Source organism: Eulemur rufifrons, chromosome 16 (genome assembly GCF_041146395.1).
Source record: "Eulemur rufifrons isolate Redbay chromosome 16, OSU_ERuf_1, whole genome shotgun sequence".
Lineage (NCBI taxonomy): Eukaryota > Metazoa > Chordata > Mammalia > Primates > Lemuridae > Eulemur > Eulemur rufifrons.
The window spans coordinates 4,489,166-4,561,254 of record NC_090998.1 but is presented as its reverse complement, the minus strand read 5'-3'; the positions used below and the strand labels follow the sequence as shown (position 1 = coordinate 4,561,254).

Below are 72,089 nucleotides of genomic sequence, written 5' to 3'. Positions count from 1 at the left end.
AAATACCTTCCTAGCTGAACTGACTACCTCTGGATATTGTAAGCATGAAAAATAAGTTTCTATCTTATTTAATCTACTGCTATTTAGTCTTTTTGTGTTATTTGCAACCAAGCCTAATCCTAACTGATACATAAACACCTTGACCTAACAAAGAATATTTGTAAAAATACATTACAAAATCACTCATAATGGCAAAGTACCATGAATAGTGCCCCCGGAGTTGTGCTATGAAGAGGCCCTGAAAACTGACACTTAGTGAGCATGCGTATCAGTCAGGAGGAAATAGAGCTGCTCACTGTAACTGCACCTTTTCAATACTATACCTGACATCTAAGCTAACGAGTTAGGGCAAGAAAAAGAAATAATAAATACAAGAATTTAAAAGTACACACACATACACACAAAAAACTGTCCTTATTTGCAGATGATATGATAGTCTATAAAGGACTTTATAAACTATTGGAATTAATGAGTGATCACTCAGCTGGATATAAGGCCAACAAACAAATCAGTAGCCTTCTTAGTCACGAGTAACAGACAATAGAAATGTAATTTCTAAAAATGTTTTATTCACAAAAATTCGTAAGGTGCCTATGGAGAAAATGATGCAATAGTATTGAAGGAAATGAAAAAAGACGTGGCATATTAATTAGGATGCTTCTACATGTAAGTAACATGTACCCAAGAAGAAGTGTCTTAAAAGAATATTAATTATTTTACATAACAAGAAGCCCAGCAAGGGCAGGTCCAGGGTTGATTCATTCTGCGACTCAGAGATGTCATCAGACTCTCAGGCTCTTTCCACCTTTCTGCTGAATCATTTCCAGCAGAGCTTTTATGCTCGGGTTTGTTCTCTGGCAGTTGCAGGGTGGATGTCTTGGCCAGAATCTATGTGTAAAGTCCTCTCCACATGGCCCTACACTGAAGGAAGTAAAAGAAGTATGTCTTCACACCTGCATTTTTATCAGACTTTTCTCATAAACTTCATGTCTGTCCCACTGCTGAGGACTGAGTCGTGAGGCCATGCGTACCGGCAGGGAGCATGGGAAAGTGTCTCACATTTTCGGTGTCTGTCATGGGAAGCATTCTCTGCCAACCAGAAGGGGAGTGGGCTAGGTTGCCAATGTGAGCAATCCGCAGCCCCCGCCACACCCAAATAAATGGATGGGAAGACTCCGTATCATTAGGTTGTCAGCTCTGTCCCAATTTTAATCTACGAATTCAGTGCAATTCCAATCAAAATCCAAAGTTTCCCCAAGAAACTTGAAAAGCTCACACTAAAATTAATATGAAAGAACAAAGGGCCAAGAATAGCTAAGACAATTTTGCAAGGAAAAAAAAAAACTGGGGGACACTTGTCCTGCTAGAGATCAAGGCATTTTACAAAGCCATAATAATTAGGTGGTATGGCTTTGGCACAGGAGCCAAAGACCAATAGAAGAAGACAGAGAGTCCACACACAGGCCCGCCAGTATTTGGAAATTTGAGCTATGACAGAGGTGGCATTATTTCACCCCCGAGGTCAGTTTCTCAAACAACAAAAACAACAAAACCTACGGTTTCTTTGATAAAAATAAAAGTCTGGTGTACCCCTCTGCACCCTCAAAATAATGTGCTCTCCTAAAAGGGTTGAGAATTATAGCATTGCCTACATATCTCTCTCTACTTAGCAGGAAATGTATTCATAAACCAAGTGCTTTACTTTTTTTTTCAAATAATGTTGTATTTCTTCTCCTGCTTCAGACCATACTTCACTTCCTCCCAAGGTTTTGAAATGTGCTGGGCTCTTTTCTCCCCAGTTGCCTCCTAACTGGGTTAAGAGTCACCCACTGTGGGGGGCAATGGGAAGACAAAGGAGAATTCAAAACGGGGGGTGGGGTGGTGGAGGGGCTGGCCTGATCAGATCTGCACTTTAGAGAGATCTTTGAGTAGCAAAAGGATGTAAAAGAAAAATAACATAGTCTTGCTCTAAAGGGTTTAAAAATCTAGCTGAAGAGATACCAGATACGCAGAGCATCAAGGACAAAGAACCTTCTCGTGGCCGCAGGGAAAGAGGCCACCAGGCAAGCACATAGGGAAGAGCAGCATCGCCACACGGGAAGTGCCAGGGAACTGCTAGAGTTGGAGGACTCGGCTTTGTTACTTAGTACTTTGGGCCTCAATTTTCTCCCCTTTAAAGGTGAGATGATGAAAATATCTACTTCCCAAAACCGTTACAAGAAATTATAAGGTCTATCTGAAAAATGCTTTGTTGTTTGCAAAAGTCTAGATGTGAGCTAATGCAGAGTAGAAAGATGTACAGTTTATCTCTGCGCTACGGTGCTTGGTCTAGCAGTAAAATTAATGACATTGGCTTCTTTGCTCCCTACCTGCCATAAATTCTTCATGTGAGCAAGGTCGAAGGAAAGCAGTTTGATAACTCAGGAAGAAACAGCAAATCTTCCAGTTGGAAGGCATCTTCGAGGTTATTATTTCAGTCTCCCCCTCCATGTAGGAATCTTCTCTACAAATTCCTGACCCAGGTGTCTGTCTTGTCTCTGAAATCAGACTCCCTCCAGCCTCTTTCCACGTGTCTTGTTCAATTTTCTGGAGCAACACAAAGCGCAATCCCTCCCTTTCCCATTTGACAGCTTCTCAAGACTTTGAAGGAGCTATCAAGGCTCTCTACGTCTGCTCTTCCCTGGAATAAACGTCTCAGTTTTTTGAACTGCCCCTCTCGGGACACGATTTCTAAGACCCTTCACTAGCCTGGTTGGGCCACCTTGGATTGATGACGACTTTGTCAATATCCTCTTTAGAATCAGGTGCCACCGTCCTGCCACCACTTCTAAGAGGAAACAGCCTAAATATCCAAGAGCGAGTCAATTTAAATAAATTACAGCTTATCCCTACAGTAGTGTATTATGTATAAAACAGGTTTTCAAAGAATATATGTAATTGAGGAAATAATTCAGGACAGAATGTTAATTTTTTCTTAAAAATGCAGAATATGAATGCTACATAAGCCACATTTTTAACACTTCCCTCCACGTGCCTCCATGAGGCACACAAAAAAGACCTACAAGACAGGCACCAAAATAACAATAGTCATCTCTAAACGGTGGCAGTTAGGTAATTTTTGTTTTATTCTTTGTACTTTTATCCACTTTTAAGTTTTCTACAATGAATATATTTTACTTTTATAATTAAAAAAAAATACAAAGGCCCACAAAGTTTAATGCGAAGGACAAACATGGTGCCCCAAATAAGCCCTGACACTCTGGCGGCGTCAAACCAGCGGCGGCCTCCCCACCCTCCTCTGGCCATCACGCCTCCCCCACCCCGTGCTGCCGAGCAAACGCTAGTTTTTGGTAGCCATGTCAGAATTTTTTGGCCCATATCAAGCTTTTTGTTAACTAAAATCTTCAAGACTTTTCCACATTAACTATTGTCAATAGTTTACATAACTTTTTTTTTTTTAACCAAAATGAAGACCTTTCATTTTCCCCCACTAAATTCCAGTGTCTTTATTTTGGCTCCTTGTTCAGGCAAACCATATCCTGTTTCTGTCATGCAGCATATTACTTACACTTCTTCATGTTGTGTCAGCCCATATTTATATATTGGCCTTTCATGGCATCGAAAGGTGTTTAACAGAACAGGGTGCGAAACAAGGGCCAGTGGCATCTGGCTCTGCCCTCTCCCTGGGTTCCCGTGGCTCCGTCAGCTAGTGCTTTCCGGACACAACGATTTGCCTCACTGTGCCTTCACCAACCGTAGAGCACCCAGTCCCCGTCCGTTCCTCTTACCACGACATATTTTGTCAGAAGTCCTCCTGAAAGATTCGCTACCTGTGGAATGATCTTGCGAGTTTTGGTAATCTTTCAAAAAAGAAAAGATAGGAAATAATGTTACTATGACGTGGCTTGTTTATATAATTTGTGCTGGCTTCTTGAGATTACCACTTCCTTTTTGAAGTGATTGCAGTCTTAACTCTTTAATAACGCAGTTTAGAGTTTGTTGGGAATCAAAGTTGAACTCAGCCGTGCAGGGTTTCCCAAACTTACAGATTCCCCCTTTGACGACTGGGGCAGTTGCCTGTCACTAACCCTTCGCCACCACTCCTGAGATTCCTGAAATATTACTGCCAGTGGTTCTCTGATTAAATAAATCTACAAGTTCTTGCAGTCCCCAGGGATGTAATTAGTGAGGGCCTGGAGACCTGAGCTTATTTAGACAGCTTGGGTATTCATTTTCTAAGGAGCTTCACACCTGGGGCTGCAATTTCTTCTTACCTGTGTTTATGCTACCCTCTCCAGTTTGAAGCGCGTTTGTCAGAGAGAGAGAAGATGGAAGCTGAGTAGGAGTTGCATAATTCTGCTTTGTATCTGTCATCTGCTAGCATAGCCTCAGACACTGGACCTGGCCCTTGCTATTCTTCCTGCTCAGAATGTACTTGCACAAAGCTCTTGTTGCTGTTCCGAAGCATTTTTTACAAGTCTCAGCTCATTCTGAGCCTCAGCCTTGCTAACACCATGGCTATCAGCGTGTGACACTCTCTGCTTTTCTTCTCCAGGTCTGCACCCCTCCTTCATGCGCTTGTGAAGGCTCCTTGAAAACACAGGAGTGCTGAAGGGCTTCCCCTGCTGGCTCTGAGCCTTCCTTTTGCTTCTCCAGGGTCACTGGAGAGTGTATTGCCAGAATTTAACTTTGGTAAGAATGTTGCTTTAATACACCCTCTGTCCTCTTATCCTTTGAAAATAAAACAACAACAAAACAAAACAGTACAACAACAAAAAATTACAGCTGCAAATGATGTCTGACTAGCAACTGGTACTATGCACGTAGGCTCATTGTGGTAACCTTTCCCAAGAAAACATGACAAATGATAAAAAGTGTTGCTTAATTTGCTTTAAGCAAGAATGTGGAGGAACAGTCCTTCCTAGTTCATTGTGCAATGAGAAAGGAGGGAGAGAGACGAGATTAGAAAAAGAAGCAAAATTTATATTGAATAGCAACTGTTACACATTATTTCATCTTCATATCAGTCCTGGAAGCACCTCCCTGATTTTAGAGATGGAAAAAATGAAGCTCAGGATAAGTAACTTGAAACAACTTTGTGAAGCAGCAGGTCAAGCCGGGACACACCCAGGCCGTATGGCTGCATTGGTCACGTGCCGTTTCCGACGTTACAGGTGTAGGTAAGCAGCTTACAAGACCGTGCAGCCTGAGATGTGTTTTTTGGACCACATAGCATTTTTTAAAATTTGAATGTATTGCCAACATTTACAATTCGGGAGGTTTTTCTATCAAATTCTAGATTTCCAGCTTCTTTTGAAAAATCTCTGGACCCACATTTCCTCCATGGCAACCAGGCCGAGTAGTGGTGATGCCCTTAGAGACAGCAGCCTCTCCCGGCTGCCGCAATCCCCACTTTCCCTTCCTTTATGTCCCTGCTTGGACCTGCTGGGTGTCTGAGTTTGCAGCGCCCTAGGCTGTGCTGCTGCTCCACTGTTTTCCCTGGTTTCAGAGAGAAAGCCTTCGGCCATATGGAAAAGAAGAGAGCAAAGTTTGTGAAAATCAAAGATATGTCTCTTACATTCAATTCAGCATTATTAAGCCCCTGGAAAAAGGCCTCCCAGAAACTTAAGAAGTTCCAAAAAGAGTGTGCTTCTTTTACCCAGCTTGTCCCAGCCTCCTTCATTCCCGATAACGTGCTCACTTTCCATGCCAGGTTTCTTAAACCACGGAGTCTAACCAAACATCATTTAAGATTTTAAAACTTGTATGAATGAGCAAGAGTTTGTCCATATGACCATCTAGGCAGGACTCCCGGGCGTGGTGAAAGGCTGTGCTCTCGCAGGATCTCTGGCTAAGCTGCGCTCGGCGCTGGGCACTGCTAGCAGAACGTTACAAATATGCACATTGCAGACCGTACGGTGGAGAGAACCTCGGCTGGCAACCAGAAAACCTGTTTTCCAGTTTGGGTTCTGGTTTTACAGGGATGCTCAGCGCATAGAACATCACAGTCCTCTAGACCTGAGAAGGCAACTCCAGAATGAGGGCTGGGAGTTAGAATGAAGATTCCAGAGGGAATCTGAAGACCCTTTCGAAGGGAGAAATTTAGCCATTCAGTCAGTCAGTCATCCATTGGATACATATTTATTATGCATCCTCTGCATGTCAGACACAATTTAAGCAATGAGAATTCAGAATTGAACAAGACAGACGAAAATCTCTGCTATCGTGGAAGCTATATTTCAATAAGGAGAGACAGACCATCAATAAAAACCAAACAAGTAAGTATATACCCTGCTAATTGGTGATAAGGCTGTAGGAAAAAATCAAGTAGGATAATGGGGTTACGGAGCTTTGAGGTTGGGAGAGGGAGTTATTTAAATAGGGTAATTGGGGCCTTTCACCAGGAAGGTGATATTTCGATGCAGACCTAAGGAAAATGAGTAAGCAAGCCACGTGGATATCTGGGGACGGGCACTCCAGGTAGCAGGAGAGCAAGTGTATAGACCCCGAGGTGGGACCATGCCCAGCACATTTGAGAGTCAGCAGAGGCCAGTGTGGCTGGAGCGCAGCAGGTAAGAGACAGAGAGCAGTTAGAAATGCGGTCGGACAGCCGTCAGGTGCCCGGACTGTGCAGGGCTTGGCAGGCCATTGCGCAAATACTTTGATTTTTGCTCTGATTATTATGGGAGGCAGGAAAGTGACACGATCAAACTTACATTTGAACAAGATCACTCTGAAAATTCTGTTGAGAATAGAGCGTAGGCGGCAAGGTTAGAAGGAGGAGACCAGTTAGGACCAGTTAGGAGGCTATCACGTGGGGGCCAGACGAGGGAGGTAGCCTTGGAAGTGATGAGATGTGGTTCTATTCTGTACATATTCTGAAGGTAAAGTGAACAGGATTTGCAGAGAGTGAGATGGGGGAGGGGAAAGAGAGAGAGAGGAGGCTGCAGCCTGAGCAACCAGAAGGATGCTACCAACTGAGACGAGATGGGCTGTGGGAGGAGCAGGTTTGGCATCAAAACCAGGAGTTCAGTTCTGGATAATCAGATACCTATTAAATGTTCAGACAGAGACTGTGAATGGGCAGTTGGGTCTGTGCATGTGTAACTATAAATGTGGGCATCAGCCTATTGATTATAGTTAAAACTATACACAGGATGAGAGCACCAAGAAAGATAGTATAAAGAGAAGCAGCCCAGGGACTAGGCCCAAGGCATCCTAACATCACAAGGAGGGGACATAGATGGCATCAGCAAGGAGACTGCAAAGGAGCTTCCAGGAAGGCTGCAGGAAAACCCCAGGAGGGTAGTTTTGCAGGAGCCAATGAAGAAAAAATATTACAGAAGAACAGAGAGACCAACTGCACCAGATGTGCCTGAGGAGTCCAGTAGAACAAGGACTTAGAAATGACCATAGGATGTCACGGTGAAGAGGTTATCGGGGACTTTGATCAGAACAGTTTTGGTGGTGGTGCCATGTGCACTGGGGAGAAAGTGGGGGCTGGGTACTGTGCAATCCTAATCACAATGACTTCAGCAGAGGGTATGGGGGAAGAGAGACCTGAGATGGTGAACATAAACAGCTGTTGAAAGGAGTTTTGCTCTGTAGAGAAAGACAGGAATGGTATGGTAGCTGGAGGTGGAAGTGGGGTTAAAAGAGGTTTCCTGTGTGCACGTTTGTTTTTAAGATGGGGGTATGTGTGAACTTTCATGGGCCAGACCCTACAGAGAGGAGAACTGATGATTCAGAGGACAGGGGAGGATTCTAGGACAGTGAGTGAATGTGAGGGGTGGGATCTCGTGCGCACATGCAGAGGGAGCCTTTTCAGCTCACCCACGGGGATGGCATAAAAGCAGGGTATGGACAGGTTGGGAAGTGGATTGGCAGAAGCCTACAGCGACAGCCAGTCTCCCCAACAAGCTGGGAATGGGGTGTGTGGCAGAGGGAGAACTGGGAGAGCCAGGTCCAAAGGCCCATGGGGAGCCTCGTAAGGGGTAGATGTGTTTACCCTTCCTACTAACTGAATCTGGAGGGACGCCAAGTGGAGACTCACTTTACCCCATGAGAGTCACCATAAGGACTGAAGACTGTGGGAGCTGCCGTCAGAGTTGACAACTAAAAGCACAAGTGGCTGAGTCACTACAGGCCAGGGACTGAGCCTTGCAGGACACCCACACCCAGGGACTTAGAGAGTAGTGAGTGTGTGAGTATGTAAGAGTGTGTGTGTGTGTGTGTGTGTGTGTGTGTGTGTTGGGTGGGGGAGGCAGCAAAGACAGAAATAGGGCATTGCTCCATGGGTCCGTACCCCACTTTCTCCCCCAGAGAAGTGAAGACACCGTGCAGGCAAGGCAGGACTGGATGTGGAGTATTTCCTGAGGAAGGAGCCATCAGCTGGGCCACCTGCCCCAGGGAGACCCCGGAGGGAGGGAGGCTTAGAGACATCACCAGATGTGAGAGGAAGAAGGCCAGCGGCTGAGAGAGCAGTTACAGTGGAGGAGTCTGGGCAGATGCCTGATCACAGGCAGAGCCTTAAGATGTGATTAAAGGAAGTGGGGACAGGAGGAGGGTGTCAGATCACACTCATTGAAATAGTGTTCCCACGACATGAAAGAAAACCATATAGTGGCTCTAAGGACCAAGCGAACAATCTTAAGGGAGTTCTTAAGGGATGATATGAGCAAAGGGACCCATGGAGGGGACGATGTCATGGAGGGGCCAAGGCAAGAGATCCTGGAGGTGGGCGTGTGTGTCTGGGCTCTCCTCGTAGCAGAGCTGGAAGCTCCATGTGGCAGGTGGAAGGACGTCTCCAGACCTTTCATTTGTCCCATAGCCTCCTGGCAAGATCATATACAACCAGGAATGGGAACGTGGGATGCATCCTGTCGTAAAATCCCCCGCATCTGTCGGAGCGGTAGCTTTCACCGCCCAGAAGAGACAGTCTGAAGCAGAACACATAGATATTGAGTCTTGCGGTGCTTTCCTCATTCCCTTTCTTATTTACTGTCCCCGCACGCCTCTAAGTCTGGATGCAACTGTGTGTCCCTGAGAGGTGTTCTAACAGGGTCTAGCAACACAAGTCTAAGAGGGTCAGTGATTCCAGGCCTGGACCCGGAAACATGGGGGAATAATAGAGCATTGTGTCTGGGCTCAAAATCATCCTACTAGTACCCTCTGATAAAGGCCTTTATAGACACCCACAGCCAAAAACCGTCCACAGTGGAATAAAACAGTTTCATGGCCCCTTTCCTGCTGTTTATTCCTCCTATACTCTTAGATAAAATAGTCTCTTAAAGTCTCACTAAGCCTTCAGGGCTGAAGTGCCAGGAAAAATGTCTACTCTGGAAAGAATTTCTATTTTTCTTATATTTTAAGGATGCTTATATTTATTGGTAAATATGCTAATAGGTTTATTAAGAAAACATTAAAGTTCAGAAAAGGAAGTTAAAAAAATCGCCTTTCCACTTAAGGCAAAAGTCACTTTCATGTAATAAAACAGATATTGCTGCGTACACGAAATACGCCAGTCATGGGGCCTCAGGCTTGGCATGTCTTATCAGATCTAACCTTCAGAACGAATGGATGAGGTATTGATTTCTGTATTTTATGGACACAGTAAGGGAGACTCAGAGACATTCACAGGCCCAACACCAACAGCTGGTGAGTGGCAGAGCCGGGGTCCCCTTCCCGGTCTGCTCCATCAACTGCGTGTTTCTGTGCAGTTGGCATCACCTGACGTTATTTAATGAGCATTTTTCACATGGCTGCCCAATGACAGCCATTACGATCAGTAGTTTCCCAGGAAGAGAAAGACCTTTGAGAAGTCCTTTTCCTCCGGGACTAATGACACCTCAATACCAAGGGAGCTTGGATCACTCTGAGACTCCTCAGCCTCGCTGAGACTGGGCGGAGGGAAGTGGAGGCAGAGAAAGGGAGGCTGAGCCTCCTGCTGGCGGGAGGCAGGTGTGCACACAGCTGGGGGGGCTGAGAAAGTGGGGAAAGTCAGCCTGGGGCAAGAGGCCAGCGTCCCTGGGCCTCAGTTTTCTCAGGCTGAAGGAGAGGGCGGTTTCACCTCTGCTGCCCAGCCTCATGGGATCACACACAGCTCGTTCCCTTAAGGGTGCAGCAGGGGAGCAAGGAGGAGAGGAGATGACAAGGTAGAGGGGAAGAGGAAGGATTGGGGGGGAAGCCACAGTCCAGGCAATGGGGGGGGCCTGGAATTCACCTCTGTAAGGATGCTGCGCTGGGAGGGGCGGGGGCTCAGGCACGTGAGGGACAAGGCCGGCGTCCCAGGAACAGGGTCTCCCAGGGCAGGTCCTCTCCTTGACTCGACCTGACAAGGTTGAACAGTGCTCTTTGGGAAAGGGGAGACGTGGCTTAGTGGCATACTTTCTGGATGACGGTTGCTTGAAAGGCAGCCGAGGCACAGGGGGTTGAGTCCCCGTGCCTGATGGTGTAGCCAGCAGTGCGTGTGGCTGGGCCGTTTCCTCACACACTTTTATGTCTGCTTTCCTGTAAAGAGGTCCAGTGTTATCCTTATGTTGAACAGTTATAAACACTCCCATTTATTACGAGCTTGCTAAGTGCCAGCTTTACTTATACTTGCCTGGGAAATTTGTGCTTATCACCCCCAACCAGGGCAACGCAAGTGGTGGACAAGCACTACTTTATAAGCCTTGGACTCACTTGTCGGGTTGCAGCATTCATTATGGCAGGACACGATTTGGCCTTTCAGCTCCTGACTTTTTCCTGGAGATCGAAGACTAGAGGTAGTGACACCAAAGAGGTACGGAGCCTCTTCTCCTGTGTGGGGGGAGGTGTCTGGAATGGGCAGAAGCGTGAGTGTTGGCGAGTGTCGGACTGCGTTCTACTCGGGTAGAATGTCCCTGGCCTCGGTGGGGACGCAAATCACTACTGTGGCCCCACTCACCCCACACAGAGTGATCTGCTTATTTGATTGTCTTTCCCCTAAGACTGCGAACTTTTGTGATATATCTTTTATATCTCCATAATTCTAACACCTATGCCTCCTACAGGGTCTGGTACATAGTAGGTGCTCAGCACATGGGGAACAAACGAATGACTTACTATCTCAGCTCTGTCTCTGACATGCTCTGTGAGCTTGTACACAGCTGATTTTTGGAGAGACCTTATTTTTCCTGTGTTACAATCTGATTACAAGTCTTTTCTCACAACTATGGAATTATTATGACGGTGGTGTGATTCTAAGGTGTTTTGTTAAGATTGCTTCTTGCTACTTATAACTTACTGAGAACAAGTATTTCACAAGTACCAGAGGTATAGGGGAAGCCAATCCTCCCTTTCCACGTGCTGACATATTTATACAATCCATGTTTGCTGGGATGCATACTTGGTGTAATGTAGAACACACAAAAGTAGTTTCACCATTATTAAGAAATATAACTATGCTGCTTATTAGACTAAATATAAATCTGGCCTCCACCCCAAACATTTAGGCTGTTTTGGCCAATATAGGAAAAGTTAGATTAGGATAGGATAGGCACCAAGGAGTCCAACTTGATCTTGAACCAAGTAGTAATTGTGTATATTCTACAACTGTTCTCAAATCCCTTATCTATGGTAGCGTGGGGAGGAAAGTGAACTAGTTTTAGCCTCATTATAAATTGTATAACAAAATCCTTTTCTTGTCTTAAAATGAAATGCTTTCTAATATTAAGCTACCTGAGTAATGGCTAATCTTTCTATGATTCCTGAGATGAAAAAGAAACTTCCACGTATTAGATAATTACCTAAATGTTCTCATTAGGCAAAAAAATTCTGATAATGCATTCGAATTCATTCAGTATTCCTCCAGGGCTTATTAAGCACCCCCAGAACAGTGCTCAACATGGGCAAGAGGGGAAGCAGGGGAGGAAGGAAGCCCAGACAGGTAAATCAGTAGCAATGCAATTCAACAGCACATCTACGCCCAGACGCCACCAGGCATTATTGTGATTCAGTGTCAGATGATCCACACTGAATGCATTAGAAATTTAGAGGAGAGAGTGTACTGTGACACAGACTGGTTAGGAACTGTTTCCCAAAAAGGAATTGGTAACTAAATGTGGCCTTAAAGGAGGGGTAGAATTGGACTGAGAGAGGTGGCTGGGGACATGCTCTGCCCTAGGGAAGAGACCTTAGCGAAAAGACTGAGAGGGGCATGCACAAGCATGTTCAGTGAGAGTGGCCAGGCCCATCCAGGTGGAGAGAAGGTCTGTACCTGGGAGGAACAGGTGATAATGTTAGATGAAATGTGCTGGCCAATTAGCGTTGTACCCTGAGTGCCACAATAAGGTACTTGAATTCTAAACCAAAATGCATGTTCAAAATAAAAAAGGGTAGGACAGATTTTATTAAGAGGAAACTGAAAGGCAGGACAAATGAGAAAAGTTAGCAGAAAAATGTCTGATTCCTTGAGACATAGAACATAGGCCATAAGACCTTGAAGGGACCTTCAACTTCATCTGACACAAACGCTTTATTTCACAGATGGGGATATTTAGGCTAAAACAAAATCAAAACCTGCCCACGCTCACTCAGCTAGTAAATGGCAAAGCCAGAGCTAGAAAGTAGTGTGGTGTTCTTTTCACCCTCCTTAATAAATTCAAATCTCCAGACTTAGACAAATCACGTCCCAGGTTGCTCAAAGAACTCCCAGAACCATTGTCAATAATCTTTGAAAAAGCATGGAGAATAGGAGAACTGTTAACAGACAAGAGAAGGACAGAGTTGTCCCCATTTTCAAAAAGGGGGAAAGGGGCATATTATAAAAACGATAAGCCAGTCAGCTTGACAATTATCCCTGGCAGAATTCTAGAACAGAATTTTAAAAGCCTATTTACTCCACAAACATTATTATAATAATAGAAACGAAGGGGGAAATAACCCACAATTTCACCACTTTAACCCATCAACTGAACAGATTATTAAGTAGACTCTTTGTAAGTCCTTAGAAAAGCAGAGATCACTCAGAGCCAACCCAAAATCTCAGAAACAAAACATGTCTTCATTTATTCCTTTTTTGATAGGGATATTAGATTGGTAGAAAGAAGAGGCATCAAAACCATACTTTCTTTCAGCATGGCCTTTGACAAGATCTATTATAATTACCTTGTGATAAGACATGAACTGGCTGATAGCCAGTGTGTACAACCCTGGCAGGGGTAAGAATTATACCTAAAGAGTGCTGATTTGTTCATAGATCAGCTGAGGGGGGATGGTGTGGGGGGGGGGCACGGAGAGGCTCTCTTTCACATTTTCCCGACAGTATTTCTTTCTGTGTCTTACAGGAGATGCTTGTCAGATTGTTATGTGACATAGATGAGGAGGAATAGTTAATATGAAAGATGATGGCATAATATTATATTAATAATAGTAGCAACACTTATTGACAACTTACTATATGCCATGAATTGTGTTAAATATACCTTTCCTATAAAATTATCACACTGAAATTTTACCAGCCTCTGAGGAAGGTAGTAATATTATCTCCATTTCAGAGATGAGGACAATGATGTTTTTAGAGATTAACTCATTTGCCCAAGATGACAAGTACATCTGGCACCAGAGTCTGAACTCAGTGATTCAAGGTAATTTTGACAGATCACAGCTATGAGCTGAAATCCTCATGATATCGTGGAGCACAACATCTGCATTTTAATTCTAAAAATCAGTTGTATAAATAAGGATGGGGCAGATCTTGTCACATCCATGTGAATCACCTGGGAGTTTTAGTTGACCACAGACTTCAAAGAGAAAATGGTGTGACATGATGGTGAAGAAAGTTAAGCAAATTTTGGCTCCATTCATAGAAGCATAGTGTCTAAATCGAGGCAACGAACATGGGCCTGCTGGCTATGAGATCCGAGCACATTTTAAGATAAATCAGAGAAAGATAACCGAGACAGATCCAGAAACCATGGCAGATGAAAACTGGTTGCAGAAACTGATGCCTCTTTGGGGCGTCACATGTTTCAGGAACCCTCATACAAAAAGGCAGTTTATTCTGCATCCCTCTAAAAGGGAGAGTGGGATGCACGCGTAGAAGCTGCAAGCGGCCACACTTTGACTCAGTCTAAGGAAGACTATTCTAACTTGGGAACCGTCGACAAATACTGCTGCTTCTCTGAGCGGCAAGTTTGCTGTTACTACAGGAGTTTAAACAGACTGGCCAACCGCTCGTCAGTGTGGAGGAGATCACTGCGGGAGTAGGGAGGAAGATAGAAGCCAGGTAAGCTTCTTTCCAAATCCCCAATTCTAAGACTCAACTTAGATGTTAGCTTGTCAGAACTTGGTTGGCAGTTATAATTCAAATTGTGAATTAGTCGTCAAATGTTTCACCAAATAATCCCCAATTAAATCTAAAAATGTTAAAACAATCCGGTCTATGGGGAAGCAGGAAATCTCATTTAAGTTTAAGCTACTTGAATCCATATCAGTGTTATTTAACTGGCAAAGACCTATCCCATATCAGAATAAGAACCTAAGGCTTGTCATCTTTGAGTATAGTGCTCTCCTGACACTTGCCCCTGTTTTTGACACTACATAGGTAAGGGATTTATAGTTTTTTTTAAATGTCTTTACTCCTAGGTACACATTATACCGCTTTCCTTCAGTTTCGACCATTGGGCTGATTTAGGGTGAAGCAGCACAATCAGATTATTGCTGCTCCAGAAAACCATTCTGAAATGTGCTTGACAAAAGCTGGTCTTGCCTATGCAGAAACAAAGGGATTCTCTGGGTTATTACAACATTTGTGATCACAGTTTGTTTTGTTTTTTGTTTTGTTTTGTTTTGTCTTGTTTTAATCAGAGATGTTCTTGCCTGTGTGCCAGCGCCATCTCGTGTTAGAAATGAGCACATTTTCCAGCCAGGGAGGAATAAAAGACCATTTTGGGCAATCTGTAAAGGACCACTACTCCTCTCTGCACCCTAGAATATCTGGCTCTGAAGAAACCGCAAGGGTCAAATAGTTAATGCCCCTGTATCACCTAGGCAAGCCACCCCCCAAGATCCCTGCCAGAGGTAAAGATTTTTAGTCTAGTCACCAGAATAAGCGTAAATCCAGGAAGCTGGGACTGAAAGAAATCCTCCCAGAACAAATGAAAATGAAAGAGTTGAATGGGAGAGATCACAAGCAATTTTTCCTTTCTATTTCCTTCAGTTTCACTTTCCTAGAACTGGCATGTTAAGACAAGCAAAGACACGTGACTGGAGACCCGCGGAAATGCTCGGCAGTAGCCTGAGGAAGTAGGAAGGGATCCAAGATGAAAAGATAAGAAAATGCATATATATATATATATATACACACACACACACAATACAGGATGGAAGTTAGTTTTTTTCAGGGCAGTGCTTTTCGAGAAGTGGTGGCCAGGCAGACCTTGTGAACCCTAGGCCATGATAAGACTTGTCTTAGAAACCATTCCGTATTTCATTCATCGGGCTTTGAAGAGAAGGCTATTATATTTCTGTTCAGTTTCAGGATTATTCAGGATTTGGGATAATGTTAAGAACCCTCTTTCAAATAAAAATACTAAAAGTACGATGCAAGAATTATCCCAAATCCCAAATACAGATGGAAGGGTTTGGATTAGATGCTGGCTAAGATCTCTTTTCTGCTCTGAGAGTTTTTTACTCTGTGACTTGGGGCCACGCACAAGGCCAATAAGGATGGCCGCTGAGTTAGGGTGGCCTGAAGGGCCCAGGGCCCGCAGGGTAAGAGTCTCCTTGGTCAGTTAGTTGCACAGGTGATGCACCGCAAGGCGTTCTGGACCGGAGTTCTGATCATTCATTGTTCTCAGCTGCTTCTTGCTCCTTGACGCACTTCGGACAGTTTGTATATTCACTTTATGTTATTGTCAAGTCTTACGTGTGGCTATTTTTTAGTCTCTGTCAGTATGTGAAAAGTTCCTCAAAGACAGGGGTTGTATTTTTTGATTTCCACATCTCTGGGCATCTTGGTGCTGACGTACCTGAGTACAGCGACTGATTTGTCTCAGTGTGACACCAAATCATGGACTTCGAGAGATGGCAGCAGCCCTGGAGATCACGTAGTCCAATCATCTCATTTTTTTCGATGGGAAACTGAGGTCCCAGAATAGGATGTGAGCTGCTCAATAGCACACGACTAGTTAGGGCCAGAGCTTGGGTGAGTCCCTGCATCTCCTGAATGTTTTGCCACTAAGGATGCATCTCCCTCTCTCTGCACCCGCAATGGCAGAGAACAGGTGCCCTCCCTACGCCAGCTTACAGCAGCTAGCCACACGCAAGAACCTGTAGGTGAATATTGCTTTCTGCTCCATAATATACACATATTTGTTTTAACATGAAAATGTTAGAAATCTTTTTTTCTAATAAGGAAAATTGGTACTGAAGGTCTAATGGGAAAGAGTCGTTTCTTTTCCTTGGCATAATGTTGTGATCCCTGGAGTCAAAACAAAATTGTAATGTTGGGTGGAGTGCTTGGGGTTCAGGAACGGCGATCATCTTTCTGAGCTTGGTTCTGTGCCCCTGACAATAGTGTGAGGAAGGACAGAGGTCAGCAGGGTAAATAAGGGAGATGAAAGCCAAAATTCTGTTATTTAAAAAATTTAATTAACTGTTTTAACAGCTTTGTTAAGGTATTTAATTCACATACCATACAATTCACCTATTTAAAGCTCAATGTTTTTACTATGAAAGTGCTTTATCTTAGAGAACAGGACAGAGAGCACGAGAAGCCAGAGCCAGGGACGGTTGTCACAAGCACGTCCCTCCACACCGTGCCTTTTGGAGAAGTGGTGATACCTAGTTTTTCAAATCAATTTATGCTCTGTCCTCCCTCGTAGTGACCTGTAGGGCATCATTAATCTACAGAAACACCATCGCCAGCCCTCACACGTGAACTGAAGCTCTGTCTGTAGATATTTGCTCGATTTGCTGGGCAGAAGCAATGGACTCCAGGGATTCAGTCGCAGAAAAGGGCAGTTCTTGAGCTGGTGGGGGAATGGGACAAAGGGCCAGGGAAAGGATGACAGGTGATAAAGCAGTGAGCAACACTGCTTTATAAAAAAAGAAACACATAAATGTAGCCTAAAAGTGGCTCTAACCACACCGGGAGATGGCATCAGGTAGAGAGTAGGAGTGCGGGCGGGCTCTGGAGGCAGGCACCACGGTTCCGATCCTTGACCTTGGGTGAGACCATTAATCTCTCTGTGCCTCAGTTCCCTGACGTGTAAAATGGGGGTAATAACCTTCATAGGGTTGTTGTGAGAATTATATTTGTTAATATAGATAAAGAGCTTATAACAGTAGCAGGCACACGCTTAGTGCCATGTAAGTATTTGCTAATTACCATACCAGGCCCTGTTCAGTCTGCACATCCTCCCCTCCTCCCCCTTTCTCAAACTCACTCTCTCTTTCTCCCTCTCCCCTACCCGACCCTGTCTCCCTTTCTTTCTTTCCCCCCTCCCCAACTCGCTGTCCCTTATCACTCAAGACATATTGCTGCTTAGGAAGTTTGCACCAGCTGCTCCCTCTGTGTGAAATAGCCCTTGCCTAGACATCTATTAATCTTGCTCCCTTATCTCCTCCAAGCTTTGCCACAAGTATTACCTTCTCAGAGAGGACCATCCTGAGTACTCCCAGTATTCCTTGCCCTGATCTACGATGTTGCTATAGTTCTTATCACCTTAGGATGTACTATATAGTGTACTTATTTATTACATTATATTATTGTCTGTCTCTCCCCACTCCCACCCCAAGGCCTGCCCACCTGCTAGCATGTAAATTCATAAGGGCAAAAGGGTTTATCTGTTTCATTCACTGATCCATCCAAGAGGCTAGAGACAGTGCCTGGGACATGGAGGGTGCTTGCTAAATAGTTGTTGAAAGAAGAATCGAAGAATAATTCCTATCAGATAACCCGCTGTGATTTCGTGAACGTCCCCGGGTACGCTCACGAGGAACAGGCTGAACCCTGCGGGTAGGAGGGACCTACGTCCGGGCAGTACAACCTCTGGCCTTTTCACCACCCGAGGCTCTCACCTGCCTCCCTCTCTCCTCATTTTTAAAATTATTTCTTATGGAAGTGTTTTCCTGCTTTCTGCTTTAACCTCAAAGCTTCTCACACTCTTTTCTAAGTCGTTTCTGTTGTCCTTTCCGGATCATTCCTATTAAGTCCTTTTTTACAATGTGATGACCAAAACCCTAATGTGGCATTCCTGGAAGGAAAGCCTCAGCCAGGAATGTCACAGCTCCAGAGTCTTTTCAGAGTTCTCCATCCTCTAATTAGGATGGCCACACATCTCAGCTGCTGCTTTTGACTGCTGCTGTGAGCTGCATGTTGATGCCCATCATTGTGCTTAGATAATTTCCCTGAGCAGCTAAAACTAATAATCAGTGCTATTTTCAATAGAGCCTTTTCCATTTAGGATGAGCGAGTTATTTAGCACTTCATTTTTTTTTAGGTTGAATTTAATTCCTTGTCATGTTTCCTAATTAAGAAGATTTGTAGGATTCATTTTGATTTTTTGAAAAATTCCTTCCTAGGAATGCTTATCTCAGCTTCAGTGAATGTTTCATCTGCTTATTTCACCTCTTAATTCCTGCTGGGGTTGTTAACGTGTCAGACTTCAACAGCGGCTGAGTCTGGGGCTGCCTCATTGTTGGCTCGTTTTCAGACGGAGGCTGGGGCTTTATATTCAAGGCCGATGGGCACAAATGCAGCTTTTTCTCCCTTCCTCCCTCACCCTCTTCTGGCCCCTCGGCTCTCCTTTTGCGCCTTCCTCCAATCTCCTGCTTCTCCTTTCTGTCTAATCCAGTCTATCCCCTGTATCTGTTCCTACAGCTCCCCAAATTCTGGTTGTAAATGTGCCCTTTAAAAATAAAAACAATTATTACAATGACATTAAAATAATAGGTTCTACTATATCCTGCATCTCACCACTTGGTTCTCTCCCAGTGTCACAGGGAGGTTGATTATTTTCCCCCATAAATTCATCTTGCCACTCTCTTCATTGATCCACCTGTTTTCTCCCTCTGATTATTTTCACGTTTCCCAGGTCTCTTCTGCTCCTTCCCTCGTCTCTCCTTTCCCCTCGGGCATTTCTTCCTGGGAGGGAGGGCTGCAATCGCTCAGGTTCCCTGGGCTGGGTGTAGCATGGCTCAAGACATCTCCACCCAGAACACACATAGAAAACATAAAAGATAAAGTTAAAATGTCTGGTCTTCCTGAGAAACTAGCACGTAGTTTCTCTACCGCGGTGGCACCTTTCCTGGATCTACGATGCAGAGGGAAGTTTTCCCCATACCAGACTCTATGTAACAGGGAAAAGTGTGGGCAGTACGTGCAGAAAGTACAGTTGTCCCTCAGTATCTGTGAGGGCATTGGTTCCAAGACTCACTTAAGACATCCAAATCCACAGATGGTCAAGCCTCTCATATAAAATGGCATAGTATTTGCATATAACCCATGCAATCCTCTGTATACTTTAAATCATCTCTAAATCACTTATAATACCTGACAGTGTAAATGCTTTGTAAATAGTTGTTACACTATATCGTTTAGGAAGTAATGACGAGAAAAAAAAATGTCTGTACATGCTCAGTACAGATGCAACCATCCATTTTTGTTCAGGTTTTTTTTTTTTTTTTTGAGACATGGTCTCCCTCTGTCACCCCAGCTAGAGTGCAGTGGTGTCATCATGGCTCACTGCAACCTTAAACTCCTGGGCTCAATCGATCCTCCTGCCTCAGCCTGAGTAGTTGGGACTACTGACCCATGTCATGACACTCGGCTAATTTTTCTATTTGTTTGTAGAGATGGGGTCTATTCTTGCTCAGGCTGGTCTCAAACTCCTAAGCTCAAGCAATCCTCCCACCTCAGCCTCCCAGAGTGCTAGGATTACAGGTGTGAGCCACCATGCCAGGCCTTGTTCAGATATTTTTGATCTGTGTTTGGCTGAGTCCATAGATGTGGAACCCATTAATACCAAGGACTGCTTGTACAGTACCCCGCATTCCCAGTTATGCTTTCTATGGTTTTAGTTATCCACAGTTAACCATGGGCCAAAAATAAACAATTCATAGTTTTAAATTACATACCATTCTGAGTAGCATGATAAAATCTCCCACTGTCTCACTCTGTCTTGCCCAGGATGCGAATCATCCCTTTGTACAGTATATCCATGCTGTCTACAGGCATACCTCCTCACTTTATTGTATTTTGCTTTATTGTGCTTTGCAGATATTATATTTTTTACATACTGAAGGTTTGTAGCAACTCTGTGAGCAAGTCTGTCAGCCCCATTTTTCCAACAGAATGTACTCACTTTGTGTCTCCATGTCACGTTTTGGTAATTCTTGCAATATTTCAAACTTTTTCATTATTATTATATCTGTTATGGTGGCCTGTGATCAGTGACCTTTCATGTTACTATTGTAACTCTTTTGGGGCACCATAAACTGCACCCTTATAAGACAGCCAACTTAATCAACAAACATTGTGTGCTCTGAATGCTCCACTGACTAGATGTTTCCCCATTTGTCTCCCCTTTCCTTAGGCCTCCTTATTCCCTGAGACACAACAATATTGAAGTTAGGCCAGTTGGTAACCCTACAATAGCTTCTAAGTGTTCAAGTGGAAGAGTCGCACATCTCTCATTTTAAATCAAAAGCTAGATATGATTAAGTTTAATGAGGAAGGTATGGTTAAAGCCATGATAAGCCAAAATCTAGGCCTCTTGTACCAAACAGTTAGCCAAGTCGTGAATGCAAAGGAAAAGTTCTTGAAGGAAATTAAAAGTGCTACTCCAGTGAACACACCAATGATAAGAAAACGAAACAGCCTTATTGCTGATATAAAAAAAGTTTTAGTGGTCTGGGTTGAAGATCAAACCAGCTACAGCATTCCTTTATGCCAAAGCCTAATCTAAGGCAAGGCCCTAACTCTCTTCAATTCTCTGAAGGCTGACAGAAGTGAGGAAGCTGCAGAAGAAAAGTTTGAAGCTAGCAAAAGGTTGGTTCACAAGGGTTAAGTAAAGAATTAGCTCCATTATATAAAAGTGCAAGGTGAAGCAGTAAGTGCTGAGGTAGAAGCTGTAGCAAGTTATCCAGGACATCAAGCTAAGATCATTGATGAAGGTGACTACACTGAACAATAGATTTTCAATGTAGATGAAATAGCCTTATACTGGAAGATGCCATCTAGGATTTTCATAGCTAGAGAGAAATCAATGTTTAGCTTCAAAGGACAGGTTGACTTTCTTGTTAGGGGCTAATGCAGCTCATGACTTTAAGGTGAAGCCAAGGCTCATTCACCATTCCAAAAATCCTAGGGCTCCTAAGAATTATGCTAAATCTACTCTTCCTGGACTCTATAAATGGAGCAACAAAGCCTGGATGACAGCATAGCTGTTTACAGCATGATTTACTGACTATTTTAAGCCCATTGTTCAGAACTACTGCTCATAAAAAAAGATTTCCTTCAAGATATTACTGTTCATTGACAATGTACCCAAGAGCTCTGATGGAGATGTACAAGTAAATTAATATTGTTTTCATGCCTGCTAACACAGCATCCATTCTGCAGTCCAGGGATGAAGGAGTAATTTTGACTTTCAAGTCTTACTATTTAAGGAATACATTTTGTAAGGCTATAGCCACCTTATGTGGTGATTCCTCTGATGGATTTGGACATAATATACTGAAAACCTTCTGGAACTGATTCACCATTCTAGATGCCATTAAGAACATTTGTGACTCGTGGGAGTAGGTCAAAATATCAACATTAATAGGATTTGGAAGTTGATTCCAACCCTCATAGATGACTTTGAAAGATACAAGACTTCAGTGGAGAAAGTAACCATAGATGTGGTGAAATAGCAAGAGAACTAGAATTAGAAGTGAAGCCTAAAGATGTGACAATTGTTGCAATCTCACAATAAAACTTGAATGAATGCTGAGTTGCTTCTTAGGGATGAGCAAAGAAAATGGTTTCTTGAGATGGAAGCTACTCCTGGTGAAGATGCTGTGAACATTGTTGAAATGAGAACAAAGGGTTTAGAATATTATATACATATACTTGACAAAACAGTGGCAGAGTTTGAGAGGACCTACTCCAATTTTCAAAGAAGTTCTAGTGTACGTAAAATGCTACCAAGCAGCATCACATGCTAGAGAGAAATCTTTCACGAAAGGAAGAGTCAAACTTCAATGTCCTTTTATTTTAAGAAATTGCTATAGCCACCCCAGCCTTCAGTAACCATCACACTAATCAGTCAGCAACCATCAACATCGAGGCAAGACTCTCCGCCACCAAAAAGATTATGACCAGCTGAAGGATCAGATGATTGTTAGTATTTTTTAGCCATATTTTAAAATTAAACTATGTACTTTTTTTAGACATAATGCTATTGCTCACTTAATAGACTACAGTGTAAACATAACTTTTATATGCACTGGGAAAGCAAAAAATATGTGTGACTTGCTTTATGGTGATATTTGCTTTATTGTGGTGGTTTGGAACTAAAATACGTCTGAGGTGTGCCTGTATGCTACCCACCTGTCAGTCACTTGGTAGCCATCTTGGTTATCAGATAAAAAAAAAAATGTATATAGGGTTCAGTATTATCTGTCATTTCAGGCATCCACTAGGGGTCTTGCAACGTATCCCCCACAGACAAGGGGGTGGGCTGCTGTAATCTCCTAAAGATTCTGAGAAGTTGGATCCTGATGATTGAGCTCACCCTTGAGAAAGTTATGAGAGAGTACAGTGAAGTTGTTTCCTATGAGGATATTTTAGAAAGTTCTAGATCCATTACATTTCCTCAGCAAAATAAGAGGTAGATCATTAGTTAAAAACCCAAATACTTAAAATTACCGAGGTGGGTAATTTGAAGGAGGCCAAGAGCCCATTCCCAGTCAAAAGGAGCCAACACGGCTTCAGGCAGTTGTTGGCATGTGGGAATACAGTGAGAAAGTGAAGGTGGAAATCCATATTGCTAAATGCGAAATTTCCCCGTTTTAAAACAGTGGCCATTTATTCAAAAAATTTTAAATATTCTGTGTGTGCTAAAGCTCATTAGCTATTATCTTATGACCCTAGGAATAAATAATTATGAAGAACTCTTCCCATACTTGCTCTTTAATTCAGTGGTCCTAAACCAGTAAAAAATAAATAAATAAAATAAAATAATCACTAAAATTTGCACAGCTATTTTCAGTTCCCTTCATATTACTTTGGCAGAGAGCAGTATATTTTAAAGAATTATTCACCCAGTTCATTCAATATTTAGCCAAGCCAGTTGTGTTCTCTCCATACCACTCTCCTACCACCAGCCCAGGGAACCCCAAGGCTTTAAGAAAATGAGGTATAGCTCCAACTCACAAAAGATTGAGGACCTGGTCCTAACCTTTGCAGTCAAACTTCCTTTGTAAAAATCCACTCCACCTTCAAGAAAGAGCTAAGTCCTAAATTACTTAAACTGCCACTGTTCACCTTTCAAGGCTAGCATTACTCTGATACCAAAATTTGTTAAAGACAATCACAAAAGCCACAAGTAAAAATGGACCAATTTCACTAATTACAAATAAATTTTAATCCTAAATAAAAGATTAACGAATTGAACTCAGCATGATATTTAAAAAATAATATAACATGACAAAGTAGGATTTATTTCAGAAATGTAAAGATGGATTGACTATTAGGAAATCCCTCAGCACAATTCATTATTATTAATGAATCAGAGTAAAAAACAAATGTAGTTCTAGCACCTAAGAGACAGGTGATAAAATTTTACACCCTTTCCAAATTAAAAGCTTGTAGTACACTAGGAATAGAAGAAAATTTCTTTAAAGATCATAATGTATTTAAAGAACATCTAGCACCAACTAGGGGCACATGCTTACCTTACCACATTAAATCTGAATACCCATTATCTTGTCCTATATTCTTCAAATTTTCTGAGGTTTTAGCTAACGCAATAGGAGGAAGAAAAACTGCATTATTTGCAGGTGATATGATTGCCTATACAAAAATTCAGAGAGAATAGCTGTCAAGCTATTAGAACTAATTATACATTTTCACAGTGTAGTTGGATACAAGGCAAATACACAAACATCAATAGTTCTCCTAAATTACAACAATGAAAAATATCTCATTCACAAAAACTATAAAATACATAGGAACAAACCACAAGAATTGTGCAAATCTATGTGAAAAAAATTTTTAAATGTACTTAAAGATATAAAAGACCCAAATACATGAAGAGATGTGTTCCTTAAGGGGAAGACTCATGATTTTGAAAATTTTGAGTAAGAAGAGATTAGTAGTTTCTTTATGAAAGAGTGAATATTTTACGAAGCCATAATAATTATAACAGTGTATCATGGCATAGGAACAAGCAGACAGTTAATAGAATAGATTAGAATGTTCAGAAACAGATATATATGTGTATATATGCAAATTTAGTTTATAATTAATAGTGGTACTTCAAAGTTGTGGGGAAAGTGGATTATTCAATAAATGATATTGGGGTAACTGGTTGAGCATTTGGCAAAAATTTTCATAATCTCATACTAAACAATTAATTAAAAGGAGGTAAATGGACAAATGTGAAAAAATGTCTATACAGGAATGTTTATTGCAGAATGTTTTTGGAATAGTAAAGTAAAACCACTTAAATGTCTATCACAGTGGATTATTTCAAATGTTATGTTTGTGTGTGTATTTGTGTGTGTGTGTCAGATATACAAGTTATAGGATGCTAAGAATCTACTTTAAAATGATGGAATGGATTTATGCATATTGGAATGTAAAGATATTCACGTCATATTTAAAGTGAAAAAAATCAGATTCTAAATCTGTTTTCTTAAATCACATTTTGTTATTTAAAAAAAAAATTTGTAGAGGTATCAAAAAGTCCAGAAGGATGTATAACAAGCTGTTTCATTTTCATTTCCTATGGGTAGACCCTACTTTGTCGCCTGGAAAATTATTCCACTCTCTTATCTCTCTTTATACAGGTAACTTCAGTAGGAATTAAGTTACCTGTATCAAGAGAGCTTTCTTCGTGGTCTTCACTTAAACTTCTTGGGGGAGCTACCCAGACACTCTACTCTAGGTAAGCATGAGGAAAACCCTGTATTTGTCATACTACCTATAACCCATATTGCACCTTTTAATTTATCTAAATTCTTTACTTTTTTTCCTATAGATTCTAAAATCCATGAAGACAGGAACCGCATTATGGGTCAGTGTTCACTTCTAAGCAAATAGCCGTCACTTATTGAACTCTTACTGTGTACCAAATACTGTGCTAAATGCTTTCACTAACCCACTACACCCTTAGATAGATACTATTATGATCTTCATTTTGAGGATGAGGACATTGAAAGTCAGATTATGAAGCTTGTCCCCAATGCCATTGGCCCAGCTGGGATTAATTCCCAGGCCCCTCTGACGCTCAGTCACTACACTGTGATCAATAAATATCGGTCCTATAGGAAAGAAATACAACCAGCCGCGACTTGAGGGTCTCTTGGTGGGGATGTAGTAGTGGAGATTTCGCTTTGGAGTGGTGGTTGGACTAGAAACCCCCAAATTTCGTAATCCAGATAGTCAGCAGCTCAGCCCGCGACAATCGCCCGCGCGAGCCCGGAAGGGAGCGGCAGAGGCGGAGCGATCTTCCGGGAAAGGGGCGGGCCCGGCGCTGATTGGTCGGCTTCGGGCGGAAGTGGGGAGGTTGGGAGGCTTTAAGACGCTGGCTTGTGACAGGGAAGGGGAGAAGGAAGGCCTCCCTAGAAGGCAGGTTGCCTCTCCGTCCCTTCGCTCCCGGGGCCCCGCGGCCAAAACCTAACACCTGGGCCCCGCGGCTAGCTCCTTCCCTCAGGCCCTCGCCAATCGATCTCGTCACCGTTATGTGGGAAGCGAATCCGGTGAGTAGCCGGGCAGGACGGGGCGTATCCAGTGGGCGGGGTTGGCGGCGGAGGGGCGGGAGGGGCTTCCCGGGAACTACTCCCCGGCTCCCGCTTCGGGCTGGGTGCTGCGTTCTGGGGGCTAAGATCTCTGCCCTTTTGAGCGGTGGAGCTGGCTCGGTGGGTTTCCCAACGCTTTATTGCTTATTACAATTATTGATTTTACTTTCTGTGGTTTCTCCGACTTCCTCTTTTCACCGTTTTTAAAAGTTTGTGTTTCGCTTTCTGATTGAAGTTACTGGGTTTCGAACCTCTTAGTTTTAATTTTCCTCGGGTGCACGTGTCAGTCCTATCCATCTAAAGCAAGGGAATTCGACCCCCTTGTCTTGAGGGCCTAAGAGGAACCATCAGTGCTCCTTTTCCCTTCTTGGTGGACAGCCTTTCAAAACTTGAAGGATGGGTTGTATATTCTAATCCTCTAGGTAGTGAAGTTCTTAGATGTTTTCGTTCAGTGCACAGACTGATGATGTTTCAACTGCAAGTCTGTCTGCTTCCTTGTTTGACTTCGGTATTTGCATTGTATCTACACTTATTTTTGTCTGCTTTGCCTTGATACATTTGTTTATTTGAAGTGCACCTGTATGGGAGAAAGTGTGATTTCTTTCCTCACCACCCATCATAAGGGTCATGACCAACATTCCTTGTAACCAAAAACAGGTCAACAAGAGAAAAGCGTAATAAATTTATTTAATCAAAGTTTTATGTGATACAGGCGCCTTCAGAAATGAAGACCCAGAGACCCATGGAAAACTGTCTGTTGTTATGCTTAGGTTCAATGAAGAGTGGACAGCCACGTGTAAATGTGATTGGACAAAGGGAATGAATGATCTAATGGGAATAGACTGAGCGGGGAAACCCAGCAAGGCCTGTCTGTTCAGATTCTTCTTGGCCTCTCTGTGTAACATTTCCTTCCTCCTGGGTATAGGGCAGGACCCCTCTGGAATAAGGGTCTTATGACCTATCAGACAAGGTAGGTCAGAAAATTTTTTTCTTTTTCTTTTTCTTTTTTTTTTTTTTTTTTTGAGACAGGGTCTTGCTTTGCTGGCGGACTAGAGTACAATGGTGTCATGGTAGCTCACTGCAACCCCGAACTCCTAGGCTCCAGCAATCTTCCTGCCTCAGCCTCCCAAGTAGCTGGGACTATAGGTGTGCATGACCACACCTGGCTAATTTTTCTATTTTTTGCAGAGATGTGGTCTCGCTCTTCCTCAGGATGGTCTCGAATTCCTGGTCTCAAGCAATCCCAGAGAATTTCTTTATGGCCAGCTCCTACATAGACAGGAAGGGAAAGTTTCCAATAATATTTGTAGATTTTGTGGCCTGCTTTGTAGGAGAGGGGTTCTAGTTTCTACGACCCACCTTGGGGAAGTGGAATTCTGGTTTCTATGACTGTCTTCAGGGGAGAAAGAGAAGCAGGAGACAGAAGGGCAAGAGAAGTTCGGAGAGAGACTTTGCTTCTGAGAACTTCCAGTCTCCTTTAGATCAAGGTACTCAGCATGCCAAAGTACCATACTTTGGGGTATCATTTTCTGAGCCCCAGTACAACTTTCAAAGAGTGGAATCTATTTGCTGAGAGTTTTTGTCTTGTTATGGTTGAAATTGCTTAGTAATGTGGCAGATGTACATTATCTACAGCTTAGGAGTTGACTGGAAAAATGACAGAATCACATTTCAACAAGTTGTTGGGCAATAACCATGTGCCACTTAACGACAGGGTTACCTCCTGAGAGATTCATCGTTAGGTGATTTTGTCATCGTGGGAACATCATAGAGTGTACTTACATAAACCTATGTGGTTTAGCCTACTCTACATTTAGGCTATTTGGTATAGCCTATTGCTCCCAAGCTACAAACGTATACAGCATGTTACTGTACTGAAACTGTAGGCAATTGTAATACACTGGTAACTATTTGTGTATCTAAACATGTCTAAACAGAAAAGATACAGTAAAAATACAGGATCATAATCTTGTGGGACTGTTGTCGTATATATGGTCCATTGTTGACAGAAACGTCGTGATGCATGCATGACTGCATGTGGAACTACCCCATATGCTGATTTAACTGCCCAGATTTACTTTAATGACCCTTAGTTTCCATACTTGGAATAGCTCCTTTCCTGTAATCAATACTCCTCCTCTCCCATTTCTGAAATAGTTTCCAGATAAGCTAGAGCGTTTATCAGTAAATTTCCTTAAGTTTTTAAGTTTTTATCCAGTAGAAACTAGTCTGTTGGTCTGGATTTGGTAGTTGTACATTATGGTTCCTTTTACTCCATCATGTAACAGTAGTCATCAAAAATTTTTTGATTCACACATATAATACTTTAATCAAACCACAGGGTAAAGTAATTGCTTGTATTTGATTTTAGCAAAAATAATTTAGAATTATGAGAATGTACTCTGCTTATATATGGTTATATATTCAGTTTCATGTCAACAATCCACATTTTATATTTATGTATATCTATGTAACTATATAGATATATACTCAATTTTTATTAGCAGTCCTTTTCTTCTTGATTTTTTATAACAAACTCTTTAGTCACCCAAATATGTGTCTTGCTCAAGGTCATGTGTTTTAAATCTTTCACTATATTGTAATTTCTCATATGGGCATGGATTTTTCTCCATGTTTACTATGGTATCTTCAGCTAGAGGACAGAGCCTGGCACATAGTAGGCACTCAATAAGTATTTGTTGAATTCACGATCTTTGCTCCCACTGTGCATTCTCCCTCCTGTATCACACTTATATCAGAACTTGCTTGTATTACTTGTATGTTTGTGAGAATTATAAAGGCATTAATGAATGTCTCATACACTTGGTTTGTTATATCATTGTGTCATTTCTTTGTAAAATTCTTTGGAATCACCCTTATGATTTTGCTTGATTTCAGCAGAGCAAGCTGACTTTTGTTAATGGTGGTGAACCTTCCACATAATATCCTGCATTGTTCTTTTTGCTCTTATGCCACCTCATATATCCTACTGCTACTGTGTTTTATTACTACCAATTCTCCTTTTCTTCCTGCAAGATATGAATACGGTCAATAAGCACAGTTTAGTTTTAAAAATCAATACTTTTCAGGTGAATTTCTCTCATAATTTGTTAGTTTCTTTTAATAAAAGGGGCATCTAGATAGTCTGTCCAGCTGTGCTCATGGAATAAAATTTAATTTTAATGTTACCCTAAGCCAAACGCAATTGGAAAGATTTAAAAAATAAACAAAGAAAAACCACAATACATCCTAAATATAAATGCAGATGACTTTTGCATTGCTCCCAATTTAAATCACTGTTCATTATTTCTTTCCATAGACTGAGATAATCAAATTTATTTTGTGAATAAAAGATATTGTTAACTGCCTTAATTGAAGAATTCTACCTAGTTTCTTCCTGCATATTTTTGGTAGCTTCTATGACCTTAATGTGCCACCTATGACCTGCAGATACACTTCCTATTGCTCCTATTGCAAATATATCTACTGTGTGATACTATGTTCCACTCACAAGTGTTTTGTGGAAATGTTACACTGACCCTGCTCATGGTACTACTCAGAAGCAACCTCCCTTTCCATGTGAAAAGTCTCCATAAGGTAGTTTGAATATGGAAAAGCACCACTGACTTTGCAAGATTTCCTTGGGGGAAAAACCCCAAACAAAGTAACCAAGGAGTGATAAATAAACTTTACCTCAGTTCACAATTTTATTTTTCCAGACAGACATGAGGCCTGTGATGATTCTATTCATGCCTTTCAGTGACCAGGAACCCTGGGGTAAGCATAAGGTCCCTGCCATGGCAGGCCAGATCGACAGAAACAGTAGGCAGTTCTTATGTGAGCTCTTGGCATTTCTCCACCCACTTTAGAGGAAGTAGCCTGTAACTAATGTCCCCCAGTTTAGGAAAGTGGCAGAGTCTGTAGGAGGAAGTTGGAGGGGTTGTCATCACCACCTTGACTCTTTGTACTGTGACTATATCCTTCTTTTCTTTGTCTCATTTTCACTGTCTTCTTGCTCTTTGCTGGGATTGGAATAAGTAAACAATATTAGATGTGACAGTTTCAGCATCCCATGCTGATGAGTGGAACTGAAAAGTGACAAACATCTCTATATAAAAAGAGAATAAACCACCTCCTGCAGTATTAACACCTTACTTTATAGAAAATTATATTCTTCCAAAATTCTTTTCCATGTATTAACTCTTATTAGAATAATCTGATGAGTTAGCTAAAGGAGGGGAAATGATTTTCCCAAGATCAAACAGAGCATAAGCAACTGAATTGTATTACTACCCAAGTCCTTTTTCCACTCCATTCTGTTCTTTGGTGGGACAATGGTAACATTTGTATATTAGCGCAATGCTTTACCTGTGGAGCCACCTGAAATTTCCCCTGTCATTTTATATTCATAGCTGCTGCTAAACTCCCTCATAGCTATGATTCTGTCTCTCCTTTTTCTGTCAAGCGTCTTGAAAGAATAGTCTTATACTTTTTGTCATTCTTACTCATACCTCAGCCCAGCTTCTGCCTCTGATACTTTACTTGCTGGAAGGGCACCAAGAACCTTTGGATCGCCTCATAGAGTGGAAACCTGTGTGCCTTCAACCTCTTCTGTCTTTCTGTAGCTGCGATGCCATTAGAGGTGTTCTCAAAACTCTTCAGTTTCCCTGGAATTGTACTCCTTTGGACTTCTTCTTTTTATGATTTATCCTTGAATTATAATCCTGACTTAGCTGCACTGCCTTCTGCCCATGAAATGTTCTACCTTTAATCCTTTTTTTTTTTCTCAGTACATCCCTTTTTTGATGAACTTCAAATACAACTCTGGTGACTATTCCTGCTAATGTACATCTTTAGTCCTGACCCCTCTCCTGAGCTAAGTGGTGGAGAACTCGACTGGTTGTTTAAAGTTAGTATTAAACCATACTCATTCATTCATTTATTTCGCTCAGCATATATTTAGTAAGTATCTACTACATGTAAAATAAACACCATTTAGACTCTAGGAGGGGGAAATTCAAACATGGATCAAATCAGAGCCTACTCCTTGGGGGCTTGCAATATAGATTAGGGGGAGAAAGAGATACAAGAGGGTATCTGGGGGACTAGGAAGCTTTATCAAAGTAAAGTTTTATCAAAGTAGAGCTTCGAACTCGGTCATCAAGTTACAGACGTGGTCTTATGGATAGGTCAAAGGAAGCAAAATGACCAATGCCTGCAAAAGTGAAAGAGAATGGCAAGTCGAGTTTGGATGGACTGAAGTGGAGAAAGTGCATATCTGATGATCAGAGTATGGATAGAGGTGTCGTCAGAGAATAAAGAAGGAGGGGCTGTGGGCAGTGGAAACTAATATTTATGGAATATCTATTCTGAATCAGGCAGTATACTTTAAAGATACTGGGGTGGAGTGAGAATAGAGGTAAGATGTATTCCTGGAAATGAAAGTTCTATAGAGAACATAGTGTCTATGAAGATATATTCCTGACAGTGTAATTTATTACCTAGGACCAACATGTACAATCAAGGGTTCATTTATTAATATCCTTATTTTCTTGGAATTATTTGTAATTATTCTAGGAATGGGTTTAGCTAAGCTTAGAATATGACCCATATCCATTTGAGGTTCAAAACAGTCAGACTATAGTGGTCTCCTTTTATCTGTGATTTCCCTTTCTGTGATTTCAGTTACCCATGGCCAACTGCAGTCTGAAAACATTAAATGGAAAATTCCAGAAATAAACAATGCATAAGTTTTAAATTGCATGCTATACTGAGTAGTATGGACTCTCACGCCATCCTGCTCCATCTCACCTGGGTCATAAATCATCCCTTTTTCCAGCATGTCCACACACTATACTCCACCTACCCAGTAGTCACTGAAATAACATTCGATGGCACTCACTTCTCACTTATTTGTTGAGCAACTATTATAAGTGGGTTGGTGCTAAGTTCCAGGGTTTACAGTAGTGAACAAAACAGACTACACTCCAGCTCTTACGGGTTTACAGCAGGCAGGCAGACATTAAACAAATATTTACACAAATAACATTTAACTCCAGTTGTGATTAAAAAAAAAAAACTATGAAGGAAAAAGTTTGATGACAATGTAGGAGGAGCAAATACTAGACTGGGAAATCAGGGAAGGCAACCTTGTGAAAGTAACTTTTACAGACATTTGAAGGATTGAGCAAAAGTTATCCAGGTAAAGGCTGGGTGGAAGGTGGGGAGGGCTGCGGGGAGTTAGCTACGCTCCCCGCAAAGAGGTCCTTTTCTCTTTGTTCGTTTTCTCATGGTCTCTAAGTTGACTACGCCAATTTGCAGGGAGTTAGCTACGCTCCCTGAAAAGAGGTTTTTTCTTCCGATCAGGTCTCTCAGGCAGGGGTCATCGCAAAGGATGAAAAATATGGTAGGAAACAGAAATAAAAGATAAAGTAATGGCAATAATAATACACAGAGCCAAAGATATAGTTTATAAAGTAAAAGTTTATGAAAATGGATAAAGGAGGGTATCCGGATGGAAATATTTTACCTGCATAAAATATCTCCCTGACTGAAACGCCACACAGGTATTATATAGGGTGCATACAGGCTCCGGTTGCCAAGGGCAACGGGATTTTCATACTAACAGGCAGTTTGCTTTAGGGTCAAAGTCTCCTAAAAGGCTACTACAGATCCTTTGACTAACTCTAACTAGGGGTACAATGAGTTATAAAATCGTCTTGGGGCAAACTTCTAAGTTTTATGATAAGGCTATTACTTTAGCAACAAACAGAGACATCTTGGCTCCACTAATTGTGTTCTTGGAGACAGATGATCCCAGAAGTCAACATGGGCTGTGCTTTGTGTTAATTACTTTAACCGCATGGTTCCCTCTGGGCCCGGCTTGGGCATTAGCATATCTATCTGATTAGCTCTCATCTCCGGGGGTCCAGTTGTCAGCTCCGGCAACCTTTGGTTCTAAGGGAGGCCCGCCTTATCTTTCAAAACAGGTGAGAACAAAAGGCCCAGTTTACAGCTGTCTCTTTGAAGTAAGTGCAGCTTCTACTGACCAGCAAGACGCCCTCCTGAGACGAGGCAGCTTTTGAACTAACACATTTATTTTTTCCTTAAGACAAAGCCTTATTTGACTTCTGAAATCAAATCTTGTCTCCAGAAATACAGGGGGCATTTCTATAACTCAGTATTCTTAGGCTCAACAGAGGGCTGTTCAGATGGCAGAAATGGTGTGAGCAAAGACTCTGAGGCAGAAAGGAGCTTAGTGCTTGAGAAACAGAGAAGCCCATGTGGCTGCAGCACAGTGAACCAAGAGGCACGCCCAGGGGGTAGTAGGAACCAGGCCATATGTGGTTTTGTGGCACCTGTTTGGGATTTTGAACTTTACCTTTAGAGGACTGGCAAGTCATTGAAGGATTTTATATAGGAAGTAACATGAACATATTTGTTTAAAACACAAAAGATGACTTTGGCTGCTATCTGGAAAATGAGTTATGTATTATTAGAGCGTATGGTAGGCATAATAATGGCCTCCCAAAGAGATCCACATCCTAATTCCCAGAATCTGTGAATACGTTAAGTTATATGGCATAGGGGAAGTAATTAGCTAATCAACTGACCTTAAGATAGGGAGATTATTTTGGGGAGTAGGAATAACAAGCGTCCTTAAAAGTAGAATTTAGGGACAAAAGAAGTGGAATAAGGGAAGAAGGGTCAAAGAGATACAACTGGCTTTGGAGATGAAGGAAGAGGCTCACAAGCCAAGGTGTGTGGGTAGCTTCTAGAAGATCGAAGGCCATGGAAATAGATTGTCTCTTACAACCTTCAGAAGGAAATCAAACCCACCTTGATTTTAGCCCATTGAAACCCATGTAAAATGTCTCCAGAAATGTATGAAAATAAATCGGTGTTATTTTAAGCCACTAAGTCTGTGGTAATTTGTTCTAGCAGCAACAGAAAACTAATACAGAGGGGCATAAGGGACTATGGGAAGACCAGCTGGGAGGCTACAGCGTAGTCCAGAGTAGAGATGAAGATGACTTGGACTAAGTGGGTGGTAGTGGGGAGAGAGAGGTAGATAGTTCAAGCTCCACCGTGGATCATGAGTGTCAGGTTTCTGGCACAGGCCGCGGGGAAGAGGGAGATGTTTTCACTGAATTGGGGCAGACTGGAAAAGGGAAAGATATATGGAGGATATCAATAGTTTGGTTTTGGACCCACTAGTTTGATGTGCCTGGGAGGCATCAAGAAGGCAGTTGGGTTGGTAGGTGAGTCTGGAGCTCAGAAGAGAAGATTGGCTAGAAATTGAAATCTGGGCCTCAGCATCTGTAGATGGCCTTTAAAATTGTGAAAGTAGATGAGATCCCTAAGTGTTTTCAAACTTTCAAAACCCATGCAGACAACTGATTTTTAAACAATAAGGCAGTATTTTTCAAAATTAATGTTTTTATTCTCATTGAAAGGGTGATTTTTCACAGCCTCTTACAAAGTATTTGTATCTAATTTGAAGATAGATAGCTTGAGATGTAGGTTAGACCCAGATACTTTGATTTTTGTTTTTTACTCTGTATTTCTACCAAATTAGGAAATACCATACTACAATGATAGATTGTCAAGAATTGCAACTTGTGTTTGCTGGCTCTGTCAGGTGTTTTGGAATGTGAACATCAAACACGGACTGAGAAATTTGGTGAAGATTTGTCCCTGAAGACTATTTCTAATGCTCTTTGAGTCACCAGATTGACAAGCTTATAATATTAAACAACCATAGGGATGAATGTTTTAACCAGCCTGAATGTTTGGAAGATAGGAGTAAATGGATTCTTAAGCCAATTTTTGACTACTTCAGTCTCCGGAAAGTATTTTCTCATGTTTTGTTGTAACATTTAGATGTGTTCTTTATGTATCCACAATAGTGTAATCAGTCTCATTCTCTGAGTAAGAAACTATCAGGTTTTGGGAAGGAATCACATTTTAGCAATTGAGTCATTTACACCATAGTTTTGTGACTGAAAAATCGAGTGTTTTATTCTCAGCATTAAAAATCAGCCTTGAAGTAGGGGGTTCAGGTTATTTAAAGTTCTAAATATATATCTGCTATACTCCACTTAATCAGGCCTCTGGAAAACATAGGATTACTTCATTGGTATTGATGATCTTCAGCATCATGAAGAAATGGTTTTTATCTCACCCCTCATTTCAGAAACTCTTGTCAACACTTTTTTCCTTGACAGCCAGCAAACTCAATTGGGAAGAATAATCTTGCAAACACTGCTGTTTCTTTCCACAGCATCTGAGAGTATGCACTCTGATTAGTCAAGATTTGATGATAGTCAATTTCTGTTATTTCCTTCAATAATCATAATTAAGAAGCATATTGTTGACTCCTTACTGTTCCGTACATTTAAGGAATCATAATAATATGTTAATAGCAGCATCCTTTGTTGCTATTTCTATAGCTCATACTTTTTCGGTTTTGAATGTGTTGCACCTTTTTTCAACTCACGTCACAGCTCACAAAAGTATCATTGTTTAAATAAAAACTGTCTTCCCTTGTACTGTGAGTTTTCACTGATAAGCAGAACAAAAAGTTTTTGAATACTTTTACCTCATCACATACTATATATATATATGTGAAGGACTGATTTATATTTTCTCTATAAGTAGTTTGTCCAATTGTAAAACAAAATATATGCTGAAACACTCGTGTGATAGTAATTGCTCTTCTGTATCATGTGCCAGTGACAATACATGATGTCCAACAGAATCATTTAATAAAGAAATTTGTCAATAGCATGTTTTTCTCATGCATTAAATTTGAATTGACAAGCTTCTCGGCAATAACAAGATCTTTTACCTGTTTTAGCTGAGGAATGCCCTTCTTGTCTTGGTCCCTTCTCTATCCTTATCAACAAAGCAAATGAATTTTGGGCTTTTTGTGAAAATGATCTGAAAGTTTGCTTGGTTTTACACCACTGTATTTAGTGAATGCTAAATATGGCTGATATGAACTGACCAACAGAGACTGAACATAATGGGATCTTATAGTGAGTGGTAAGTTTAAAGAAAATAAAGGATTTTCATGAAAATCTTCATTAATCTTACATTTCAACTTTGCAAAATGTATGTAAACAAATTTATTTCATTACTTTTGCCTCTGAAGATGCCCGTAAACTGTTTTATAATCCCTGAGGACCATGTTTTGAGGATACTGAGAAAAGAGAAGAGGGGCTAGGACTGAGCCAGAAGGAACTCTAAAAGTTATAGGCTGAGTAGAAGTCAAGGTGCAAAAGAGATTGGGAATTTGTGGGCGAATATACTGATGGTCTTGATGATCTGGAGAGTGTGATGTCATAGAAACTGAGAAGAGTAATTCAGGACAGAGGGCAAACAGTGAAATGTTACGGAGAGATAAGTAAAGTGAGGGACTGAAAAATACCTATTGATAGGATTTAGTAGCAGCAAGCTTGTTAGAGGTCCTGGCATTTTTTTTTCTTTTTCTTTTAAGTGATGATGAAGTGAGAAAGGCTGGGTTAGAAGCTAGAAAAGTTACATTGGAGTGAGTATTAGAGTGTGTAGAAAATGAAGAAATAAACAGAGTGTGTAGAGAAAAAGTTATACTTAAGTCACCAAAGGAAATAAAGTGGAATCCTAAAAGCACTAAATCTGAAAGAAGATAGAAAAAGATGAAAAAGGGAACAAAAAACAAGTGGGACCTAAAAAAAAAAAAAAAAAAGCAAATTGCAAGGTTATAAACGTAAATCTAATCATATCAATAATCATACTACACATAAATGCACCAAACACCATAATTAAAAGACAGAGACTGTCAGTTTGTATTAAAAGACAAGACCTGAGTATAAGTTGTCTACAAGAAATACACTTTGAATATAAATCACAAATAGGATATAATTAAATAGAGAAAGATATATGATGCTAACACTTGTCAAGAGAGAGTGTGAGTGGTATATTAATGTTAAGGTAGATTGCAGATAATGATATTATGAAGGATAAAGAATGTAATTTCCTAATGATAAAGAGGTTACTTAATCAGAAACAATCCTAAACATTTATACATCTAATAATAAAGCTTCAATATACATGGAGCAAAACTAATACAATAGCAATAAGAAATAGAAAGATCCTCAGTTATGTCTGGAGATTTCAATAGTTTTCTCTCAATAATTGATGAAATAAGTATAATAGATAGGAAATGAACAATGAACAATGATATAGAAGACTTGAACAACACCATCAACCAGCTTGACCTACTGGACATAGAACACTCCACTCACTGACAGCTCTTTTTTTTTTTTTTTCAATTATACAGAGAACATTTAACAACATGGACCATATTGTGGGTCATAAAACATGCCTGAATACATTTAAAAGAATTCAAGTCATACATGCTTTCTGATAAAAATGGAATTAAGTTAGAAATCAATAACAGAAAGATATCTGTAAAATTCCCAAATATTTGGTATAAAAGTAACATACTTTAAGATAACCCATAGGTCAAAGAAATAAAAAGAGAAAATAGAAAGTATGAAAGCACAACATATCAAATTTGTAGGGTACTACTAAAGCAGTACTTAGAGGGAAATTTATAGCTAAATTAATGCCCATGTTGGAAAAGAAGGATTGTCACAAATCAATAAGCACAGCTTCCTTTTTAAGAAACTAGAAAAAGAAGAGAAAGTCAAACTCAAGCAGGAGTAAGGAAATAAAGGTTAGAGTAGAAATCACTGCAGCAGGAAACAATAGTGAAAAATCCATAAAACCCAAAGGTAGTTCTTTGAGAACATCAATACAGTTGATAAACCTCTAGACAGACCAGGAGAAAAAGAGAGGAGACACAATTTACCAATATTGAGAATGAGAGAGATAACATCACTACATATTCTAAAGACATTACAAGGATAATAAGGGAATATTATTAACAACTTTATATTAATAAATATTACAACTTAGATGAAATGGGCATATACCTAGAGAGACACAAACTACCAAAGCTTACTCAAAAAGAAAGAAATAACATGATTAGCCCAGTATCTATTAAAGAATTTGAATTTATAGGGAAAAAACCTATTTTCCAAGAAAATTCCAGGACCAAATGGTTTCACTGGTGAATTCCACCAAATATTTAAAGAAGAAATAATACCAATTAACACAAAAGTTTCAGGAAATTGAAGAGGAGGTAATACTTCACAACCCATTCTATGAGGCTGTTATTATTGTGATATCAAAACCCATCATAGAAAACTGCAGACCAATATCCTGGATGAACATGACTACAAAAATTCTAAACAATTTTAGCAAATTGAATCTAACAATATGTAAAAGGATGAATACATCATGACCAAGGGGTGTTCATTCCAAGAATACAAGGTCAGTTTAATATTTAAGCAGCAATCAATGTAACACCGTATAAACAAACTAAAATGAAAAACCATATGATCATTTAAATACATGCAGAAAAAACATTTGATAAAATCCAGTGTCCATTCTTCATTAAAATTTTTACAACCTAGGAATAGAAGGGAAATTGGTCAACCTAATGAGAAATGTGTGTTAACTCGGCAGGCTGGGGTTTCTCACATTCTGCGCATTCCTAAGAAAAGCTTATTTCCATGACTGTCCTTTGCTCACCTCCAGGGAACCAAGCTCTTAAAATGTTTTGTCTAATAAGAGCGTATTTACATGTCTGAGGCCTTGAGCATGCCATACCAGTTTGTCCAAACAGTTTATACTAACAATGTGATTTATGGTGAATATCTGCATTCACTCTGGGAATCTGGAGCTTCAGCAACAGGTTAGTCACCTAGGTACTGTATGTTTATGTGACTGATTCCCAGTAAAAACCCTGGACACTTAGGCTCAGGTGAACTTCCTTGGTTAGCAACACTATGTACACTTTGTCACACAGTTGCTGGGAGAATTAAGTGTGTCCCACATGACTGCACTAGGAAGGGGCACTTAGAAGCTTGTACTTGGTTTCTTTCAGACTTTACCCCCTGTGTTCTTTTCCTTTGCTGATTTTACTCTGTATCCTTTCACTGTAATAAATAACCATGAGTAGAACAACTTTGGAGTCCTGTGAGTCCTTTTAGCAAACCCCGAGGATTGTCTTTGAGACTGCTGACACGGGTATCTACAAAACATCTATATCTGATATCAACTTAATGGTAAAAGACTGACTACTTTCTCAATAAGATCAGGAACAAGGCAATGATGCCCATTCTTTATTATTGTATTAGAGATTCTAACAAATGGAAAAAGGCAAGAAAAAGGAATAACTGACATCTAGATGTTAGGAGAAGGAAGTAAAGCTGTCTTTATTTATTATAGATGATATGCTTATATAGAAAATCTGATAGAATCTTTGAAAAACTTCTAGAACTAATAAATTAGTAAGATTGCTAGATACAGGATTCATATACAAACATCAGTGTTATCTCTATATACTAGCAACATACAACCAGAAATTGTTATGCAATTCCATTTACAATAGTATCAAAAATATGAAATGCTTAGACATGAGTTGTACATAAAATGTACAAGATACGTACACTGAAAACTACAAAACATTACTGAAAAAAGTTAAAGAAGACCGAAATAAGTCAAGAGATACAATACATTCATGGGTTGGAATGCTCAATATTGTTAAGATGTCAATTCTCTCCAAATAGATTGATAGATTCAATGCAAGCCCAATCAAAATTCAAAGGACCTGGAATAGCTGAAGCAATTCAGAAAAAGAAGAACAAATTTGGAGAGCTAACACTACCTGATTTAAAGATTTGGTATGAAACTACAGCAATTTAAACAGTGTATAGTATTGGCATCAAGATAGGGAAATTAATTAATGGAACAGAATAGAATCAAGAAATAGACCTGCAGACATAGATAACTGAATTTTTTTATAAAGGTAAGATTTAGTGGGAAAAGAACAGTTGCTTTAACAAATGATGCTGAAACAATTGGATGCCCATATGCAAAGAAAAAAAAGAACTTCCTGCCATACTTTGCACCATATAAAAATTAACTATTAATAAAAATGGGCCATAGACCTAAATGCAGAACCTAAAACTAGAGGTTTCCAGGAGAAAAATCATTGTGGCATTAGCTAGGCAAAGATTTTCTAAACTATGATACCAGAACCATGATCCATAAAAGAAAAAAATGATAAAATGGACTTCATCAAAATGAAAACTTCTCACGTTGAAAACATACTGTTAGGAGAGTAAAAAGCCACAGACTGGAGAAAGTATTTATAAAGCATGTATCTGATAAATGACTTGTGCCTAGAATTTATTAAGAACTCTCACATCTCAAGAAAAAGAAAACAATCCAATTTTTAAAAATGAGCTAAAGATTTGAACAGACACTACACCAAAGAAGATAAACAGATGGAAAATAAGTACATGAAAAGATGTTCAATATTATTAATCATTAGGGAAATGCAAATTAAAACCACAATACTCCACATCTATCTATGAGACTGGCAAAAATTTAAAAGGGCCCTAATCCCATTCATGACCTACCTCCAAGTATCATCACATTGGGGTTAAAGTTCCAACATATGAATTTGGGGGAACACAAACATTCAGTCTATAGTATTCTGCCCCTGCTCCCATTCATGTTCTTGCATGCAAAATACATCATTCCATCCCAATCAGCCGAAAGTCTTACCTCTCACCAGTGTAAAGTTCAACATCTCATCTAAATATCATCTAAATCAAATATGGGTGAGACTCAAGATATGATTATCCTGAAGCAAATTCTCCTCCAGCTGTGACCCTGTGAAACCAAACATGTTACATACTTTGCAAATACAATGGTGGGATAGTCATAGATAGCATTCCTACTCCAAAGGTGAGAAAAAGGAAAGAAGAACAGGGTGACAAGTCCCATGAGATCTTAAGGCCAGAAAATAATCCTGTTTGGCTTGATGTCTGCCTTCCAGGCCCAATGGGGTGGAGATATTACCTTCTGGACCCACTGAAGGTGAGTGGTCTCAACCCCAGGGCTTTGAGTGGTCCGACCCTCGTGGGCCATCTGGCCTGTTGAAAGCCAGGCATGGTCCCCCTTTTTGAATCAAAGAGGCAGCCCTGATGACCTGTGAATTGCTTTTAGGGTCATTTTTCCATTGTCTTTAAGACTAGCACACATTTGTGGCTAAATAGCTTTATGGTACCATCCTATAAAATCCAAGAAGTCCAACACCCTTCCTTCATTCCTTCCTATGCACTTTTTCTTCAGTTCAGACTGGCAGTTTTCCAGCTGGAGTGGCTGATTAAGTCCATGGTTCATACCCATACTAATGTTATGAAATGGTCATTTTGCCACACCCTTAGTGTTGTCTCCTGAACAGACATTCTCTTTCTTTTCAATACGGACAGGTTGAAAATTTTCTAAATCTTTTAAGTACTGATTCCGTTTTGCATAACAATTCTGTCTTTAAATTATTTCTCTCTTCTTGAATTTTACTATAAGCAGTCAGGAGAAGCCAGGGTGCTCACTTTGTTTAGAGATTTCTTTAGCCAAATATCCAATTTCATTACTTGTAAGTTCTTTTCTACCTTCCATAAAACACTAGAACATGAACACAATTTAGCCAAGTTCTTTGCCACTGTATAACAAGGATTGTCTTTTTTCCAGTATCTATTTTGTTCCTCATTTCCATCTCAGCCTTCATCAGAATGGCCTTTATCGGTCATATTTCTACCAACATTCTGTTCAGGATTACTTAGGTATTCTCTAAGAAGATTGAGGCTTCCTCTAAAGCTCTTCTCTTTTCTTTCTGGGCTCTCACCAGAATTGCCCTTAATGGTCCACTTATGGCAATGTAGGATTTTCCTAGCGTGTACTTCACAACTCCTCCAGTTCCAAAGCCACTGTCACATTTTTAGGTATTTGATAGAGCAGCATCCTACTTCTGGTAACAATTTCTGTCTTAATCCATTTGGGCCTAATCCATTCACGTATAACAAAATACCACAGACTGGGTGGTTTATAAACAACAGAAATTAGTTTTCACAGTATTAGAGTCTGAGAAGTCTAAGATCAAGGCTCCCTCAGATTCATTGTCTAGTGAAGGTCTGCTTCCTTGTGTACAGATGGCCACTGTCTTGCTATGTCCTTACGTGGTGGACAGGACAGGAAAGTACTCTGGGGTCTCTTATTAGGGTACTACAAGTTGAGCATCCCTAATCAAAAATCAAAAATCCAGAATGCTCCAAAATGTTTTAGGTGCCAAGATGACACTCGAAGTTAGAACCTTCCAAATTTTTTTATGATCATTGTTTGCTTGGTATATATTTTCATCCTTTCACTTTCTACTGATTTATATCTTTGAATTTGAAATGTATTCCTGTAGACAACATATAGCTGGATTTTTAAAAAATCTGATCTGGAAATTTATTGATTAATTCACTCACATTTTAAAATGTTTCCTCCAGAGTCATCCGCCCCATCCCTAGTTTTTGTCTTAGAAGTCTCTCTTTGATTTTATAAATTGACATGATTTCTTGTTCTGGTATGAATGCAGACTTGCTCTACTCCTTCAGTACGCCCATCACACGTTTTCATCATGTTGTCTGTAGGCACATTTTCTGCAGTATTAACATCATCATCTTCATCGTCACTGTTATTACAGTCATCTTGATTCAGGACCATTTGAGCTGTTGCACCATTGATTAATGAATGAACAACTGGAGCCTCATTATCAATGTTAAAAACTTACTGGTGGACTCTGAAGATATATATATATATATATATATATATCCATATGTAAGGAGGTCATACATCATTTTTTTCTCATCTGACATATAATTTCTTCAAAGTCACACTGAACTCATCATCATCACTGAACATAGTCACAGACGAGAGGTTGTATCAGACATGAACAACTGTGTTTTTAGTAACTGTATTCCAAGTATTGGGAACAGCATATATGACGTCCTTCATGCTAAACTCCTTTTGAAGATCTGCACACCCATGCCTCTGTTCACGCTGCTAGCATGCTATTCAAGAAAGTGTTCATCACTTTCAACATAGAACTTTAACAGTTTATCCTTCTGTTTCTTCAGCTCATGTATGGTGGTTATCCTAACACCATACTCTTCTGTAAAATGTTTCACACTTACACCACTATTCAGTTTCTCCAACAGTTTGACTTTCTGTCCTAAAGATAAACATAAACGCTTCATTTTTTTTTTTTATCACCATGACCCATAGGGCTATCTGCAGGCCTTTTTGACTTCTTAACAATATCTTTTTACCACAGAACAGAGAATAAACAAAAAAATACAGTGAGTAATGCTGGTAGGTCTTGGCCTCATTGGGGGCATCTTAAGGAACCTGCCATTGTTGTGTCCGGCCTACACATGTGCCACTTTATTACCTTTTGCTTGCATGGGGGAATCTGGGCATACATGTGAGGAAAAGATATATCACAGCTGAAAGAGGCTGGGAAGGTCCTTTTTCCCTTGAATAAACTGTGTTGTACTTCTTCATTTTGACTGCAACCCATCACATGAGGTTAGGTATAGAATTTTCCATCTGTGGTGTCATGTCAGCACTCAAAAAATTTCAATTTTGGAGCATTTCTGATTCAGATTTTTGGATTAGGGATGCTCAACCTATACTGCTACATATATTATGTCTATATATGTTACAAACACAAAAATACGTTTCTATTATCATTACTTTATATAATCTTCCTTTTTTACAGAAGCTGTTAGAAGAAAGGAGAGCAAGTATATATATAGTTTGTTACATTAACCTTCTTGCTTACCCTTTCTGATTCTCTTTTCTTCATGTGGATTTGTGTTACTATCTGGTGTAATTTCCTTGCTGCAATATAGCTTTATTCTCACCTGCCTCCTTAGTGCTGTGATGGTCAAATATATTACAATTCTGTATGTTATAGGCCTAGTGATACAATTAAATACATACTGTTTTTAAAATTGATACATAATGGATGTACATGTCTTCAGAATATATGTGATAATTTAATACATTATATGTGTGCAGATCAAATCAGAGTAATTGGGATATCTATCACCTTAAATATTGATCTTTATGCTAGAAACATTCAAATTATTCCCTTCTAGCTATTTTGAGATGTATAGATTATTGTAAACTATTGTAACCCTGCTGATCTATAGACTGCTAGGTCTTATTTCTTCTATCTAACTGTATATTTGTACTCATTATCAACTTCTATTAATCCTCTCCTCCCCCAGCCCTTCCCATCTCTGGTAACCACCAGTCTACTCTGTATCTTCATTTTTAGCTTCCACATATGAGAACATGTGATTTTTGTCTTTTTGTGCATGGTTTATTTCACTTAACATGAAGACCTCCAGTTCCATCCATGTTATTGGGAATCCTTTCTTTTTATGGCTGAATACTCTTCCATTGTGTGTATATATTACATTTTCTTTATCCATTCATCCATTTATGGATACTTAGGTTGATTCCATATCTTGGCTATTGTGAAAAGTGCTGTAATAAACATGGGAGTGTAGATATCTCTTCAATGTATTGAGTCCCTCTTTTGGATGTATACCCAGTAGTAAAATTGCTGGATCATATGGTAGCTCTATTTTTAGTTTTGGAGGAACCTCTACACAGTTTTCCATACTGACTATACTAATTTACATTCTCACCAACTGGATGTGAGTGTTCCCCTTTCTCCACATGCTTGCTAGCATCCGTTATTCCCTGTCTTTTTGATAAAAGCCATTTTAACTGGGGTGAGATTATATCTCACTGTGGTTTTGATTTGTATTTCTCTGATAATTAGTGATGTTGAGCATTTCCTCATGGACCTGTTGGCCATTTGTATGTCTTCTTTTGAGAAATGTCTATTCAGGTCTTTTGCCCACTTTTTAAATTGGATTGCCTTTTTTCTTTCTTTCTTTCTTTCTTTTTTTTTTTTTTTTGCTCTTGCGTTATTTGAGCTCCTTATGTATTCTGATTATTAATTCCTTGTCAGATGGGTAGTTTGCAGATATTTTCTCCCATTCTGTGGGTTGTCTCTTCACTTTGTTGGTTATTTCCTTTGCTGTGCAGAAGCTTTTTAAAAGATTGATGTAATCTCAGTTGCCTATTTTTGCTTCAGTTGACTGTGCTTTTGAGATTTTACACAAAAAAAATGAATGAAAGTTTTCAAGTCTGCCCTTTGTCTTGCTCTGATCACTGTTGAGTGGATGCAGCCTGGTGCTTTTGCATAGCCTCTCCAACTCCCAAGGCTTGCCCGTGAGCTCTTGAGCTCTTCTTGATTATCTCTGGTTCTTTCTCTGTGTTAAACTTCTGCCTGCTCTGCCATTCTGCTTATACTAGAAGTACTAGTCTTCCTTAATTGTTTTTCATCAAGATCTCTACTGTTTTCAATAATGCCCTTGGGCTTGGGCTTCTCTACCCTCTGTCCAAAATAAAGTCAGTCCTCTCTGGCAGAGATAAGGAGCTCTTGTCCTTATGACCTGCCTTTTCCCCTGAGCAGAATCACTGTGGAGCTGCACCTGGAGCTGGGAGTGGGAGCCTTCTTTTCCCTTCTTTTCTTTGAGTGGGCACTGGGGTGGTGGTAACAGCCCCTGGTCTTCTTGGCTTGCTGCTCCCGGCATGAAATTTCTACTGTGGGAGCCAACTGAGGTGGTGCCGGTCAGGACCCAGTGTTCTCAGCCTGCTGGACCTGGAATAGACCTTTCACCACTTGAGTGGGAGATGAGTAGGGGAAGGGGGAAAGAGATGGGTCCTGTGTCATCTGCCCAGAATGGAGCTTCTGCACATCTGAGCAGAGGGATGAGAAACAACAGAATCCTGTCCTTCCCAGGGTAAAACTAGCCACAGTTTTGGAGCTGGAGGGAGAAGGAGCCCCTGTCTTTTGGCTGCACACACCAGAGGAAGAGATTCAATAACACAGAACTGGTGGGATGGGGTTATTACAGATAGTTACTCAAATGCCACTCTCACCTGATGTGAGGTTTAGTAAATTTTCTTGAATGAATGTTTCCCCATTTGCTGTGTGTCCTTAGGACAATTTCTGGAGACTAAATTTTTAAAAAAAAATTACTTTTAACAGTTTTTAAAAAGTGGTTTTGCTGGGGAGAAAGAGTCCACTGGGCTCTTCACACTGTCATTCTGGAAGTTCTGCTCCATTTTTATGCTTTCATTTTTTTTAATTAAAAAAAATTTTTATATGAAGGGGTAGTGAGGAGGGGGGATTCAATTTCCTTTTTTTTTTTTTTTTGGACAGAGTCTTGGTCTTGCTCAGGCTGGTCTCGAACTTCTGAGCTCAAGGGATCCTCCTGCCTCAGCCTCCTGAGTAGCTGTGACTACAGGCGCACACCACCACACCCAGCTAATTTTTTCTATTTTTGGTAGAGACTGGATCTTGTTCTTCCGTAGGCTGGTCTCAAACTCCTGAGCTCAAGCAATCCTCCCACCTTGGCCTTCCATGGTGCTAATATTACAAGCCACCACACCCGGCCCATTTTTATGCTTTTAATATCAGGTTTTGAATCTTATTTATGTAGCGGCAAGCAAATTTTTATTACCAAATATGATTTCCTCAAGGTATCATATTTATACTAAGAAAATAAATTATACTTTGTTGTAATAAACTTATCAGAAAACTTGTAACCAATCTGGAAGGCAGCATTATTTTCCTCAGGATTTTGACTTTAAACTCATTTTCCACACAGCTTTTCGATTTTCTGATCCAGGCTGACTATTCGCAGGGTCTGTAAATAACATTATAGACAAGTTCTACCAGTGTACCAATTGCATTTGAAAATTTGCAAAATCCTTTGCCACTTTATATTAGTTTTTTATTTTCTTCACAGCCTGCTGTGCAGGAAGTGTCATAATCTTCCAGTTAAAAACAGGAAAAATATGACATTATTACTGAACTAGTTCATTCATCTAACATTATTAAATGCCTACTCCATGGCCTATAACTTGTGCTTGTTCTTTTTATTACCTATAAATGTATTCTAGCCTAGAGCCATTATTACTGTGATTATATTAATAGTATTCCAAAGTTATTAATTTAAATTTGACTTACTCTTTGAGCCTAATTATGCAAAATAACCATTTGTTTGGAGAGAAAATTACTGTAGAAAATTGTAAGATTTAGCTTTATGAATGCGTCTTTTGAAAGAAAGCCAGAGCATCTGTGAAGCAAGGCAATTCAGTTAAGCCTTGGCGACAGGAGAGAATAAATGACTGTCCATGTGTGCACGTGAGGCGGTGGGAAGAACTGGCGCTCAGAAGGCCTTGGGTGTTTCTTTAATCTTCTCTGTACGCTAAAGCTGTGGTTCTAGACAAAATAATTGTAGCGTACTCTGCTTTGATTTTTTCCCCTGACTTTAATTGGGAAATAATGACTTCTCTCTCCTGCATGTTGGGTTGTAAAAGAAAAAGTATAAGTTGACAAAAAATTTTATAAAATTTGAAGTGCTTTAGAAATGTTTAATACAGTGATTCCTGTCTAAAGGGCTATCGTCTCTAAAATAGTGGTAAATCTAAGATGGATCTGTCCTAGGTCCCAGTCTGATGCTACTTATGACAGAAAGTTCTCAAAGGACTTTGCTAAAAACATTTTCATTTGCAAACTTCCCTAAAACGAGGACTTAGGGACAATGTTATATAGCAGAACATACATGTTGCATGTATGCCATATGAAGAGTACTTTTTTATTTTCCATACCTTTTTCTAACAGAGAAAAAAAAGAATTCATAAACCAAATATTTATCTTAACTATTACCTTCAAACTTATCCTTCTAAATTTTTCTGGTTATTTTCAGAAGAAAAGCTCAATTTCAGTCACTCTTGCTTTCTCTTTCCCTCACAGTGAAATGGCCAAATGACATGAACAGTCATAGAAGGAAGAAGCGGGAGTTGTGAATAGTTAACTGGACAGTTGATCTTAAATTTAAAATCGTTGTCTTTATTATGTGGTTAAAATATAGAAGGTAAATAGCCGGTCCTAAACCTGAAGCTCTTGATCCTAGGGTGTTCTATTTTTCTATTTCTTAGCACCTATCAACTTTAAAAGATGAAGGGAAAAAAAAATAATCATAAAGCATTCTTTGGAGTTTTCAAACATGAATAAAAAATAACAAACCTCTTCATTGAGCTCAGCTACCATAGTTGGTACTTTACTGCATTATCTCATTCATTTTTAACAACCCAAAGAGAAATCAAGGGTCTAATTATCCATTTTGCAAAGAGAAAACTGTGGCCTAGACAAGGAATAGAAATTTATCCCAGGTTACACAGCCTCTAGAAATAGGATGGACATTTTATATAATGAAATTAAAAATAAATATTTTCCAAATCAGTAATACGTATTCTTTATAAAAAAATCAAAGATATAGCAAATCAAATTTTTAAGAAAACATATATAGGTTTGTATGTGTGTATATGATTATATACACATACACACATGCACGTGTGTGCGTGCACACACACACACAGAGGTATCTGAAAGATACATAGTAAATTGATAACATCGGTTAACTTTGAAAGAAGCAAGGTGAGAAGGTACCAGGAATGGAAGTGATGATCAAAAATATCTTTAGTTTTATCTTAAATGTTCTGATTTTTTTGCAGGGAGAATGTTTTTATATATTAGTCATGCAAATTTTAAGTTAATGATTTAAAAACTCTTAAAGAATAAGGACAGGAAACTGAATACCAGATTAAGTTTAATCTTCTTTAACCAGCCTCTTTGTTCCCTTTCTAGGGACTTCTTCATTACAATACCCAACCAAGAATGCTTAATAATTTTCAAAGAATGTGTATATAAGTTAATTGGTATAGTAAAATTATAAAATCATGTATAATGAAGTATAAGGTACTATATCATGGTGGCTAAGTGCACAGACCCTGGAGCCAGAATGCCTGAGTTTGAATCTTGGCTTCCTCATTGTGTGACCTCTCTGTGCCTTAGTTTCCTCATTTGTAAGTTTAGGTGAATAATAGTACTTATATAGGTTGTTGAGAGGCCTAAATGAATTATCATCTGTATAGTACTTAGAACTGTACTTTGCACAGTAAGAGCCATATAAAGGTTAACTATTATTATTTTCATCCTAACGCTTACAAAAATGATGACAAATTGTTGTATGTATTAATACATCCAGACATTTTTCTGTGTGTATATACATACACACATATATTCATACACACACATACACAGATATTCACATGGGTAAATATAGACATGCATTTATTACGATTGGATCATACTATTTCTATTTTTGTAAACTTCTTTTGTACTCAACACCATATATTAATATTATTCCATGCCATTAAATGAAATAATGACTGTTTAAAACATAAATTAGATGCTTTTGGTCTTAACTAGTTGGGATGGCATGGATCCTTTTGACCAAATACATGCACATATGATAAAATTAAAATTTCTTGGAGCTATATTGAAAACCCGAAGTACTTATTGATGTTGATATAGCTTACTTAAATGGTTAATAGGTGTCAGTGTATCCTACCTAGGATGATTATTATTTGCCTGACTTGTCAAGCAATGATATTCAACATGTTAAGTGTTTATCTTCGGAGTCAATATGCAAGATAGAATGCTGTTTTTAAAGTGTTGCTGTGGGAAAGACACTTGAGCGCCATTCTTTGTAATGAAGTAAAATGATCTATAAGAAGTACATTTATTATTAATAGAATTACTTTTTCCTTCATCTCTTTCTGGCTTTTCAGGAGATGTTTCACAAAGCAGAAGAATTCTTTTCCAAAACAACAGAGAGTGAAATAGATGACATGGACACATCAGACACCCAGTGGGGCTGGTTCTACTTGGCAGAATGTGGGAAGTGGCACATGTTTCAGGTATGTCCTTTCCTTGAATTTCACAGAAGGGATTTAGAGCCACTTAGCAACATCTTGCTGATGTATAAAATGAGTATGAGCGCAGAACTTGAAATCAGACCTTAAGGAAATCAAATAGCTTAACTAAAAGAAAAGTTAGAAATTCTTCTGGTCCTTTTCCTTTTCTTTTCCCCAGGTTTTCACAATCATTTATTTAGAAGAAACAGTATGTGTTTACTGTGTGTACAGAGAGTGAATGTGACTGAGAGTTGCATGGTATCAGTACATCTGAGCAACTCGAAGTTTGATTTGGTGGACAGAGAGAAAGGGAAGAACAAATCCATATTAAACACCTTCTGTACGCCAGGTATTATGTTAGGTGTTGCACATTTATTTTCTCCTTTACCCTCACAATCACTCTGAAACAGGTGTTAACACTCTGTTTTAAAGTCAAAGAAAGTGAAACTCAGAAAAGTTAACGTAATTTGCCCAGGGTCACACAGCTAGTTAAGCTGAAATTTGAACCCATACTCAAAAACCTGTAGTCTTTTTTTTTTTTTTTTAACTTTACCAAGCTGTTTAAAGAAGATTTCCTTTGAGCCACTTAGTGTAATTATTGGAATAATTTGTAAAAATTGTAATAATCTGGAAAAAGGGACTATAACCAGTTGTTGAAGGGGACCGTGACCAGTTGTTGTTTCTTCACTGGAAATCCTTAAACCATTTTTAATATGCTGGCTTAGTTGTGAACCTCCCTGTGTGCTGGGAACTAGAACAGGTGATTAGTAAGTTTCCTTTGTCCCTCCATTCCCTGTCGCTGTGACCACAGTAGCACCTCTGTGGCCAAGTCATTAATGTGAACAGCTGGTAAATGACACTTTCTGGTTTGTCTTAAAGCCGGATACCAACATTCAGTGTTCAGTTAGCAGTGAAGATATCGAAAAAAGCTTCAAAACAAACCCTTGTGGCTCCATTTGTTTTACTACTTCCAAATTCAGCTACAAGATAGACTTTGCAGGTATGTTTTTTTCCCTAATAGTTGTGTGTTTTAGTATATTGATATGATAAAATCTATAGCTCTGAAGATCAGGATTAGTTGATACATTTGCAAACAGTGAAGTAAATCCTCTTTGTTATACACAAAAATACCTCTATAAAAATTCAGGATTTAAAATCATCTTGAGCAACATTGCCTTTTATAAAGGCATGTTTATATGTTTATATATATTAATGTATGTAAGATTGTCATATATTTTAAGTTCATGTAATACTTATCTTCTAAAGAGCACAAAACACTTTTTAGCAATTGTGTTCATCCCATCAGTCTTTTGAAATAGGTAGGAACCTTTTTATTTTAAGGATCAAACTGAGATGTTAAGTGAGAAAGTCATAGGTAGCTGGTGATAGTTTCGAGACCAAAGTTTAGCTGAATGACCTTTCTCTTGGTGTCTTTGTCAGAAAACTCTTTCCTTAATGGACATTGCCTCTGCCATTTTCTGATTTCATGGACTGTTTCACAGATTGGTCATCTAATAATAATTTAGAAATCAGCCCCACTTTGGATTTCATCTGTGATGTAGGGACATGTTTTTAGGTATCCCATGAACAACATGCTGGATTCATCCCCTCCAGTTTCAAGGTGCTAGCATCAGCAGTTTATTGCTTAGAGGAAAATAAAACCTGGGTGAGAAGCTTTCTTAATAAAAGTACATTTGGTTGCTACACAGGTTAGTCCTTTAGCTGTTCTTTCCCGATTTCTGTGAGTAATGTCTTTATGACAGTGCGTAGTGGGTTGTGGTTGGGTAAGGTGGTGAAACCTTAGGAAATTCCCTTGGATGAACCAAGGCCCAGAAGTGGTAAAGGGGGTTTGTCCCAGTAGGGGGTTGATGCAACCAAATATGTAATGTTTATTTTCTCACCGAAGTTGTTTTTCTGCCCCTTTTTTATTATCAAGAGTTAAAACCACTAGATTCTTACTCCTGACTAACCATACCTTTTTTAAAATGATATTAAGCAAATAAGCTACCTTTAAGAGGGTCCTGACATTTATCCTTCTGCTACAGTCTAGGCAGAACGTGTCCAATAGACATTTTTAGTCTTCTATACAGGTGCTAATTTTAAAGCAGTACGGAAACAGAACCAGACACAAGGCTTTACACAGAGCAGTGGTCCCCAACCTTTTTAGCATCAGGGACCAGTTTCATGGAAGACAATTTTTCCACAGACTGGGGGATGGTTTTGGGATGGTTCAAGTATATTACATTTATTGTGCAGTCAGACCTCTCTCCTAGTGATTATCTGTATTTGCAGCTGCTCCCCAGTGCTAGCATCACCAACTCAGCTCCACCTCAGACCATCAGGCATTAGATTCTCACAAGGAGCGCACAACCTAGATCCCTCGCATGTGCACTTTACAGTAGGGTTTGCGCTCCTATGAAACTCTAATGCTGCTGCTGACCTGACAGGAGGCGGAGCTTATGCAGTGATGTGAGCGATGGGGAGTGGCTGTAAATACAGATGAAGCTTCACGCGCTCGCCTACTGCTTACCTCCTGCTGTGTGGCCCAGTTCCTAACAGGCCACGGACCAATACCGGTCTGCAACCCAGGGGTTGGGGACCACAGACATAGAGGATGAAGTTTTTCAATGCACTTGGTAGATAATCAGCAAGCCACATGTTTCTGAAAGAATACTTTTTAGTAAACTATACTTTTTGGAAGCTTCCTGTCAGAAAATGCAGTTTGTTAGAAAATATCTTTATCAAAGAATAGTAGTCACATATACTAATAATTCATGTTTCCCAACCCTCTATATGATGATCTTGTTTCAAAGGAGTAGTAGCATTTCACATGAACAGTTTGCAAAGTTATTAGCCCCAGCCATTCTGCCCCTAGGCAGGTTCTCTCCTTAAAGATGGTGAAAAGTAAACCCCAAATGAGATGGTTCAAGAAGATGGCATCTCAGGTCTTGCCATGTGTTGAGATGATCTACTTTTTCCCTGAACAGTGGCAATGCCGGTGTGTGTAGCATCTGGGAGAATACAGAAAGGGCAGAACACACTTTATACTAACATTGGCTTGGGTGGGTGAACCACTTCATTCTGGAATGGATTGATGTCAGTTAGACAAGATAAACTGGCTAATATCCTACATTACGGCTCACTTCTTAACTTTTTGGGAATGAAGAAGAAGACCTGGTAAATATTGCCATGGCTGAGGCACAGATGAAAGAAGGAAATGATACATAACCTTTAGTTAATTAGTCTTTTATCACTAGAATCTTATTTTATATGAGTATGTATTGGGTCTATCCAGGATTTCTATTTTTTTGGTTTAGGCATACAAATTTAAATAAAAGGCAAGAAATATACAAATTTTTGAAATTCTATCAGGCATGCAAGTTTTATAATGATAATGTATCTCCTTTATCATTTCCAAAGTTTTTGGGGAAATCAAGGCACATTTTTCCACTTAATAAACCAACCAGAAATTTAGTGGTATAATTGCTCTCTTTCTAGTACTCTTAACCTTGCTAAGTTTGGAACTCCTCTGTTTTAGTGTTGGTTTAAGCTAAGTGTGACGCACAAAGGAATAGACCCTGCACACTGAGCAGTGAATGAATTAGCATCTTTAGGTGCGAGCTTAGATTATCACACAGTGAAGCTGTGCTCCCCTGAGTATAGCACCTTCATAACATGATTCACAGTTGTATGGGAAAGTGCCCGTAATACACTATGCGTGCCAGTTACTCCCAAAGCACCACGATTCCTGATCCTCATGTAGTGTGGCTACTAATCGTCATGACACTTTATAGCACAGTATATTTCTCTGACTAATCTGATATCTTGTCTTTGTATACAGAAATGAAGCAAATGAATCTCACCACTGGAAAGCAACGCTTAATAAAAAGAGCCCCCTTTTCTATCAGTGCTTTCAGGTATCATGAAGAGAATACAGGTGAAAGGGTGGGGTTTTCTTCTTCCTTCTCTTAACTATTTAACAGAAAAACAAATAGAATGAAATGTTTTGGTAGGTCATTTAATGATCTTAATATTGATCTTTTAAATATCAAATGTCTCATGTGCTGACAAAATAGCAACATTATTATTTTCTATAAGTGCTTCCTTTCATGTTATTCTTCTCCTTTCTCCTTGTATATTTACATTTTTTAATTATTTAGAACAGTTTGTATGCTAGTTACAAAATGCTTTATGGACTCTGCTTCAAACCCCTTAAATAACTCACTGAGGTAAATTTGAATTGCTAACTTGGAAATACTCTTGCAGAACCGTAGTTTTTTGAGCCGTTAATCCCAGGTAATTGTCCACTTTGTCTCCACCTCCCTGATCCCCGTTGGTCAACTCCTAGAAGTAATTTCAAATCTATAGTGACAAAAGGAGACCTGAAGGGGATGGGAGCACAATGGGATGACAGTACAGCTCCCTGTATGGGATCTGGGTTGCAAATTTTCTTTTTGCTCTTTTTGGCCATATATGGTCTGAAAAAAGAGATACAAACGTCAGAAGACAATAAATATTTGTTATTTATGTGACTAGAATTGAAGGAAAAAATTTTAGAAAATGTATCCTATTTTCTGGAATGATTCCTTAAGCAAATATTGAAATTCCTTCTGTTCAAAGAATTTAAACTGAAACTGAAAAAAACAACTGTAGCATGTGAATTGTAGGGAATACTTTTTCCAAGGAGATTTTTTGAAAGGATTAGAGTAAAGAAAGAAATATTTTAAGTTTCCATCAGTTTGTTTCTCAAGTCATTTGGTTTCTATTTTAGCATCATGATTTAAAAGTTATTCAAGTACCTACATAATGAATGACCCAGTACTTCTCTGTAATACAGAGAATACTGTCTGTTTACCAGCTACATCATATTCACAGTCTTCAGCACAAGGAATATAATAAAGGAATTACTTATCTTCAAAGAGTATGTAATCTGGGAGAAAAATGAGACATAATAATGGAAAATGTTATTGTAAAGAAGCACTTTGTTCTGTCACACACTGTACAAACCACAGAACTAAGACAGGACAAGGAGAGGACCAAACAGAATAGAGAACAAATAAGCAAGATAATAATAAAAGAGGAATAGGTAGGATACAGGGAAGTGGTTAAGGTCGGTAGGTGCTGATATAGAAATATTTATTGTGAGAATATATTAAGCATTTATTACATGCAAGGCAAATAGTACATGCTTCCTATTGGCAAGGAGTTAATTAAGGCTATGGGCTACATAAAAATTAAAAAAAATTTGTTTTCATAGCTAAAAGGTACGTTAGGCAAAGTGAGAAAAAAATTGAGAAAATATTTTTGTTCATTTTTATTACAGTCAAAGGGCTAACCACTATAGTATATGAATTACTTCTAGGACTCTCTCAGTAGAAGACCAACATGGACAAAGAATTTGAACAGTTAATAAAACCTCACTCATAGTAAGAGAAATACAAATTAATACCAGACTAAATTTTACTATGTTGGGAAATAGGCATTCTTTACATTGCTGGTGAGAATATCAGTAAGTATATCCTTCAAGGATGGCATTTGAGTAGTATCTGTAAAACTTGTGAATAAATATATCCTTTGACCCAGAAATTCCATTTCAAAGATGTTATTTTACAGATAGACTAGTGGAAATGTAAAAGGACAGATGGAAAAATTTCTTTGCAGCATACTTAATACAGTAGCAAAAAGTTGAAAACAAGCTAAATATCATCAATAAGAGACTGGTTAAATAATTATGATGTATCCATACAGTGGAATCTGTAAAACAGAACGCACTCATTCAGCCAGCCAGTAATTATTGAATGTCTGTCATGTGCCAGGCTGTGTTGTAGGCACTAGAAATGAAGATAATCTTTAAGTACTGATACGGAAAGATTCTAAGAATCTATTAAGTGAAATAAAAAACAGGTGCAAAAAAAAAAACGTATGCTTCATGTGTAGGGGAAAAAACTTGGCTTATATGAACCTCAAGAAGTTCTGAAAGAATACCCCAGAGACTAAAAGCAATGATTACCTAGATGTGGGGCAAGAAGTGAGAATTGCACAGAACAAGGACTGGAGTGGGAGGAAAACTTCTCACTGTTTTCTTCTTTATACATAATAATTTTTTAATTGTATGTTTTGATTTTTTTCAAAACTTAAAATGAGTTTTAAAAAAGTAAACTAAAGATAGGTTTAAAATTTATTAATTTCTTCCAGTAACCTCCCATCATCAGGGACAACTGGTGTGTCAGTTTTGGCTTTTTGCTATTAAACCCCCCAACACCACTGTCTTTTTCTGTGTTCCCATCCAGTGGCTTGAACATGTTTGATAGTTTTTAAAAGATGTGCAAACTGACTGCACTAAGTGAATTAATGTGGACTGTGTGAGAGAATAGTGTGCAATAAACAGAGAAAGGTTTAGGTTTGAGTTAGATCTTGGAGAACACACAATGAATGGCTGAGGAGTTTCAATTTTATTCAATAGGCAGAAGAAAATCTTTACCTAAAGTCTTTCTGATATTTTTTTTTTTTTTTTTTTTTTTTTTGAGACAGAGTCTCACTCTGTTGCCCAGGCTAGAGTGCCGTGGTGTCAGCCTAGCTCACAGCAACCTCAAACTCCTAGGCTCAAGCAATCCTCCTGCCTCAGCCTCCCGAGTAGCTGGGACTACAGGCATGCGCCACCATGCCCAGCTAATTTTTTCTATATATATTTTTAGCTGTCCATATGATTTCTTTCTATTTTTAGTAGAGACAGAGTCTCGCTCTTGCTTAGGCTGATCTCGAACTCCTGAGCTCAAACAATCCACCCGCCTCGGCCTCCCAGAGTGCTAGGATTACAGGCTTGAGCCACCGCGCCCGGCCTCTTCCTGATATTTTAAAGAAATTTTGGGAATTTCATTAAAAAAAAAAAACGCAACTAAACATTTTGAAATTGATAATATGTAGGGTTGGATATTTTCCATCAAAGTTTACTATTCAGCGCCTAAAAAGTAGCACACCATAGACATTCAAAAATTTTTAAATAAAGAAACCAAAGGCTACACTTAAGTGCCTTTGTCACAGTACTCTGAATAGGAAAATTCAGTTTTGGAGAAAAGGCTACCTCACTGTCAATAATTATAATCAGCTTCTAATATTTTGTTTTGTCTTTTGCTGTTTAAAGTTATATCTGTGAAAACGAGGCTATCCCTATGCCGCCACACTGGGAGAATGTGAATTCTGAAGTACCTTATCAGGTAAGAGCAGAACTCACTGACTGTACTGTGGAAGAAATTGGAAAGGACCCCAGTAAAGCTATGCAAACTTATTTTTCCAGCTCATTCCTCTGCAAAATCAAACACATGAATATAATGAAGTTGCTGGTCTCTTTGGGAAAACAATGGATCGCAACCGAATTAAAAGAATTCAGAGAATTCAAAACCTAGACTTGTGGGAGTTCTTCTGCAGGTGAGATGATTTTTAATCTAAACCTTCTCCTTACCTTTAACACTTTTATAGTCTTAGAGTTAAGCACATATGTTAAATTGTATGAATTTTCAGTGGTGCAGATGTGCTATGTTTTTCTCCTGCTGTATTTTGACCTGGGCTCTCAGCACTCTTCCGCATTCTCAAGGAGTGGAAGCAAAATGCTCTGTACGGTTTGCTTGCAGCACTGTAATGTGAGAAGCTCTCTCCTTTGAAGGTTTAAGGCTGTGCCTCTTGGCTAAAATCTTCATTACAGGGGAATCTTGGGAGCTATTTAGTCCTGTTGATTTGACCTCATTGCCTCAGGCTTTTATTATCAGTTTTTGAAAACTTTGTTGAAGTTTTTTAACAGTTGTACTATCTTGCCCATAGCCATTTGTTTGTTTTATTTTAAAGAACACTTTAAAACATACCTTCAAATTTCCTGTGTAGCCCAAGGTTTATGTTGTAGATTTAAAATCCCTATTTATCACTAGATTTAGGTTGGAAACAACCCATTAGATTGCTCAGTGTGCACTTAACCTAAAAATAAAGTCCATTACAGAAAAATTTATTGTCCACATTAACCTGTTGTGCTGTATTTTTTATAACAAATATTACTTAAAGTAAGTGGTTCTCTGAAATATTTTTAATTAATATCTGTGTGAGATTTGATTTCTGATACTTTTCATATAAGCTGACTATAATTTTCAGAATTAAATTCAAAAAAATTTCAAATAGACACAGAAATAGAGATTATTAGTGTATCATTCTAATATCATGAACTCCATGTACCCATCATCCTGATTCAACATTTATCAAGATTTACCACACATAAACTATCTCCTTTCTTGTTATTTATTGTTGTTGCTAAAGTATTCTAAAGCAAATCCCAGATCATAACTCATTTTGTTTCTATATATATATACTTGAGAATTAGGCTGACTTTTCTTTGTTTGGTAATGGTACATGGAATTCTTTCATGGTTGTAACTGACTAGTTAATATGGCCTGAGCATATTCCAGCTTTTAGTATCAGAATAGTTTATGGCAGAATTAGGGGCTTTGAGCTTGGATTCTTTACGGTCTTGAGTCTGTGGACCAAACCAACTTTTGTTCCTGACAATAACTAAGTTTAACTGACTTTAAAAGATTTTATTTAGCTCTTGTTTAGATGATTCTCTTATAGAAGAAAATAGAAGCCTCTGTCCCCCTTGATTTTATTCTCTCTGTGAATAAAGTATGTTTTCCTAAAATAATCTGATGAAAACTTAATTCATTATTCTTAATCAGGCCCTGAAGTGAAGTTCATATTTGTCTCCCTCATAATTTGAGTCCTCAGTTAAATCCCAGTGGTGAAAATGTACCAGTGAATCTCCACAACATTTTATACTAAGAAATTCAGTGGAAACAGTTGGTGATGTCCTTCATGATTTTTATGTAATGTCAGCCTGTAGAAATCTGTGATGGTAAATGAACCTGCCACCTGTCATGACAGTACAATGTACTGAGTCTCATTGTAAGGGCAGCCTGTCATTTTGACATCTCTCTGAAGAACTAAAATAACTTAGTTGATCTCATTGTCACATAACCTATGAGTCACTGTATAGGTAGTCAGGCCCACGTGAGTCCATCTGGCATCAGTTTTCACGTTGCCCAGGCCTCTCTTACTTTCTCTCCTTCTTCCAACAAATATATTTTCACACCTGCTTTGTGACAGGCATGATTCTAGGCACTTAGGATATAACGGTGTACAGGCCCGCGGCTTATTCAAGGAGCCAGACCATTGCAACACTGACATATAGGGTGAGCACAGGACATGGTGAGGGCAATCATCCACCCCTGCCGACAGAAGCAGGGTGTGCGTGGTGGAGGGGGACTGTTGGGGAGCACTTCCTGAAGTAGGCGTCATTTAAACTAGACACAAGCAGAATGGGGGAAGGGCATCCCAAGCATCAGCAGCAATGTGAGCCAAAGTTTGAACACAAGAGGGAACACAGAAAATTGAGAGAATTTCTAACGGAACAGAAATCAGGATGAATGGTGAAAGAAGAGGCTAGAATCATAGTCAAGAGGCATAGCACACAGGATTTCATAGCAGCACCACTGGGGTGGGCGTGTGATTTTCTTCAGTAGCCTTAGCTGAGTTGGATTGATCCAGAGTGGAAGACAGAGTTAGCAGGGCCCAGACCATACGAAGCCTGATAAGCTGAACTAAGGGGTTTGGATTTTTTTCCTGGGACAGTAGAAAGCCGTTGTAGGACTTTAAGCAAGATAGTGGTGGATTTGTTTGCATTTTAGAAAAATAATTCATCAGACTGTACTGTGGAAAAGGGAGTTAAAGCAGTGGTTCTCAACTGGGAGTGATTTTACCCACCAGGGAACATCTGGTAATTACTGGGGTCATTTTAGATTGTCATGTTGGGGCGGGGGTGCTACTGGCATCTGCTGGATAGAAGTCAAGGATGCTAAACATCCTGCAATGCACAAGACAGCCTCCTACAACAAAGAATTATGCAGCTCAGAATATAATTAGTGCCAAGGTTGAAACACCCTGATTTAATGGGATCACAGTTTGAAGCAGGGAGACCAGTTTAGGAAATTGTTTCAGTAATTAGACCGAGACACATTGGGTGGCCTGAACAAAGTGGTATCTGCCGTGTTGGAGCAAAGAGGACAGTTTTGAGATACTAAGGTTGTAGAATGATAGGGTTTGGTGTTTAATTTAATATATGCTATGGGGTGGGTTAGAGAGATGGGGAGGATAACTCCCAAGTTTCTGGCTTGTTTGCTTTAATTGATGAAGGGAATATGGGCAAAGACAGGTTTAGGGATGGTGGAGAGGGAGGAGTAGTTGACATATAGCAGCTAATACGTGGGTTGGGAGCTCAGAAGAGTGGTCTTTTGGAGTTGTTAGAAAATGTGGGGCAATAGAAACTATAGGGATAAATAAGATGACCAGGGAGTCTATGTAGATTAAGAAAAGAAGAGGGCAAAGAATCAGTCCTGGAAGGGATTAACAGAGGAAGAGAAAACCCAAGGAAGAAACAGAGGTAACAACCACAGAAAGTGGAGGAAAGCGGTAGGGTGTGTAGTCACAGAAACTGAAGGAGAAAAGTGGTTTATGCAAGTAGGTGTCATCTGCAGGATCACATACTGACGAGATGTAAAGTAAGGTAAATACTGAGAGTGTCCTTTGGATTTTGCAGTAAGAAGGTACCTTGATGCAAACAATGTTGGTAGACACTATATTGTGTATACAGCAAATGTCAACGACTCTTTCAAGAGGCTTGGCAGTAAAGAGAATGAAAGATACGAGAAGATAGGCAATGTGGGGTTGGGGAGTGTGCTTTCATTTTGTTTTGTTAATGTTTTTTGAATTTAATGAGGGGAGAGACCTGGCTGTTGTATTATAATGGGGAAGAACCTATAGAAAAGGAGAATTTAAAAGACTGGAGAAAGAGAGAAAAAGTAATAGATGGATTATAGCTTCTGAAGAAGTATGATGGGATGCAATTCTGAGAACACATGTCAGTAAGTTTATAGATAAGTAGAGGTAGGGGATGAGGAGGGGAGTTAGGTTAGGGAGTTCCTTCCCAATACCTTCTATTTCCTTGGTGAAATAAGAAGTGTGGTCACCCACAGAGAATGAAATGTTAGAGAGCTGTAGATAAGAGAGAAAGACAAGGGGAAAGGGGAGATCTGAAAGGGCCACTGTGGGAAAAGGCTGAGAACTTGGGAACCATAGGGTTTCCATCAGCGCTGAGGGTTTAGCTGTTAGAGTGTGTGAATTTGTAGTGGAAACCAGGCGGATACTGTATGATTTTCTCTAGCAGTACAAATGTCAGACTGGATAGGGGAGATGGTTGGATTGATCCAGGGTTGGAAAGAATAAGGTAGCCAGGAAAGAACAGTGAAAGCTGCTAACTCGTTCAGAATGTGGATTTACATCAGAGATTCTCAAACCTGGCTGCATGTCAGAATCACCTGGAGCTCATTAACAAGTAGCGATACCTATCACCCATCCCAGACCTACTGAATCAAAACCTCTGGTTTCTGACATTTTTATCTTTAAAAAATTCTTCAAGTGATTCTGATGTTCAGCCAGGATGAGGGACTACTGCTCTAAACCTAAGCAAACTTATTTTAATTCAGAGCATAAAGATATTCCTGCTCCAGTGCAGGGCATATGGCATATATAATTTAGGCCTTTTGGCACTCTAATTCCTAAGAGTGTGGGTAATTTTGAGACATCTTTGAGAAAGGGTGCCACAGTACTTTCAGTAAGTTCAGAAATGAATGTGGGTTTGGGCAAAGGTGGGCAGGGTTTTGAAGAACTTAGTGTAGTCCTGTTACTTTCCTTGCAGGTTTAACTGAAGTTCAAGAGGCCCCGGAACTCAACTTTAGCGCTTTTCTGGAACACCAAGTTCATAGTCTGTGAGTGTCCACATTTCATGAGTGCCTTAGTTGTGGGCACTAGAATAAATTGTGCTGTGGGGATGTAAAACTTTAATCACCTCACCCTGCTCTTCCTTAGCTGGTATATATGCTCTGTCCAATCCAGTAACCCTGCAGTGTTTTCAGTGCCTGCCGACATTCATGCTCCAGGCTCTTTAATCCACAGTTCATTTTTAATATCTAAGAGAGACTCCAGGCCGGGTGCGGTGGCTCACGCCTGTAATCCTAGCACTCTGGGAGGCCGAGGCGGGTGGATCGCTCGAGGTCAGGAGTTCGAGACCAGCCTGAGCAAGAGTGAGACCCCATCTCTACTAAAAATAGAAAGAAATTATATGGACAACTAAAATATATATATACAAAAAAAAAAAAAATAAGAGAGACTCCAGTGAATTTTCAAACCAAGATCCATTCTAATGTGTGCCTGAAAAGTAGTGATAAGTGAATATCCTGACTTTTTAGAGTATAGTGGATTCTAGACATTACAGACCATGGAGCTTGACATTGTATATTAAACAAATGTTTACTTCAAAAAAACAAGTAAGGATTCACTAATGCCAAACTAACCAGTAGGATCACCATGGTCGTAGATGGGTAAGGCCTCTACGCAGTCTAACTTGGTTCCTATAAAGTAGTTGAGAAAGTTACTTATGGAGACAAGATGGAGAAATGTATGCCAGGTGATAGTAAAAAGAGAAAATCTAATAAAGTTCTTATGCAAAGAGTAACTTGAATGACATGCATGCTTTCTTCTTGAGTCCTTCAATATTTTTATCAGGGACTTGGATTAAAATGTGGAAGCCTTGCTTATCACACTTGTAAAAGATTCAAAACTAGAAGGGGTAGCTTGTTTGTTGTGTGAGTGAATCAAGAGTCAGAAAGACCTTGGGAGATTGAAACAATGGGTCAAAACAAATTTTATCTTTTTTTTTTTTTTTTTACAAAAGCTTTTTTTTCTTAGTTATAAAAGGGACAAATGTACATAATTTTTAAAAAGTGAGACAGTACATAAAGTTCTAAAAAAGAAAGTTGGTGGAATTTGCTCTTAGTGAAAACAGCTGGCTTTTTGTGAAGTAAATATTTGCTTAATACACAGTCTTCTCATGTCATAGTAAGGGTATGAAAAGACTGTAGTCAACAGACCAAAGCATAGACATTTAAATTTTGATACATATTGCCAGATGACTCTTGAGAAAGACCATGCACATTTTCATTTCTGTCATCACTTAAATGCAAGTATCCATTCCACCACATTTCACCAAGCTCCATGTCCTTTATAAAATCTGTCAATCTGAGATATGGATATTTTACTTTGTTATTTAATTTTTACTTTTTAATTTACTGTATCAAGTAAGGCATAACTGAAATAAATCTGCATTTGGTTTATAAATCAGTTGTACATACATAGCAAGCTAAGGGAGGGCTGGTATGAAGAAGTCCTAGGAGTTTTAACTGACTACGTACTTATTTATGTAAGCAGTCTGATGCCCTTGCTACCGAAACGAATTCGGTGGTGCTGGTGAACTCAGTGCTATCTGATGATATCTGGACTCTGTTTCTATTTCTTACCAACATTTGTAAAGTAGAAGATATCCAGGAGATTCTTGTTAATTAAAGATTGTCCAGGATAGAGAAAGGCCTGGAAACTATGCTGTGTCAAGAGTAGTTGAGGGAATGCTGCATATTTAACCTAGCAAAGAAAGCCTAGGTAGGTGTTCATAGTTATTTCTGGAGATTTGCAGAGTTGTTTTGTATAAGAGTGATTTGAACTGTTCTGTGTTCAGAAGAGAATAACTAACAGCAATCAGTAGAAGCTGCAGGAGACGGATTTTGGTTTGGGGTTAGGATGGATGTACTTTCCAACAGTTACAACAGATCACAAAGAGATAGTGCTGTCTTGCAAAGCAGTGAGTATTTGACCCTAGAATGGCTGGAAGCAGGCATTAAATAGCTATCAGAGATGGAAGGGGGGGAATTCTTTTCAATTTTTAAAACATCTTTTTTATGAAATACATATTTCAGAAATGAAAATGCAGCAAGTAGTTTACAGACTACATGTACCTACCAATCAGATTTAACATTTTGATACTTGTCACATTTTCTTCCTCTTCACACAGATACAGGTGAAGTATTTACTCGTCCCCAACTTCTCTCCTCCCTTCCTCCTGAGATTGGTGTGATGCTTGTATATTTTTACTCCCTGTGTATGTATCCCTGTATGATACACAGTATTATTTTGAGCTATACGTCTCTTTTTGCAACATTCTTTTTACATTCAGTATTATTTTTCAAGATTTACTATGTTAACACATGTAAACTTAGTTCATTACTTTTAACATTTATATAAAAATATATAATTATATATTCGTTTCTCTGTGAAAGAATTTTAGGCTATTTTCAGTTTTTGTTTTTGCTTTTTTCTGTTACAATCAGTCCTGCATTGAATATCCTTCTATGTGTCAGAATAGATTTGTTCATTGGGAAGAGGGTTAATTCAACTGGATGGCTTAATGTCCCTTCCAGCCATACAGTTCAAAACTCAGTTCAATTCAACCAACATTTTCTAGTCTCTGAGGATAAAAAGAAAAAGACATAGTCTTTGCTTAAGGAATTCTCTAAAGACTCTGTGAACTTTGAATTATTTAAATGCTTATAGTCTCATTTTTAAGTATCTGTAAAGCTTAGCTGGTTAGGCAGTTATCTTCACTATGATGGGGCATATTCTGGGATAACTATAGTTTTTGGTATAATTTTCAACCTTAAGTCTTAATGTTAACCAGTAATTTTTGATGAGATGATTTATGTGTCCAAGAACATTTGAAAATATTTGTTTTCCAGACCTACTTTGTCTACTTACGATTTATAACAAAGAAGTATTTTCTTTTTCACCCTTTCTATTGAACTTTGCTCATTAATATTAATAAATGCCACTTACGGTACATTTCTGTGTGTGCTTTTGTGTCTACATGTATTGTGTTTTTAGGAAAAAGGCTCAACTCAAGAAAAAAAGAGGTGTGCCTCAGATTAATGAACAAATGCTATTTCATGGTACCAGCAATGAATTTGTGGAAGCAATTTGCATTCATAACTTTGATTGGAGAATAAATGGTATACATGGTGCTGTCTTTGGAAAAGGTAATTATCAGAATTCCAGGTTCAGTTTGAGTCCTAAGAAGGAATTTCTTCTCTTTAGAGAAAATTGATTGTTTTATAATTCAGGGGTTTGGTAATCATTAAATTAAAAGTTATTATGCTAGGTTCCAGGTATACCCCAAGAGTTTCTGAGCCACAGAAAAGTTATTTCTTACATCTACAAGATGGAATTAGGAGTCTTATGCTTCTACCAGATTAAATAGCTACCCAAGTCTCAGGCATCCAGATGGGGCATCATGTCCATATTAGCTGATTTTTGCATTATATTTAATTTTCATGTATAAGTCCTTTCCATGTATAAGCCTACACTAAACTGCTTTATGGCAAATATATAGAGAATTATAAAATAAACTATAACTACATTGTGCACTGGTACAGGTACTAGTGTTTTTGTTTTGCTTTGTTTTTTAGAAAATGATAGGTAAGAGTATTAATGAGCAAAAAGGAACAGTGAGGGGAAAAGCTCACTTTATTTCTAAAGTTGTGAAAGTCTAAATTCTCCTATTTATGCCCACTACTCAAGAAAAGTAAGGAGAGAGGTGGGGGAAAAGGTTAGGGTTTGGACATTTATTTTTCTGTCCTTACTTTGTACCTTACCTCCAGCAAGAGAACTGATTACCACTTAAGATCAGGATATACTGCATTTTGAAAAAGTAAATTAATTTTTAAAATAACTACTGCAAAGGCCATTCCACTTATGTAACTGTAAAGGTCAGAAAGTGTTACATAAATCCCATCAATATTGGGTGAATATGAGACTCTGCAATTCATTTCCAAAATTTTTAGAGTAAGTGTTCCCTTAATGATGTCAATCTCCCATGTCTACCATCTTGGAGGAGTCGGTTGCTTTATTGAGTTTTCATATGCAGGCAGTCAGCCAGTGAAATTGTTCTTCTGGAATGCTTAATACGAATAGCATTGCATTCTCTCAGAAGTCTTTTCCTGCATATGAGGTTCTGTTGTTTCCAGAAATATTATTGAATTGTTACCCTGTATCATAGAAATATGGTTTTGAGGGGGTTGAAAGAATCTCTGGAGACCAGTAGTTTCCACTGTGCTCTTCAGAGGTTTGCTGGATGCTGGCCAAGGGCGTGGGGTGAGGAAGTGGTGGAAGGGCATAGATAGAAACGGGAAGGAGGGCCAAGCAAAAACTCAGGTCCTGCCACACTTTTTATCACTGAGCCATTGTAACTGTTTTATTTATTGGGTTTCTTTGTAAAATTTCTTTTGAAAACAGAGCTCTGGTAGCTGCATTTTGGCATGGGCAGGGGAGAGTGTGAGGACTGGTCCATACCAGCAAATCCGTTCCTCAGGCAGTCTGCACCACAGCTGTCTGGAACAGATGGATTCTATTCTTTCCTGAAAGATCTGTAGATGAGGAGAGTCCACATCTATTTTTATTATACAATTCTATGCATCTATTCTCCTGACAATTAGAATGTTTTTGCTTGCTTTTAATATATTCTTAGAAGTAATCTTGGCTTTTTTTTGGTCCTTTTTGTTTAAGGAACCTATTTTGCTAGAGATGCTGCTTACTCCAGTCGCTTCTGCAAAGATGACATAAAGCATGGAAACACATTCCAAATTCATGGTGTCAGCTTGCAACAGCGGCATCTATGTAGAACATATAAATCTATGTTTCTTGCTCGAGTGCTAATTGGAGATTACATAAACGGAGACTCCAAATACATGCGACCTCCTTCCAAAGACGGGAGCTATGTGAATTTATATGACAGCTGTGTGGATGATACCTGGAATCCAAAGATCTTTGTAGTGTTTGATGCCAACCAAATCTACCCTGAGTATTTGATAGACTTTCACTGATTTTACTTCCAAATCTCAGTGGTCAAGGAAGTTTTATTCTTTCTTGCAGGAAGATTTGCTCTCCCATCATCTAGCTACTATGTTAATTATCTGATACTTTTGAAACATAAGAAAGAAAAAATGGCCTCCATAAAAAGACATACTGACTTTAAGGTTGGTTTTTTGTTGTTTTGTTTTTGCCCTTTTGTCATAGTCTTGTTTGTTAAAAATTGATGCCATTGCCATTTTATCACGTCGGGGTGAAAGATATCATTCAAAATGGAATCAGCTGAGTCTCAACTAATGCGGTCATTGAGAATCCTTAAAGTTTACATGTGTGTTTTCAGGATAAATGATTTTAGTTCAAATAGACTTATTAACATATATGTTCAAAAAATGGAAATATAGACATAATGTGTCCTTTTAGAGGAATTGGTCCTTTATAAATTAGATTCTGGTAGTATTATCTACTAGTCAACATGTTGCTTTGGTGGTCTTCTCAGGGGGATATTTAAAACCCTGAAATAGTCTGAGCACTTTGAGAGAAATCACAAACCCAAGAATTATTTCAGTGCTGTCAAATAAGCCAGAAGGAAAAAAACCTAGGTAGAGTGCCCTGCATCCAGTTGCCTTGGGATAGCAGCCTCAGACTTGCTCTTGTCATTCTCTGTCTCCTGAATCTGAATTGACAATTGCTTCAGACCGTAATTAGCCTGCATTTCATCCACCAGGGCTCTTGAATTCTTACACAAAACTTGCTGTGCAAGGTGTTTATTGCATCTTCAAAGTGAAACTTTTATCTTATTATTCAAAACATTTATTTTTGCTTTGTTTTGCAATCCCTGCAATGATCACTTCTAAATTGTTTTTACTTGCTCCCCTGCAACACACACAGCTATTCAATAATGATTTCTAAAATTCACATTGCAAAGTTGTATCTCTCCATTTTGAATCATTACAGAAAGCATGCAATGCTTGGGACAAATCTGACTTATCCTTTGGAGTCACTATTGACAATCTACTAACTGTCTTGAAAAGTTATATATTATTTGTAATCATGTTTAATGGAAGTTTGTGTACCTGTTCAATCTGTTTTGCTATTCTAAGGAAGAATAAATAGTATTGGAACAGCTTCCTGCCCCAAAGGTATTCTAGTAGAGGCAAGACAACAACTTGGCAGGCATGTTGTACAGGAGTTCAAGTACCAGATGGGGAGTTTCCCATGGGATTGTTAAGATGTGCATTGATTTCCAGCATTGATTTTTCCATGATTCTACCTGCGAAAGAGAGCATGTGTACCAAGCCTTTCCAGAAAACCTTTTTCTAACTCTTTCTAATACTGAATTCTCTCCCTATTATCTTCACTCAATTTTGGCTGAGAGTTAGTGAACACAATTTAACTTCTCAAAAAAAATTCCAGTAACTGTCCATGCCTATATTGTTCACTTAAGTAATTTGAATTGGGAAGGCATCTAGAAATAATCAAAAGTAGAGTATAGAATAGGATTAGGGATGATAATTCTTCAAGTGCCATAAATCCTCAGATTTCCATTATAGCCTAGCATATATGTAATTGGGCAGTGCAAAGTAAGGAAGAGCACATTTTAAAAACATGCAGAGATCATCATGGAAATAATTGGAGTCAGTGTCACTAGGCTGCCTTGCGAGAGGTGGCACACTATGGCTCTAGAAACAATGTCAGAGACATTAGGAATTCAGATTTTGAAAATTTTTTTGTTGTTTGTTATTGACATACAAAAAATGTTGAAATAGTTCCCCCTTCAACATGGCTTTTTTTCCAATTTAACACGCATACCTCTCTCAACACTTCAATAACTATTGTAGCATTTGGGAGTTATTGTTCTTTTTTTTAGATATGTGCGGATCTTATCTCAAGGCAAACTCTGAACTCACCTAGTTGGTTTATATGAAATATGTAGAGTGTGGTGCAGTAGTCAATGAAGAAAGCACTGTACTGTTATTATTTTGTCTGAGCATGTACTGCCAACTCCCGTTTTATAAGAAAGAACTGATTTTAATACATGTTTTAAAATATGATACTGTAGAGTTAGTGGATGTTAAGATTTTATTTCTTTGTTTTGGTCAGTGGATTCAGTTGAGAACCATGTGGTCAGTATATAATAGGGCTGGCCGCACCGATTGCCGACTTCTCCTGTCATCACATGGTGTGGGCGGGAGAATGAACAGAAATCACTCCAGAACAATGATAAATGGTTTTTCAAACTCTGTATTGAATAAATTCCAGCTGATAGTGACTTTTCTTTTTCACATTGATGATACCAGCCACAGGGTCAAAAAAAAAAATGTGCTTATAAAAAACAGTTCATAAATACTTCAGTTATGAACAGGAAGGTTTTGATCATTTCATTTCTATATTGTTGATGATGATGATGATGATGATAAAGAATTTGGAGCCATTTTTGATATATGAACGTATTGTTTTTACATGTGGTGATTAAAACTTTCTGTAGCAGTTCTTGGTTGTCTGTGTACACCGTAAATTTGCTTTTATGTTTTGTCTCCTCTCCACTTTGCATTATTGAAGCCTAAGTTTTAGCTCAATCTTAGTGGACATTTAAGGTGTTTGTTGCCTGTAACTCTAATGTACTCCACTTTCAGATGGGGAGAGTCTTTGTTCTTGGGAAAATCATTTACTCTTTGCTGTTGAAAGATCCCCAAACAGGTCAAGCCTCACACCTGTAGCATTGTTTACTTTTGGTGTGCTCCGCAGCTCAGGGGAGCAATTCTGGAGGGTGTGCCTGCATTCGCCCCAGGAGCTTGCTTCCTGCAGTCCATCCAACCTCCAGCCGCTCCCACTGTGTCTACAGTCATTCCTATTGAAGCGAGTTAAACATGCCATTTAGCCTTTAAGCTTCTGTTGGTTAAAAAAAAAAAAAGAAAGGAAGGTATCAAAGGCTGTCGTAATTTTAAAGCTGAGAGAAATGAGGGGCAGAATGATTGAGGCTTACCTGTGGAAACGGGTCAAGTTTTCCGTTCACTAAAATCATGTCCCAGTCTGTCTAAACGTTGGACTACTTATTAAGACTCATTGTGATAAAAATTCAGTTGAGCTTTGATTGATGGTGTAGAAATGTGACAACTTCACACATTTTTGTTCCTGGGCCCTTCAGGTATTTTTGGTCACCTCCCAGATTGCCAGGAATAACAGGGGAAACAATCTTACAGTGGTCCTGATTGTGCGTTAGTCTCCAGATTTTCCTCTTTCCTTGGGGAAGGATTTTTTGGTTTATTTTTAAATATTTTCTTTTGCTTAAAACAAAGAGATGGTCAATTTCTAGATGAAATTATACATTCTGTACTTGTAAAAGAGATAAATAAAAGGTGATGAAAAATAGCAAGGAAAGGAAAAACAAAAGCCTTGTCAAAAATTATTTTTTATTAGAAACTTTAGCAAAGGGATTCTACTTATTTCTATCCCTTTGTACTATATGCAGGAAGAGTTTTGGTGATACAAGTTAGCCTGCTGCACTTCCCGATGAATAATTTCATGATGTTGCTTGGGCACCACAGATGGAAGAAATGAACATTTCAAAGAAATACAAAGTACATGATAATTTGGAGGTGCCTGGTTAGTGTGAGTAATACATCCAGGGAGAGGTGAGCCCTAGACATCTAGGAGAGAAGTTCAACGTTCACCTCTTAACCTTCGCTTTTTTGCAAAGGTAGTTTACTTCTTGCATTTTCGGAAACCCCAGGGTGGAAGGTGGTTTGGGAGCTCATGTACTCTCTCCCATTCCTCCTGTGCCCTTCCTGTACTGAACTGTGCTTGATCTATCCCAGGTAAAAAGATACCTTGTTTTTCCTAAGACCCAAACAGTAAATTCCTTGCTATAAATGATCTAAGTCTCTGGCTGTATGATTATGTAATCCATTTTCTCAGCTTTAATTGGCCTTCATTTTTCAGCACTGCAGGCTAAGAACTTGGTTTTTATTTGAACTCTCTCTCTGTGTGGCTATGTATCTAAGAATTTAGCACTGGTCGTACTCATTTTTAAATGGCTTCTCATGAGATTGGAACAATGGTTTTATGCCAAAGACATTTGTGCTTTCTGTAGCTTCCTAGCTTTGCTGTACCCTGCACCAAGAGGTTGGACAGTAAGCTGATTCTGACTCCGTGGCTTCTGCTGACTTCACTGTGGTAAATCAGCTTAAGGAGAGTCACAAGCCAGAATCCAAATCGTTTTTGCAATATTAGTTATACTGCACTTCTTGTGTTTTCGTGTTCCTTTTTTTAAAATACCTTTTCCTAAAGGGCTCATTATTCTTTAGTGTCTCCTAGATAGCATGTGGAAGATGCAGGCATTATAAGCCCACATTTGATTAACACTATCAGAGAACCAGTGTTCAAGCCCATTTCCTCCATTTTATTCCTTTAAAAAGAAGATCAAGCACTAACTTGGGAGTCAACTGATCTGATTTTTATTTCTGGCTTTGCTGTTTGACACAGTGTGACCTTGGCTAACTCACCAGAGGGATAAAGTTTGCTTTTCAGAAGGTGCAGTTTGTAAAAGACCAATCAGACTCTTGTTAAAATAAAAAGACCTGATTGAGCACAGCTAGAATTCTCTAGGCAACATCTGACCTGACTGAGGATGATTTCTGGGTTTGGGTCAAGAAAATACAGTAGCAGGGATCTTGATGCATTAAGAAGAAAGAAGCAGGGGCTTAGAGTAGGAAGGAAAAAGAATTGACCTGGTTCTCCCTGAAACTCTGCCACTAATTACTTTCCCTCCCACCCCCGACTCCCCTTCAAGTTCGCAACTCTGAGTTCTTTCTGTGAACCAAGCGGTGAGCAAGTCCCACGTGGGCTCTTCTCTCGTGGAGCTGCAAGTCTAGCAGGGAGAACATACCGAGCTGTGCTGACTGTGCTGACGAGAGTGACGGGCTTCGCCAGCCTCTGACAAAGGATTTCACCCAGCCTAGGGGATTAGGGAAGGCTTCCCTAGGCAGTGACATTTGAATGTGGAGATGGAAAGATAAGTAGGTGTTAATTAGGCGAAGGAGGATTTTATGTCTCCTGGCCATACCCATCTGTGCCATACCAGGTTTGGGGGAGATGAGAAAAACAAGATATGAGTAGAGGAAGGTCGGAACTTTTTAAAAAAAAAAAAAAAAAAATCATTAAAACTCAAGGGGGCAGAATCAAAACCATTCAAAATGGATTGTCCCCAACCCTGCCTGGCCCTGGGGTCAGCTTTGAGGGAACTGGCACCAGCACGAAGGGAAAGAGAGGAAGGGACTGTATAGATTTTTATATAATTTAATAAGAGAACGTAGATAGAGGAGTTCATTCTTGCCTCTGCGTCTTCATGCCTTCCTTCCTCCCCCTCCCAGCACACACGCTCACACTCCTCCCTTCTGCCTTGGAAACTCTGTTTG

General features: G+C 39.3%; 1 protein-coding gene across 2 annotated transcripts; it reads left to right on the top strand.

Moving 5' to 3' along the window:
* The first annotated feature begins 25,798 nt into the window (after positions 1-25,798).
* On the top strand, positions 25,799-66,806 carry PARP11 (poly(ADP-ribose) polymerase family member 11). 2 transcript variants are annotated; one of them, XM_069490612.1, is made up of 8 exons: positions 25,799-25,935; positions 49,711-49,839; positions 50,716-50,836; positions 53,678-53,753; positions 56,978-57,050; positions 57,131-57,261; positions 64,696-64,847; positions 66,373-66,806. In XM_069490612.1, the coding sequence occupies exons 1-8, from the start codon at positions 25,918-25,920 to the stop codon at positions 66,687-66,689; spliced, it is 1,017 nt and encodes a 338-aa protein (XP_069346713.1). In that variant the 5' UTR covers positions 25,799-25,917; the 3' UTR covers positions 66,690-66,806. The 2 variants fall into 2 exon arrangements, with proteins under 2 accessions (XP_069346713.1, XP_069346714.1); XM_069490613.1 differs by lacking the exons at positions 25,799-25,935; positions 50,716-50,836 and having other exon boundaries at positions 49,784-49,839.
* The last annotated feature ends 5,283 nt before the right edge of the window (positions 66,807-72,089 follow it).

Bases quoted from the DNA above. Each gene is read 5' to 3' on its own strand.
- PARP11 (XM_069490612.1), top strand. The intron at 57,262-64,695 runs GTGAGATGATTT...TTGTGTTTTTAG, and splicing joins TTGTGGGAGTTCTTCTGCAG to GAAAAAGGCTCAACTCAAGA. The intron at 64,848-66,372 runs GTAATTATCAGA...TTTTTGTTTAAG, and splicing joins TGGTGCTGTCTTTGGAAAAG to GAACCTATTTTGCTAGAGAT.